This window comes from Aegilops tauschii, chromosome 7 (assembly GCF_002575655.3).
Source record: "Aegilops tauschii subsp. strangulata cultivar AL8/78 chromosome 7, Aet v6.0, whole genome shotgun sequence".
In the NCBI taxonomy this organism is placed as follows: Eukaryota; Viridiplantae; Streptophyta; class Magnoliopsida; order Poales; family Poaceae; genus Aegilops; species Aegilops tauschii.
This window is the reverse complement of record NC_053041.3, coordinates 615,155,582-615,227,670: the sequence shown is the minus strand read 5'-3', so window position 1 is coordinate 615,227,670 and position 72,089 is coordinate 615,155,582. Positions and strand designations below refer to the sequence as shown.

The following is a 72,089-nucleotide window of genomic DNA, read 5'->3' as shown; positions in this document are numbered from 1 at the left end:
GCCAGTCTCCGTTTATTCCGCAGCTCCTGTTTTGAGTTACAAATATGAGCAACCGCACCGGTATCAAATACCCAGGAGCTACTACGAGTGCTGGTAAGGTACACATCAATAACATGTATATCACATATACCTTTGGTGTTGCCGGCCTTCTTGTCCGCTAAGTACTTGGGGCAGTTCCGCTTCCAGTGACCACTTCCCTTGCAATAAAAGCACTCAGTCTCAGGCTTGGGTCCATTCTTTGGCTTCTTCCCGGCAACTGGCTTACCGGGCGCGGCAACTCCCTTGCCGTCCTTCTTGAAGTTCTTCTTACCCTTGCCTTTCTTGAACTTAGTGGTTTTATTCACCATCAACACTTGATGTTCCTTTTTGATCTCCACCTCCGCTGATTTCAGCATTGAATATACCTCAGGAATGGTCTTTTCCATCCCCTGCATATTGAAGTTCATCACAAAGCTCTTGTAGCTCGGTGGAAGCGACTGAAGGATTCTTTCAATGACCGCGTCATCCGGGAGATTAACTCCAAGCTGAGTCAAGCGGTTGTGTAACCCAGACATTTTGAGTATGTGCTCACTGACAGAACTATTTTCCTCCATCTTACAACTGAAGAACTTGTCGGAGACTTCATATCTCTCGACCCGGGCATGAGCTTGGAAAACCATTTTCAGCTCTTCGAACATCTCATATGCTCCGTGTTGCTCAAAACGCTTTTGGAGCCCCGGTTCTAAGCTGTAAAGCATGCCGCACTGAACGAGGGAGTAATCATCAGCACGCTGCTGCCAAGCGTTCATAATGTCTTGGTTCTCTGGGATGGGTGCGTCACCTAGCGGTGCTTCTAGGACTTAATCTTTCTTGGCAGCTATGAGGATGATCCTCAGGTTCCGGACCCAGTCCGTATAGTTGCTACCATCATCTTTCAGCTTGGTTTTCTCTAGGAACGCGTTGAAGTTGAGGGCAACATTAGCGTGGGCCATTTGATCTACAAGACATATTGTAAAGATTTTAGACTAAGTTCATGATAATTAAGTTCATCTAATCAAATTATTCAATGAACTCCCACTCAGATAGACATCCCTCTAGTCATCTAAGTGAAACATGATCCGAGTCAACTAGGCCGTGCGATCATCACGTGAGACGGACTAGTCAACATCGGTGAACATATTCATGTTGATCGTATCTTCTATACGACTCATGCTTGACCTTTCGGTCTTCCGTGTTCCGAGGCCATGTCTGTACATGCTCGGCTCGTCAAGTCAACCTAAGTGTATTGCGTGTGTAAATCTGGCTTACACCCGTTGTATTCGAACGTTAGAATCTATCACACCCGATCATCACGTTGTGCTTCGAAACAACGAACCTTCGCAACGGTGCACAGTTAGGGGGAACACTTTCTTGAAATTATTGCGAGGGATCATCTTATTTAAGCTACCGTCGTTCTAAGCAAATAAGATGTAAAACATGATAAACATCACATGCAATCAAATAGTGACATGATATGGCCAGTATCATATTGCTCCTTTGATCTCCATCTTCGGGGCGCCATGATCATCTTCATCACTGGCATGACACCATGATCTCCATCATCGTGTCTTCATGAAGTTGTCACGCCAACGATTACTTCTACTTCTATGGCTAACGTGTTTAGCAATAAAGTAAAGTAATTTACATGACGTTATTCAATGACACGCAGGTCATACAAAAAATAAAGACAACTCCTATGGCTCCTGCCGGTTGTCATACTCATCGACATGCAAGTCGTGATTCCTATTACAAGAACATGATCAATCTCATACATCACATATATTTCATTCATCACATCCTTTTGGCCATATCACATCACAAGGCATATGCTGCAAAAACAAGTTAGACGTCCTCTAATTGTTGTTGCATGTTTTTACGTGGCTTCTATAGGTTTCTAGCAAGAACGTTTCTTACCTACGTAAATCCACAACGTGATATGCCAACTTCTATTTACCCTTCATAAGGACCCTTTTCATCGAATCCGATTCGACTAAAGTGGGAGAGAGAGACACCCGCTAGCCACCTTATGAAACTAGTGCATGTCAGTCGGTGGAACCTGTCTCACGTAAGCGTACGTGTAAGGTCGGTCCGGGCCGCTTCATCCCACGATGCCGCCGAAACAAGATAAGACTAGTAGTGGCAAGAAAATTGACAACATCTACGCCCACAACAAGTTTGTGTTCTACTCGTGCATAGAAACTACGCATAGACCTAGCTCTGATACCACTGTTGGAGATCATAGCAGAAATTAAAAATTTTCTACGCATCACCAAGAACAATCTATGGAGTCTTCTAGCAACGAGAGGGAAAAGAGTGCATCTACATACCCTTGTAGATCGCGAGCGAGCGTTCAAGTGAACGGGGTTGATGGAGTCGTACTCGTCGTGATCCAAATCACCGATGATCCTAGCGCCGAACGGACGGCACCTCCGCGTTCAACACACGTACGGAGCGGGGACGTCTCCTCCTTCTTGATCCAGCAAGGGGGAGGAGAAGTTGATGGAGATCCAGCAGCACGACGGCGTGGTGGTGGAAGTAGCGGGATCCCGGCAGGGCTTTGCCAAGCGCAAGTGGGGAGGAAGAGGTGTCACGGGAGGGAGGGAGGCGCCATGGCTTTGGGTGCTGCTCCCATGCGCCTCCCCACTATATATAGGGGTGGAGGGGGCTGGTTTCTTGCCCTCCAAGTCCATTGGGGCATTGGCAAAGGTGGGGAAAAGAAATCCCATCATTTCCTTCCCCACCGATTGTTATCCCATTTTTTTAGGGATCTTGATCTTATCCCTTCGGGATATGATCTTATTTCTTCTAAGGTGGGATCTTGGTGCGCCTTGACCAGGGGTGTGGGGCCTTGCCCCCACTACCCACGTTCATGTGGGTCCCCCCATGCAGGTGGATCCCACTTCGGAACCTTCTAGAACCTTCCCGGTACAATACCGAAAAATCCCGAACATTTTCCGGTGGCCAAAATAGGACTTCCATATATAAATCTTTACCTCCGGACCATTCCGGAACTCCTCGTGACGTCCGGGATCTCATCCGGGACTCCGAACAACTTTCGGTTAACCGCATACTAATATCTCTACAACTCTAGCGTCACCGAACCTTAAGTGTGTAGACCCTACGGGTTCGGGAGACACGCAGACATGACCGAGACGACTCTCCGGTCAATAACCAACAGCGGGATCTGGATACCCATGTTGGCTCCCACATGTTCCACGATGATCTCATCGGATGAACCACGATGTCGAGGATTCAATCAATCCCGTATACAATTCCCTTTGTCAATCGGTACGTTACTTGCCCGAGATTCGATCGTCGGTATCCCAATACCTTGTTCAATCTCGTTACCGGCAAGTCACTTTACTCGTACCGTAATGCATGATCCCGTGACCAAACACTTGGTCACATTGAGCTCATTATGATGATGCATTACCGAGTGGGCCCAGAGATACCTCTCCGTCATACGGAGTGACAAATCCCAGTCTCGATTCGTGCCAACCCAACAGACACTTTCGGAGATACCCGTAGTGCATCTTTATAGCCACCCAGTTACGTTGTGACGTTTGGCACACCCAAAGCACTCCTATGGTATCCGGGAGTTGCACAATCTCATGGTCTAAGGAAATGATACTTGACATTTGGAAAAGCTCTAGCAAACGAACTACACGATCTTGTGCTATGCTTAGGATTGGGTCTTGTCCATCACATCATTCTCCTAATGATGTGATCCCGTTATCAATGACATCCAATGTCCATAGTCAGGAAACCATGACTATCTGTTGATCAACGAGCTAGTCAACTAGAGGCTCACTAGGGACATGTTGTGGTCTATGTATTCACACATGTATTACGATTTCCGGATAACACAATTATAGCATGAACAATAGACAATTATCATGAACAAGGAAATATAATAATAACCATTTTATTATTGCCTCTAGGGCATATTTCCAACAACATCTTCACCTGGCACACCTCAACCGGTATTCATTTATTAGGAGCAGGTCGTGAAGTGTTAACTACATTGGAAGCATGCACCCTGTCCATAATCACACCAGCTCTCTCCACCTAGCATTGTTCAATTTAGAAAGTGGGGTATTTTAGTTTCGTCACTTGTTTCAACTATTGGTTTAGAATTGAAATCCTTACATTTATCAATTTCTTACTGAAAAATCAATTAACTCCATTCTTCGTAGTTAACTCGAATCATGAAAAAAGTATAATTTGAATTTTAAAATGCAACATTAATAAAAAATCATTTCGTCTATTAATAGAAGATCAGGCAAAATTCTACATAAAGGTTAAAATATTTGTACATGGCTTATAGAGAACGAGGTTTCTTTTCACGGCATCGGTTTTGATCTCAGCTTCACAAGCATACATGTTAAACAAAAATTACAATTCCCATTTAAAAAAATTAGAGACATCAAAATCAACTCCACATATATTTCTAATTGAAAACTTACGATATGAAAATATCTGCGAGCCGCATTTAATTATCTAAAAATATGGGAGCAAGTTTGTCATGGTTACAGCTAAATTCGTGTGCTTAGTCGATGTTCTGTGTATTAATACTATATTAATATATGTAGTAGTAATATATTAATTGGTAAATTAGGACTAATCATCATACAAGTGTGTTTATCATTGTGCCAGTTATTAGCTCTGTAATATCTAGGGCTAATTAGCATATAAGTCTTACTCTACACATGTGGTCTGTATTAGGATCCCAACCAACGTAGGAAGTATATCTAACCTTCCGTCGTCGCTACAGCTTGATGCCATGGCCAGCTTTTTCCTCTCAGCGCCAGGTTGAAGATGAACAATATTGGGCGACATACTCCCTCCTTTCCGGTTTATAGGGCTCAATTCAAAAATCTCACCAACCAAGGTAGATGCTGAGTGGTGGAATACTTTTTGTAGTTTGCAAAAGCACCCAATTAATGCTCTTGTTTTCCTCAAAAAATTATGTTTATCAATGCATTAATTGCAATGCATGCATGCATAAAGTATATGCATTGGTCATTTTTTTCTTAATACTTGCATGCAATGATTTAATGCATCTTGAAATCTGAACTTGTGATGGAGAACAACCAAATTGAGCCTTATAAAATGGAAAAACTAAAATTTTGAGATAAGCCCTATAAACTGGAAAGGAGGGAGTATGTGACATCTTCACCTGGCACACCTCAACCTGTATTCATTTATTAGGAGCAGGTCGTGAAGTGTTAACTACATTGGAAGCATGCACCCTGTCCATAATCACACCAGCGCTCTCCACCTAGCATTGTTCAATTTAGAAAGTGGGGTATTTTAGTTTCGTCACTTGTTTCAACTATTGGTTTAGAATTGAAATCCTTACATTTATCAATTTCTTACTGAAAAATCAATTAACTCCATTCTTCGTAGTTAACTCGAATCATGAAAAAAGTATAATTTGAATTTTAAAATGCAACATTAATAAAAAAATCATTTCGTCTATTAATAGAAGATCAGGCAAAATTCTACATAAAGGTTAAAATATTAGTACATGGCTTATAGAGAACGAGGTTTCTTTTCACGGCATCGGTTTTGATCTCAGCTTCACAAGCATACATGTTAACCAAAAATTACAATTCCCATTTAAAAAAAATTAGAGACATCAAAATCAACTCCACATATATTTCTAATTGGAAACTTACGATATGAAAATATCTGCGAGCCGCATTTAATTATCTAATATGGGAGCAAGTTTGTCATGGTTACAGCTAAATTCGTGTGCTTAGTCGATGTTCTATGTATTAATACTATATTAATATATGTAGTAGTAATATATTAATTGGTAAATTAGGACTAATCATCATACAAGTGTGTTTATCATTGTGCCAGTTATTAGCTCTGTAATATCTAGGGCTAATTAGCATATAAGTCTTACTCTATACACTAAACCATCCAGTTTGTCATGAATCAGTCGCTATGAATAAAGCTTCTTGTATCAGCATTCCATTGATTCATCTGCCTATTGATGAGTAGCACATTAATACATAGGCTTGACCACCTAATCACAAGTGTCATAAAAGAAGTCTGCAATGCAAGGAGACGAACATGTTGGATATATGTCAGCGCGTGTATACCCAAGAAAGTAAAACGCAGGACCAGTAGCGATATGCTATAACATGTGTATCAACGTTTCTGCTGGGGCCATCTCCTCTTGTTCTTCTGCTCTCCACAGGGACGCAACTCACAGAAGAGCTACAGTGCAGTTATGACAGATATGAGAATTAAAGACCAACCTAACACCTGCAAGGGGGTTGCTACCAGACAGCTAGTATCCATACGAGAATTAAACGAGACCTAGCCCATGCGTGTCAGGTATAACGCTACGTATTTACTCTGGCATGTGATTTACCCGTCCTGTATTTTGCAGTGGCCTATATTAAGTAGCAATCGTGATGCATATGCGGACGTGCGAGATTTCGGCATCGCGTGTCACCATATCCCAAAAATCCGCGTCCTAATAACCTGCGGCTAGTTAGCGTCGGCGCAACAAGCACATTGGTAGGAGGTCGTTTGAGCGTACCTGATGGAATGCCAAAACTGATCTAGTTGATTCAATACCGGAAGGTGACGGGTTCATACCATAAAAAATAGAATAAGGATATACAAATAAGAACTAATCCGAGCGAAAAGGCAAAATAAATGGGTTTAAAAATCTGTTTGCTTGGGAACCTAGACCTAACATTAACCTTAGTGCTGACTTCTTTAAAGAAGAAGAGAAAGTGACTGAGGATGAGAACAGTAGACTAGAAGCCAAATTCTTAGAAGAAGAAATTAAGGCAACTGTATTTGGCTCTTACTGTGATGGAGCCCTAGGGCTAGATGGCCTGCCTTTTATGTTCTTTCAAGAATTCTGGGATGTGGTCAAGTATGATTTGATTAGGATGTTTGATGCTTGGTTTGATGCTGATTTGGATATTTTTAGACTTAACATTGCTATGATCACCTTTATTCCAAAGGAGAATGAGGCTAGATCCATGAATAAATTTAGGCCAATTAGTTTGCTTAATTGTTGCTTTAAGATCTTTACTAAGGTTCTCACGAATAGGTTGGCTCTAATCATTGGTAGATTGATCTCTGGTTTCCAGTCTACTTCTATTAGGGGAGGTACATATTAGAAAGTGTGGTTACAACTCATGAAATTGTTCATGCTGTACATTCTTCAGGCAGACAAGGACTAGTTTTTAAGATTGATTATGAAAAAGCTTATGACAAGGTGAACTTAGATTTTGTGCATGAAATGCCAGCTCTTAGGGGCTCTGGCCCAAGATGGATAGGATGGGTGAAAAGTCTTACTCAGAGAGGCTCTGTTGGAGTCAAGTTTAATGGCGAAGAAAGTGATTTCTTCTTAACAGGCAAAGGCTCGAGACAAGGAGATCCTTTCTCTCCCCTCCTTTTTTAATTTGGTAGTAGATGTTTTTTCTAGAATGCTGATCAAAGGGGCACAAGCTGGGGTTAGAGGTTTTTGCCCTGAGTTTGTGTGTGTGTGTGTGTGTGTGGGGGGGGGGGGGGATGTGTCTGCAATATGCAGATGGTACCCTCTTGTTCTTACAAAAAGATAGTAGAGTTGCTCTAAATCTGAAATGGATACTGACTTGTTTTGAACAAGTGTCACACATGAGGATTAACTATCATAAGAGTGCCCTAGTACCCATTAATGTGGAACCAACAGAGTTAAAAAAAATTAAAGGTATTTTTCAATGCGTAGTTGGGCAGTTTCCCATCAAATACTTGGGGATCCCTTTGCATTTTAACAAGCTTAGCAGGGAAGATCTTCAGTTTTTAATTGATAAAATTCTAGCTAGAATAGCGGGGTGGAGTGGCAGTTGTTATCTCTCCTGGGAAAAATTACTTTAATCAAATCATGTTTGGCTAGCATCCCTTTGTATCTTTTGTCTTTTATTAAGTTTCCCAAGTGGGCCCTTCAGCTCATTAACTCGCACATGGCTAACTGTTTGTGGAGTGATAGCGAGGGGAGTCATAAAATTCACCTTGCTAACTAGAAATCTATTTGCATGAGAAAGGAGTTTGGAATGGGTGTGCTAAATCTGCAGGATATGAATATATGTTTGATATGATCTTGGGTTAAGAGATATATCGCTGGGGAAGGGTCCCTCTGGAGGAGGGTTATTGATAGTAAGTACAACACCAAAAACCCCAATGTTCTCTGCTGCCATGATAACAATTCTTCCCAGTTCTGGAAGAGTTTTTATGGGCACTACAAGAAGTAAGAATGGGGTATAGGTGGGCAGTAGGTGATGGGAAGCAGGTTAGATTCTGGGAAGACATTTGGCACAAAAATGCTCCTCTGGCTACACAATTCTGGATATGTATTACCTGGTAAAGAGACAAACAAAACTATCTCAGAAGTGTGGGATGGTCAAGTTTTGAAATGCTCCTTTAGAAGAACCTTTTCGGATGAACTTATGGTCCAATGGTTCGACCTGATTAATATTATCAAACTCACTAGATTTAGCCAGGAAAATGACTCCTTGATCTGGCAATATGAATCTAAAGGGGTTTATTGTTCAAAATCCCTATATGCAATAATTAACTTTAGGGGCGTGCAACCTATTTACCTGTCAGCAGTTTGGAAGATTAAAGTGCCACCTAGGGTCCAGGGTTTTCTTTGGTTGTTCTCTCATAACAAAATTATGACTTGTGATAATTTAAGAAAAAGAGGAATGGCCAAACCCCTGGAATGCATTCATTGTACCGAGATTGAATCGGTGTACCATCTGTTCTTTGAATGTATTGTACGTAATTTTTTCAGGAATTCTAAAGGATAGGTATTTTGTAGGAAGTATTCCTTTAGGGCTTCTTTGATTCAGAGGATTCTCGAAGGTGTTTTGGAGGAATTTTTCCTACGTGGGTTGTTTGATTCGTAGGATTGCAAACCATAGGATTTTTTTCTTAGGATTCATTTGCACTTGATTTCATAGGAAAATTTTCATCCACTCCAACCTCTTTCAAAGAATCCTATGTTTTTCCTGTGCACAATCAAACATCCTTACAATCCTATCGTATTCAAGGTAACTTGCCATTTTAGGGCTCCTTTGGTTCAAAGGATTTTGCTGTGATTCATATGGTCAATCTGGTTACAAGTGCAACATGCTAGTCATATCTGGATGCAATTGCGAGTATGAGAGTGCAGATGAACATTCAGATGGCAAGAATGCTAAGTGTCATGGCTTGGATTGTAATTTTGATAACTAGTCTCACTTGCTAGCCATTAGTATGAGCCCCCAATGCAATTATATTACCATACAATCTTTACACATAATATTAACCTATCTCCTATACTTGTATCTTTGGCAGAGCTACATGCCTCCATGCGTACTCCCGGAATTTAATGTTATTTGTAAATTATGGTGCTTGTGGCTATAAAAGTATTTTGTGAGTAGAGCCGTTCTCTTGTCGCGTGGTAGATTTTATCTTGCCTAGATTCCCCGGAGTTGTACTTAGAGGTTTGTCTACCTCTCTTACCATTATGAACAATCATTGATGTGCATTTGCAATATGCAGTTTCACCTAGACTAAAAGGGTTGGGCACGCTTTACTGCATCATTGGTGTTGTAGGGTTTCTTTAAAAAATACTCACTCTGTTGCAAAATATAAGGTGTAATTTTTTTTAAAGTCAAACCTTTTAAGTTTGATCAAAATTGTAGAGAAATATATCAAAATACATAATATCAAATGGTGTGGTTAGATTCATCGTGAAATGAATTTTCATAACTTTTTGTGTAATATTGTGGATGCTGATATTTTTCACTCTGGACTTGGTCAAAGTTAAAGAAATTTGACTTTCCAAATAACTAATACCCTTATATTTTGGAACTAATGGAATATTTAGTTTGGCGGGTGGGAGAGATGATGGAGTGTGTTTTATTTTTATTTATAATCAGTGATTTGATGGGTCTTTCACGGTGTGGTTCTGTGTTATCCACGAACCAACATATATTTACGTGGAGAAACTTCTGGGTCGGTGACTGCATGTACTCCCTACGTTCCTAAATATAAGTCCTTTTAGAGATTTCAATATGGACTACATACAAAGCAAAATGAGTGAATCTACACTCTAAAATACGTCTATATACATCGAATGTAGGCCGCATTGAAATCTCTAAAATAGCTTATATTTAAAAACGAAGGGAGTACTATATTAGTGCTATAATATCACATGGTGGCGCTTCTTTTTCCTAGGAGATGAGAGGGTGTGCGGCATTGATATGGTTTTTATAGGTCGGTTGCCGCTGATTGATTTGAAAAATCATTGGCCCCGCAAAATCATAAACCAAATCCAAAATTAAATACTTCAATTAAATGAAAGAGCTTCAAAATTAGGGAACATGGGGGATTAAAAGAATTGAATTGGAGAGCTCCTTGAGAAATTGTTGACCTGATCAGGTGACCCAATTCTAAATTGAAGACCTTAATTAATTATGAGGCCTTAAAAATTAGAGAGCACGGTGTATAGTACTTCCTCCGTCCCAAAATTCTTGTCTTAGATTTGTCTAGATACGGATGTATCTAATATTAAAACGTGACTTGATACATCCGTATTTAGACAAATCCAAGACAAGAATTTTGGGACGGAGGGAGTATAAAAGAATTGAATAAGAGAGCTTTGAGAAATTGTTGATCATTCAAAATCGGGAGACCCAATTCCAGTTGGAGACAACAGTTAAATGTGAACTCTTTAAAACTAGGAGGCATAGTGTTATAGAGGATGTGGACCTAGTTTAATGTCTATTGTGAGCATTAAGCTGATATGACAGACCAACGTCCAGACGAACAGTCCATGGTTTGGCTTTCCCCCCTGCAAGCACATGCGTCCCTTTGGTGGTTTCTAGGTATCAAGGTTGAGCCGACATTGATGGCCCATCGGATTCCTGGTCGAGCATACTATTGGACAGCAGCATCCAATCTGTTGAGGAAATCCTGGTCGAGCATATTGGTTAGCAGCAAACAATCTGGTGAGGAAATCGGAAAGCTTTGTGGTGAGGAGAGCCCTCAGAGTTGGTGCCAAACCTCACCACCCACAGGAAATATTTCCTGCCTGATGGGCTCGGAAGACTGAAAGACGCACTGGTAAGCTAGTTTCCGAAGAAGTAAAACATATCTAGTTGAGAAACGCAGGTCTGCCGCTGCACGCACGGCATCAACGGCGCGATGACCGTCGCGATTCGCACCAAGCTGATGCTTCCTAGAGTATAGTCGTGCGGTCGATGCCATTTTGCGACGTATATGCGTATTTAGGAAGAGACCAGGCTGACAGTACTTACTGACACACTGGTCTGCGCAACACGGCCATGTGGTACGTGTGAAGCACAGCCATCGTCAGTGCCCATTACCAAGTCCAGCGGGAAATAAATTTCACTGCCACAAAGCGATTTCTTTTGCCGATAATGACACCCCAACTTGGAGAAGGCTAGCAGTTCGCAGCTAGTTCAGTTATTGGATGAAAAGCTCCACCCGTAACACTCCCATACAGCCTGGTGAGCTCAAACTACCATGGAAATACAAACGTAATTTGCAGAAAACAAATGGCTTTAGAACATAAGTCTGTCGAATCCCAATCGAAAGCAAATAGACCAGTGCAAATACAGCCTTCAGGATCAAATAGAGATACAAAGTGTCGGGTGGTAGGTGCGACATATGCCAACGGGTGGCTTATCATTGTGGGTGCCAGTAAGACATCGCCGGTGCCTGGAAACGGGATAAGGCGAAGACATGCACGCCGGCGAATCTTACCCAGGTTCGGGGCTCTCCGTGGAGATAACACCCCTAGTCCTGCTCTGCGGGGTCTCCGCATGATCACTAGATCAACACAAGTGGCTACAAGTGGCTCCTTGAGCTGTTTGGCTAGAGGAGGAAGAAGGGCAAGGCTAGCTCTCCTCTTCTCTCTATGTGGTGTCTAAAACTCTAAGAGATCAACCTTTTGCATGGGTGCCCTGGGAGGTTTATATAGGCCTACCCCCCAGGGATACAATGGTAATCCGGCTGGATGCGGGTCCAGGCCGTCAGTGTCCGTATCCGCCGGCCGCTGGGGCCCGCCGACTGGTGGGTCCCGCCGGCTGCCGGCCTCTTGGCCGACAGGCCGGCCCCACCGCCTGGGGGTCTTGCCGGCGGCTGGTTACTGTAGCCTCGCCTCTGATGACGAGGGCTTTGCCGAGGTAAGCATGGCTATAGTGCCGCCGTCTGGCGGGCTCTCACTGTAGCCTTACCTCGTCTTGTGTTCTTAATGATGCATATACTTTGAGGGAGTGAGGTAGCCGGCTACACCCCAGGCCGACTGGGGGAGGCTTGGCCGCCTTCGAGCATCTCTCTGGCTAAAGGGGCCCGCCGCCCGCGGGCCATACTGACAGCCTGTCGTGGGTGGCGTCATGGTCAACATGGCAACAGTGCCGCGCCGGACGGGGGATGGCCGACCCATACGGCGCACTGTGGCCATGCGTGCTCCGGGATTCGGGGGTGGCAGGCTTTACCGTAGCCACGCCCCGTCTCGTCACCGTTATGTGGGTGCAGTCCTTGAGGGTGCAATCTTGGCCGCTTGCCGGGAGCCGGCCCTCTTGTGGCCGGCATCGTGGAGTCGGTCTTTTTGTGGCCGGCTTCTTGGAGTCGGCCTTCTTGTGGCTCTCTTCGGGAGGGTTTTAGGGCCGGGCCGCCTTCCAGTAGTCGGCCTGTGAGATAGCCGGTTAGGGGAAGGCGGCCCTGTGCTTTGGGTGCTTGAAGGCTCAATCGGCCCGATAATTTTTGAAGAGCCAGGGGAGTCGGTTAGGCTACCCGTGGTCATTACTTCGACACAAAGGCACAAGACAGATCACTAGAACCGGAGATACAGAACCACCGTTGCAGGTAGCCGCGGCTCCCAGCGAGCTGCCGGGGCCGTCATGGCTGAGCGCGGGCGCGCCCGACGAATGTGCGCCAGTTCCTGCGTTCGCCGATGGCCAACCGCCACCGCTAGAGCTCAATGTCGTGCAGGACGCACCCGATGATTGCACATCTGGCGTGTTGCAGATCTGCCGCTGCCCAGGCGGCCCGGGCGCTAGGTGCACCCCCAACACCTGCGCTTCGGGGACCGGCGGATCTGGAGCGCTCCCCGTGCCGGCCAATCTGCAAAAATCGGTCCGCAAAAGAACCCATAAGGGGGGCGACGGGACCATGGAGGACGGGGGGATAGCATAGACCAGCGCGGGCAACCGGCAAGAACAAAATAGAGCCTCGGAGTTTTACTAACCTGTCGCCCAATGCCGGTTCTTGGTCTGTCGAGTGCGAGAGGTGGGTCGCAGGCACACGCAAACAAACCTGCGTCGTCCAGGACACTGTACCCAAAACGACAGCCGGGTCCCATGTGGTAAAAAATGTCACCGCGCCCTGCAAGGCTGTCCCTTTGCGTCAGATGCGTACCCGCACCGTGCGAGCCACAGAGCACAAGTGGCCATGGTATTGAAGTGTATATAGCAATGTATGCATCCGTTGTGACTTTTCCCCTCATTTCGTGCGCGCATCACCTTGGCGCAGCAGGCGGCTGGATTTCTGCGTCCAGATGCCGCTGCGTCCAGGACGGCCGCACTCATATCTAGTTCCTCTATCTAGTTTCCGAAGAAGTAAAAACATATCTAGTTGCTCAACTTTGGCGACCACCTACACCCGCGGCAGGCAATGCTGCTACGCGCGCCTTGCCTCCCCACCCTGCCCAAGCCTCCTCTCCACTTCTCCAGCATCGGCGAGCCTCCCATACCCACCACCCACAACCCCCTCCCCCCCCCCCCCCCCCTCCACTAGCAACACGGCGTCGTCCCCAGCGCCAGGTCGCTCCCGGCTCAGCTCAATGTCACCAAGGACGCCACAGCGCGCCGGTCACCCTCGTCCCCGCCTCGGGCTGCATCTCGCCATCTTCTCTTCCCAAGTCGACTGATGCAAGTTGCATTTTGCAAATAGCAAACGCGTATTACTATTTATAAAACGTGCATTTTAAAGAGAAAACCTGACTTCAGGTTCAGTCAGGAATTACAAACACAGATCTCAACCCAGGATTATTTGAAAAGCGTGCAAGCACAGCACTGAAAAATTACAAACGCTTTGAACATCATGTCCGCAATTTACCATTCGACTTTGCACAACACGATCACACCACACCGCTCCTTCCGGTTGACGGCACCGGAATCTTGCATCATGCCACAGCTCGAGACTGATGTTCAGATAGGCTTTCTAGGCACTTAGAGCAACTAGTGTAGAATCTGGGCATATGGCAGAAGAATAGAAAAACGAATCTGGGCCATCAGATCAAGCATGGATGGTACAGATTCTAGTGGAGGCAGCTCAGGTACATTTCATGAAAACCCCCTGATACTACTTAGATATAAAACTTCACTTTTGCAGTAACCACCTTAACTTTCTCATATCCAATCATTTTGTCCTTGACTATTTTTCAAACCTGACAGCGTTGATGTCTCCTCTTTGGCTGTAGAAAAATATAAGACCATTTTCATATATGCACAACGCTGATGCCCCTCTCCTCTTCATAATACAAAGTCCTAATTATTCAAGAGAGTTGAACATGTTGACCACAAAACCCCCTAAATTTGAGCACATGAGGAAATTAAGCCATCCCAGATCAAGCTAAACTTTGTACATTTACATGTAACTAGAAGCATCTGAGTGCATGAGAAAATAAAGGACTGAAGTTATCACTACTCAACAAGCATTCGAGTATTTGAGTACATAAGAACACAACGCAAGAGGCATACATATATCATTTTTAGTACATTTGCATGAAGACCAAGTATTAAGGACCTGATGGTACATGCCAAAAAAGATCTATCATTTTGCCTCCTATTTTAGTGATTCTTGATAATCGAGCTTTCATCTGTTGGAATATATGGCAACCTCCATGGACTCTATATACCCTTCATCGGTTCAATCCACCTAGTTAACCACAGAAAATAAATATGAGTATGTTAGAAACATGTACGAATTGCATACAACACATTTTGAGAAGAGAGGTGGTCATTATGTCCAGCTTCGTTTGCTGCTCCAACCCATGATACATAACCTAGATGTCAAACTTAGGATGAAATTCCTCAAACATATAGAAGGACCAGATAGTACTTTAAGCCATTTGCCACAACTGACCTAATAAAGAGCTCAATAGTTATTGTTCGGATACTCTAGTAGGCCATGGCATATGTAAAATACCTTGCAAAATTAGATACAAGCAAACTGGGCATGCAAAAATCTATCTGGATACCTTGAGAAAATATGAACATAGGCTCCAGATTCACAGGGGGTGAAAGCTTGCACATCCATGCATAGACTTCCAATCAATAGATTATAGTTTCAAGGAATAGGTTAAACATATAAACGGTAAGGACAAATAGAAGGACATCGAGAAATTTAAAGGGAGATTTATGATAGTCCTACATATGCAGATTATAAACAAATAATTAGATGGCATGCATTATGCTATACCTTGTAATAATACGAAAACTACAATAGCACAGGAAAATAATAATAAACAAGCACTACTGGAATCAGGGATTTTGCCGTCTGCCAGTTCTTTGCCGTCCGCTAGCAGACGACAAAGAAGGTCTTTGCCATCAGCTACCAAAAAGCAGACGGCAAACAACTGGCAGACGGCAAAGAAGGTCTTTGCCATCTGTCACTTCTTTGCCGTCTGCTGGCTGACGGCAAAGAGAGAGGTGGCCCCCACTAACGAGCCGATTAGAAAAAACTTAACGGCCCCCCTCTTTGCCGAGATAAAAAAAGCGGATGACAAAGGCTTGGCCGACGGCAAAGGCTAACTAACCTAACCTAACTAACGGCCGATCGAGCCGCCCCTCCCCGCCCGTTACTCCTCTCTGTTTCTCTCCCTCTCTCCTCCCCGACGCCACGCCACCAGATCCACCCACCGCCGCCCCCGCCACCGCCCCCGCCCCCGCTTGCCCCGTCGCCCCACCACCCCGCCGTCCCCACCACCCCGCCGTCCCCACCCCACCCGCCGACGCCCCGTCGCCCCACCATCCCGCCGCCCGGCGTCGCCCCCGCTGCCCGGCGCCGCCCCCGCCCCCGCTTGCCCCGTCGCCCCACCACCCCGCCGCCCCCACCCCACCCGCCGACGCCCCGTCGCTCCACCATCCCGGCGCCCCGGCGCGCCACCACATCGCCGGCCCACCCGCCCCACTGCCCCGACCGTCCCGTTGCTCCGGTGAGTTATTTTTTTCTTTTTTTTTTCTGTTTTTTCATTTTTTTGCTGTTTAATTGTTAGTGATAGATTTAGTGCTAGATATGTGTTATATAGTGTTAGTGTTAGAAGAAAAGAAGAAAAGAAGTAGAAGAAAAAAGAATATGTAGAAGAAAAGAAGTAGAAGAAGTAGAAGAAGAAGAAAATAAAAGAAGTAGAAAAAAGATGAAAAAAGAAGAAGAAGAAAAGAAGTAGAAGAAGAAGAAAGGAAGAAAAGAAAAGAAGTAGAAAAAAGATGAAAAAAGAAGAAGAAGAAAAGAAGTAGAAGAAGTAGAAGAAGAAGAAAAGAAGAAACGAAAAGAAGTAAAAGAAGTAGAAATAAGATGAAAGAAGAAGAAGAAGAAAGGAAAGAAGAAGAAGAAGAGAAAGAAAGAAGAAGGATAGAAGGAAACACCCCGACCCCCTGACCCCGACACCACACCCCGACACCCCGACCCCCTGACCCCCCTGACCCCGACACCCCGATCCCGACACCACACCCCGACACCCCGACCCCGACACCACACCCCGACACCCCGACCCCGACACCACACCCCGACACCCCGACCCCGACACGACACCCCGACACCCCGACCCCCTGACCCCGACACCGACACCACACCCCGACACCCCGACCCCGACACGACACCCCAACCCCCTGACCCCCTGACCCCGACACCCCGACCCCGACACCAGACCCCGACACGACACCCCGACCCCGAAACAGCACCCCAACCCCGACACGGCACCCCGACACCGACACGACACCCCGACCCCCGACACCTCCCGAAAAGGTGCTCTTTGGCCGTCCAGAGGCCGACGGGGTCATATATTTGTGAATTATGAGTTAGTTCATATATTTTTCGACTTTGTTATGAAAAACATCATATATAATTGTGTTGATCGGGTAGATTTAAATGTGCAGTTGTTTCATCGCTGCGAGGTTTGGTGTTCGACGACCTCGCCGTGCGTTTGACGAGCTCTGCCCCTTCGTTCGTGGGTGAGCACAAATGACATGTCGTCCTCCCCCATTAATTATTTGCTCTGTTCCGGTGTTCGTGCCGATGAAACTTGATAGCTAGCTATATATGTGTCTTGAATCATCAGTATGCGTAACCAATATGTGTCTCCCGTTCGAAAGCGTTATAGTTATAAATATGCATGCATTTGCATATTTATAACCTTGATTCTTTCGAATTGTCCAACGCTATCCATGGACAGCCCGAGTATGTGTAGATTGGGTTCGTTTTCCCATATGCTTTGCTCCGGATCCGACGCATAAATTTCGTCAGTGCCTCCCCTGTTGTTCTCCGGGTACACATCCTCTCTGTTTATTGCAGAGACGTGTATCAGGAGAACAGCGGGGAGGTGCTGCCGAAATTTTGCGTCGGATCCGGAGCATAGCATGGGAAAATGAACCCAATCTACACATACTCGGGTGGGATTAGGACCTATCATTACCTATTAGAGTGTAGGTTGCATGGACGTAATAAAATTGACAAAGTAGATCAACTGATGAATATATACATGGTGAATTATATATATATATATATATATATATATATATATATATATATATTTGTTGTGTGTCCAGTAGCTCTGAAAGTCAAGATGAGTGATCGTGCGTGGATGTATACCGGTCATACTGGTCAGAACAAATGGAGCGCTGAATGGTTCACAAAAACCAAGGGGTTTGTGCAAGCCGCATTTGCAAATGGCCAGAGGAAAACCTGGTGCCCCTGTTTCCGGTGCGGCAATTGGTAAAAGAGGACAGAGGATGAAATGGGCAAACACCTGCAGAAGAGTGGTTTTACGCCCGATTATATGGTGTGGACATATCATGGTGAGTCTGCCCAACGTGACAGAGCTGAGCTGGATCGTCGTCGCACCGACGAGCATGGTACCGGGATGGAAAACATGGTGCAAGACTATGATGATGCTCGGGATTCGGATGAGGAGATGGAAGAATCTGCAAAGGCCTTCAATGAAATGTTGGAGTCTTCAAAACGTCCGCTCCACGAGCACACTGAGCTTTGTCAGTTGGATGCCATCTCACAAGTAATGGCTCTGAAGGCTCAGTTCAACTTGGGCAGAGAATGCTACGACGCAATAATGACAGTATTTGGACGCTTTCTACCCAAAGGCCATGTAATGCCTGCAAACCTGTACCAGTTGGACAAAATCCTCCGTGCACTGAAGATGCCCTATGAGAAGATACATGCCTGTGAGAAAGGATGTGCCTTATTTAGGCTTGACTATGCGGACTTGAACTATTGTCCCATTTGCAAGTCTTCCAGGTATGTTGTGGTAGACAACGGTATGGGTGAGAAGACACAGACCAAAATCCCCGTTAGTGTTCTTCGGTATATGCCAATCGTACCAAGACTTCAACGTCTTTTCATGGTCGAAGAGACGGCCAAACAGATGACATGGCACAAAACAGGCAAAAGAACCGAACTAGATGCAGATGGGAATCTGATGATGGTACACACATCGGATGGTGTTGCGTGGAAAAAGTTTGATGAATTACATGCTGACAAAGCGGCAGATCCGAGGCATCCTTGAGTCGGCATCAGCACGGATGGGTTCAGTGTGTTTGGTATGACGGCAGCCCAATACAGTTGTTGGCCCGTATTTGTCTTTCCACTCAATCTCCCCCCGGACAGATTATGCAAAGAAAGAACATTTTCCTGACGTTGATAATTCCAGGGCCCAACTATCCGGGGAAAAATATGAATGTGTACATGCAGCCGCTTAAGGACGAATTGCAAGAAGCCTGGGATAATGGGTTCAAGACATACGATGCCTATAGCAAACGGAACTTCATAATGCGTGTCTGGTACATGTACTCGACGCATGACTTGCCGGCGTATGCGCTATTCGTTGGCTGGTGTGTGCATGGAAGGTTCCCGTGCCCCAGATGCAAGGGAGCTCTTGAGTTTCGTTGGCTTCAGGCCGGTCGCAAGTTTTCTTGCTTCGACATGCATAGACAGTTCCTGGATCCTCGCCATAAGTTCAGGAAAGACAAGAAGAACTTCATCAGAGGTAGAGTTGTCAAAACTCTGCACCACCTGCGTTGACAGGCCAACAGACCCTGGATCAGTTAAACGCTCTCGAGCCAGATCCAGAGCGTCCAGGGTACTTCAAGGGGTATAATTCTAAGCACGCCTGGACTCACAAGACATGCTTATGGGATCTGCCTTACTTCAAAGACCTCCTTTGCCCACACAACATCGACGTGATGCACACTGAGAAGAATATCACCGAGGCACTTTTTGGTACATTGTTCGGCATAGATGGGAAGTCAAAGGATAATACTAAGGCTAGAGTCGATCTGGAGGCGCTATGTGATAGGCCGTTACAAAACATGAAAGAACCGAAAGGAAAGCAGAACTGGACGAAGCCAAAGACATGGTTCAATCTTGGAAGGCCAGCTATGAGGGAAATTATCTTGTGGGTGAAAATGCAGTTGATGTTCCCCGATGGGTATGCAGCGAATCTAAAGAGGGGAGCGAGTCTTGATAAATTGTAGATATTTGGTCTCAAGAGTCATGATTGGCACATATGGATTGAGCGGGTAATGCCGGTGATGTTGCGTGGCTTCATCCCTGAGGATGAATGGCTAGTACTGGCAGAACTCAGCTATTTCTTCCGTGTTCTTTGTGCGAAAGAACTATCGCCTGGTGTGCTAGAAGAAATGGAAGAGTTGGCGCCGGAGTTGATCTGCAAGTTAGAGAAGATCTTTCCACCGGGCTTCTTTAATCCAATGCAGCATTTGATTTTGCATCTCCCGACCGAGGCAAGATTGGGGGGGGGGGGGCGTGCAAAATCGTTGGTGCTACCCAACTGAGAGGATGCAGAAGACGCTTCGACAAAAATATAAAAATAAACGTAGAATTGAAGCATCGATGGCTGAGGCATTCATCACTGAGGAGGCGGCAAACTTCGTGACAACACACTACAAAGCCAAAAATCGTCATTTGCATAATCCGAAGCCTCGGTACAATGCTGACGAACCTCAAAAGGGTGGATCCAACCTCAGCCTACTCAAAGGGAATCTCGCACCAGCCAGTGGTTCGAAACCAGTATCTTTGGATAACGAAGAATGGCAGACCATTACGTTGTATATCTTCAACAACCTGACAGAAGTGCGGCCGTACATTGAGTAAGTTCTCGGTACATTGTTTCGCAACTTCTGTTTCCTTTGAACTGCTCTTATTCCTGGATATTTCATACAGTCGATACGTCGCCATATTCCCGTATGGAGCGGTAATCCAAAAGGATTCCGTCGAAGAGTATGAGCTTCTCGCAAAGCAAGGAGGCGGCTATCCCGGTTTCATCTCTTGGTTCAAACAAACGGTAATTTCTATTAGACCATTTCATTACATTCGCTAATTTCTATTAGACCATGTCATTACATTCGTATTAAACTTGTAGGCTAATTCAGAGTCTATGGACACTGAATTGAGACAAGTCGCTAATGGTTTTGACTATAAGGTCCGTTCATTTGACAAATACGACATCAACGGGTATCGCTTTCGTACCTATGGCAAAGAGCTATCTATGGCCGACCGAAAGTCTACAAATTGTTGTGTATCTGCTATCGGCGAAGGAGGTACCGAGTATTATGGGAGAGTTGAAGCAATTTATGAACTTATATTCTATGGTGACAACCCACCGAATGTCGTACTCTTCAAATGTTATTGGTTTCAGCCGAAGGAGACTAGAAGGACTCATGAACATATAGGGCTAGTTGAAATCAAACAAAGCACCCATTTAGATGTTCCTGATGTCTATATTACGGCTCAACAGGCGACCCAAGTATTCTATCTACCGTGGGCCTGCCAAACTAATCCAAATATGAAAGGTTGGGATGTCGTTTATGAAGTGCAACCACGTGCTAGACTATCTCCCCCAAAGGAAGAGGATTATGAACCTCACATTAACCCAGACACATATGAAGGAGAATTTTTCCAAGAGACATGTCTTTCCAAAAAGCGTTTCAAGAACCGCTATACTTCACCCCAAAATATTGAAGTAGACAGCGACAGTGAATCCGACATCAACCTAGAGGAGGAACAAGAAGAGCCGGAACAAGAAGAGGTTACTACTGCGGATGACCTGTCAATGCTTGACCGATTACGTCAAGGTGGCCTTCCACATGTTGATGCCACTGAACCCTATGAACCCGTCATTGATTATAGTGATGATGTGTTGGAAATATGCCCTAGAGGCAATAATAAATAGGTTATTATTATATTTCCTTGTTCATGATAATCGTTTATTATCCATGCTAGAATTGTATTGATAGGAAACTCAGATACATGTGTGGATACATAGACAACACCATGTCCCTAGTAAGCCTCTAGTTGACTAGCTCGTTGATCAATAGATGGTTACGGTTTCCTGACCATGGACATTGGATGTCGTTGATAACGGGATCACATCATTAGGAGAATGATGTGATGGACAAGACCCAATCCTAAGCCTAGCACAAGATCGTGTAGTTCGTTTGCTCAGAGCTTTTCTAATGTCAAGTATCATTTCCTTAGACCATGAGATTGTGCAACTCCCGGATACCGTAGGAATGCTTTGGGTGTACCAAACGTCACAACGTAACTGGGTGGCTATAAAGGTGCACTACGGGTATCTCCGAAAGTGTCTGTTGGGTTGGCACGAATCGAGACTGGGATTTGTCACTCCGTGTAAACGGAGAGGTATCTCTGGGCCCACTCGGTAGGACATCATCATAATGTGCACAATGTGACCAAGGAGTTGATCACGGGATGATGTGAGTTACGGAACGAGTAAAGAGACTTGCCGGTAACGAGATTGAACAAGGTATCGGGATACCGACGATCGAATCTCGGGCAAGTAACATACCGATAGACAAAGGGAATTGTATACGGGATTGATTGAATCCCCGACATCATGGTTCATCCGATGAGATCATCGGGGAACATGTGGGAGCCAACATGGGTATCCAGATCCCGCTGTTGGTTATTGACCGGAGAACGTCTCGGTCATGTCTGCATGGTTCCCGAACCTGTAGGGTCTACACGCTTAAGGTTCGATGACGCTAGGGTTATAGGGAAAGTATGTACGTGGTTACCGAATGTTGTTCGGAGTCCCGGATGAGATCCCGGACGTCACGAGGAGTTCCGGAATGGTCCGGAGGTAAAGATTTATATATAGGAAGTATGGTTTTGGCCACCGGAAGTGTTCCGGGCATCACCGGTAGTGTACCGGGACCACCGGAGGGGTCCGGGGGTCCACCGGGAGGGGCCACAAGGCCCCGGAGGCATACATGGGCCAAGTGTGAGAAGGGACCAGCCCCTAGGAGGGCTGGGGCGCCTCCCCACCAAGGCCCATGCGCCTGGAGAGAAGAGGGGGCAAACACTAGGGCAGATGGGCCCTTAAGGCCCATGCCTGGTGCGCCTCCCTCTCCCCCACTTGGCCGCCACCCTAGATGGGTTTGGGGCTGCCGCACCCCTTGGGGTGGAAACCCTAGAGGGGGCGCAGCCCCCTCCCTCTCCCCTATATATAGTTGAGGCATTGGGGGCTGCAAAGACATGAGATTCCCTCTCCCTTGCGCAGCCCTACCTCCTCCTCCTCCTCTCCCGCGGTGCTTGGCGAAGCCCTGCGGGATTGCCACGCTCCTCCATCACCACCATGCCGTTGTGCTGCTGTTGGATGGAGTCTTCCCCAACCTCTCCCTCTCTCCTTGCTGGATCAAGGCATGGGAGACGTCACCGGGCTGCACGTGTGTTGAACGCGGAGGCACCGTACTTCGGTGCTTAGATCGGAACCAACCGCGATCTGAATCGCTACGAGTACGACTACTTCATCCGCGTTCTTGCAACGCTTCCGCATCGCGATCTACAATGGTATGTAGATGCACTCCCCTTCCCCTCGTTGCTAGGTTACTCCATAGATTGATCTTGGTGATGCGTAGAAAATTTTGAATTTCTGCTACGTTCCCCAACAGTGGCATCATGAGCTAGGTCTATGCGTAGTTTCTATGCACGAGTAGAACACAAAGTAGTTGTGGGCGTCGATGTTGCCAATTCTTCTTGCCGCTACTAGTCTTATCTTGTTTCGGCGGCATTGTGGGATGAAGCGGCCCGGACCGACCTTACACGTACGCTTACGTGAGACAGGTTCCACCGACTGACATGCACTAGTTGCATAAGGTGGCTAGCGGGTGTCTGTCTCTCCCACTTTAGTCGGAACGAATTCGATGAAAAGGGTCCTTATGAAGGGTAAATAGAAATTGGCATATCACATTGTGGTTTTACGTAGGTAAGAAACGTTCTTGCTAGAAACCTATACAAGCCACGTAAAAACTTGCAACAACAATTAGAGGACGTCTAACTTGTTTTTGCAGCATGTGCTATGTGATGTGATATGGCCAGAAGATGTGATGAATGATATATGTGATGTATGAGATTGATCATATTCTTGTAATAGGAATCACGACTTGCATGTCGATGAGTATGACAACCGGCAGGAGCCATAGGAGTTGTCTTTATTTTTTGTATGACCTGCGTGTCATTGAATAACGCCATGTAAATTACTTTACTTTATTGCTAAGCGCGTTAGCCATAGAAGTAGAAGTAATCGTTGGCGTGACAACTTCATGAAGACACAATGATGGAGATCATGATGATGGAGATCATGGTGTGATGCCGGTGACAAAGATGATCATGGTGCCCCGAAGATGGAGATCAAAGGAGCAAAATGATATTGGCCATATCATGTCACTATTTGATTGCATGTGATGTTTATCATGTTATGCATCTTATTTGCTTAGAACGACGGTAGTAAGTAAGATGATCCCTTATAATAATTTCAAGAGACGTGTTCCCCCTAACTGTGCACCGTTGCGAAGGTTCGTTGTTTCGAAGCACCACGTGATGATCGGGTGTGATAGATTCTAACGTTCGAATACAACGGGTGTTGTCGAGCCTAGCATGTACAGACATGGCCTCGGAACACATGCGAAACACTTAGGTTGACTTGACGAGCCTAGCATGTACAGACATGGCCTCGGAACACAAGAGACCGAAAGGTCGAACATGAGTCGTATAGTAGATGCGATCAACATGGAGATGTTCACCGATGATGACTAGTCCGTCTCACGTGATGATCGGACACGGCCTAGTTTGACTCGGATCATGTATCACTTAGATGACTAGAGGGATGTCTATCTGAGTGGGAGTTCAATAATCAGATGAACTTCATTATCATGAACATAGTCAAAAGGACTCTGCAAATTATGTCATAGCTTGCGCTTTAGTTCTACTGTTTAAGATATGTTCCTAGAGAAAATTTAGTTGAAAGTTGGTAGTAGCAATTATGCGGACTAGGTCCGTAAACTGAGGATTGTCCTCATTGCTGCACAGAAGGCTTATGTCCTTAATGCACCGCTCGGTGTGCTGAACCTCAGCGTCGTCTGTAGATGTTACGAAACATCTGACATACACGTTTTGATGACTACGTGATAGTTCAGTGCTTATTGCTAACGGTTTAGAATTGTGGCACCAAAGATGTTTTTGAAACGTCGCAGAACATATGAGATGTTCCGAAGACTGAAATTGGGATTTCAGACTAGTGCCCACGTCAAGAGGTATGAGACCTCTGACAAGTTTCTTAAGCCTGCAAACTAAGGGAGAAAAGCTCAATCGTTGAGCATGTGCTCAGATTGTCTGAGTACCACAATCGCTTGAATCGAGTGGGAGTTAATCTCCCAGATGAGATAGTGATAGTTCTCCATAGTCACTGCCACAAAGCTAGTAGAGCTTCGTGATGAACTATAACATATCAGGGATAGTTATGATGATCCTTAAGCAACTCGCGATGTTTGACACCGCGAAAGTAGAAATCAAGAAGGAGCATCAATTGTTGATGGTTAGTAAAACCACTAGTTTAAGAAGGGCAAGGGCAAAAGGGATACTTCATGAAACAGCAAGTCGTTTGCTGCTCTAGTGAAGAATCCCAAGGTTGAACCCAAACCCGAGACTAAGTGCTTCTGTAATGAGAGGAACGGTCACTGAAGCAGTACTACCCTAGATATTTGGTAGATGAGAAGGCAGGCAAGGTCGACAGAAGTATATTAGACATACATTATATGAATGTGTACTTTACTAGTACTCCTAGCAGCACCAGGGTATTAGATACCGGTTCGGTTGCTAAGTGTTAGTAATAAAAGCTGCAGAATAAATGGAGACTAGCTAAAGGTGAGATGACGATGTATGTTGGAAGTGTTTCCAAAGTTGATGTGATCAAGCATCGCATGCTCCCTCTACTATCGAGATTTGGTGTTTGCGTTGAGCATGATTGGATTATGTTTATCGGAATACGGTTATTCATTTAAGGAGAATAATGGTTACTCTGTTTATTTGAATAAAACCTTCAATGGTCTTGCACCTAAAATGAATCTCGATCGCAGTGATACACATGTTCGTGCCAAAAGATATAAAATAGTAATGATAGTACCACATACTTGTGGCACTGCCATTTGAGTCATATTGGTATAGAACGCATGAAGAAGCTCCATGTAGATGGATCTTTGGACTCACTCGTTTTGAAAAGATTGAGACATGCGAACCATGTCTATTGGTATATATGCATGAAGAAACTCCATGTAGATGGATCGTTTGGACTCACTTGATTTTGAATCACTTGAGACATGCAAATCATACCACATGGGCAAGATGACTGAAAGGCCTCGTTTTCAGTAAAATGGAACAAGAGAGCAACTTATTGGAAGTAATACATTTTGATGTATGCAGTCCAATGAGTGCTGAGGCATGCAGTGGATATCGTTATGTTCTTACTTCACAGATGATTTGAGTAGATGCTGAGTGTATTTGCTTGATGAAACACAAGTCTGAATTATTGAAAGGTTCAAGTAATTTCAGAGTGAAGTTGAAGATCGTCGTGACAAGAGGATAAAATGTCTGTGATATGATCATAGAGATGAGTATCTGAGTTACGAGTTTGGCACACAATTAAGACATTGTGGAAAGTGTTTCACAAGTAATACCGCCTGGAACACCATAGTGTGATGGTGTGTCCGAACATCATAACTGCACCCTATTGGATATGGTGCATACCATGATGTCTCTTATCGAATTACCACTATCGTTTATGGGTTAGGCATTAGAGACAACCGCATTCACTTTAAAAGGGGCACCACGCAATTCTGTTGAGACGACACCGTTTAGAGAAACCTAAGTTGTCGTTTCTTAAAAGTTTGGGGCTGCGATGCTTATGTGAAAAAGTTTCAGGCTAATAAGCTCGAACCCAAAGCGGATAAATGCATCTTCATAGAATACCCAAAACAGTTGGGTATACCTCCTATTTCAGATCTGGAAGCAAAAGTAATTGCTTCTAGAAACGAGTCCTTTCTCGAGGAAAAGTTTCTCTCGAAAGAATTGAGTGGGAGGATGGTGGAGACTTGATAAGGTTATTGAACCGTCACTTCAACTAGTGTGTAGCAAGGCACATGAAGTTGTTCCTGTGCCACCTACACCAATTGAAGTGGAAAGCTTATGATAGTGATCATGAAACTTCGGATCAAGTCACTACCAAACCTCGTAGGATGACGAGGATGCGTGCTACTTCAGAGTGGTACGTGATCCTGTCTGAGATATCATGTTGTTGGACAATACTGAACCTACGAGCTATGGAGAAGCGATGGTGGGCCCATATTCCGACAAATGGTTAGAAACCATGAAATCCGAGATAAATGGATCTTTAAGAAGAAGACAGACATGGACGGTAATGTTACCGTCTATGAAGCTCGACTTGTGGCAAAGAGTATTTTCACAAGTTCAAGGAGTTGACTACGATGAGATTTTCTCATCCGTAGCGATGCTTAAGTCCGTCGGAATCAAGTTAGCATTAGCTGCATTTATGAAATCTGGCAGATGGATGTCAAAACAAGTTTCCTTACCAGTTTTCGCAAGGAAAGGTTGTATGTGATACAATCAGAAAGGTTTTGTCGATCCTAAGGATGCTAAAAGGTATGCTAGCTCCAGCGATCCTTCCATGGATTAGAGCAAGCATCTCGGAGTCAGAATATATGCTTTGATGGAGTGATCAAAGTTTTTGGGTTTATACAAAGTTTGTTAGAAACTTGTATTTACAATAAAGTGAGTGGGAGCGCTACAACATTTCTGATAAGTATATGTGAATGACATATTGTTGATCCGAAATGATGTAAAATTTCTGGAAAGCATAAAGGGTTGTTTGAAAGGAGTTTTTCAAAGGAAGACCTGGATAAAGCTGCTTACATATTGGGCATCAAGATCTATAGAGATAGATCAAGACGCCTGATGATACTTTCAAAGAACACACACCTTGACACGATTTTGAAAGAGTTCAAAATAGATCAGCAAAGAAGGAGTTCTTGGCTGTGTTACAAGGTGTGAGTATTGAGTAAGACTCAAGACCTGACCACAGCAGAAGAGAGAGAAAGGACGAAGGTCGTCCCCTATGCTTTAGACGTAGGCTCTACAGTATGCTATGCTGTGTACCGCACATGAAGTGTGCCTTGCCATGAGTTGGTCAAGGGGTACAATAGTGATCCGGGAAAGGATCACATGACAGTGGTCGAACTTATCCTTAGTACCTAGTGGACTAAGGAATTTTCTCGATTATGGAGGTGAAAAGGAGTTCGTCGTAAAGGGTTACGTCGATGCGAACTTTGACACTAATCCGGATGACTCTGAGTAGTAAACCGGATTCGTATAGTAGAGCAATGATTTGAAATGGCTCCAAATAGCGCGTGGTAGCATCCACAAGATGACATAGATATTCGTAAACCACACACGGATCTGAAAGGTTCAGACCCGTCGACTAATAACCTCTCTCACAAGCATAACATGATTAAACCAGAACTCATTGAGTGTTAATCACATAGTGATGTGAACTAGATTGTTGACTCTAGTAAACTCTTTGGATGTTGGTCACATGGTGATGTGACCTATGAGTGTTAATCACATGGTGATGTGGACTAGATTATTGACTCTAGTGCAAGTGGGAGACTGTTGGAAATATGCCCTAGAGGCAATAATAAATAGGTTATTATTATATTTCCTTGTTCATGATAATCGTTTATTATCCATGCTAGAATTGTATTGATAGGAAACTCAGATACATGTGTGGATACATAGACAACACCATGTCCCTAGTAAGCCTCTAGTTGACTAGCTCGTTGATCAATAGATGGTTACGGTTTCCTGACCATGGACATTGGATGTCGTTGATAACGGGATCACATCATTAGGAGAATGATGTGATGGACAAGACCCAATCCTAAGCCTAGCACAAGATCGTGTAGTTCGTTTGCTCAGAGCTTTTCTAATGTCAAGTATCATTTCCTTAGACCATGAGATTGTGCAACTCCCGGATACCGTAGGAATGCTTTGGGTGTACCAAACGTCACAACGTAACTGGGTGGCTATAAAGGTGCACTACGGGTATCTCCGAAAGTGTCTGTTGGGTTGGCACGAATCGAGACTGGGATTTGTCACTCCGTGTAAACGGAGAGGTATCTCTGGGCCCACTCGGTAGGACATCATCATAATGTGCACAATGTGACCAAGGAGTTGATCACGGGATGATGTGAGTTACGGAACGAGTAAAGAGACTTGCCGGTAACGAGATTGAACAAGGTATCGGGATACCGACGATCGAATCTCGGGCAAGTAACATACCGATAGACAAAGGGAATTGTATACGGGATTGATTGAATCCCCGACATCATGGTTCATCCGATGAGATCATCGGGGAACATGTGGGAGCCAACATGGGTATCCAGATCCCGCTGTTGGTTATTGACCGGAGAACGTCTCGGTCATGTCTGCATGGTTCCCGAACCCGTAGGGTCTACACGCTTAAGGTTCGATGACGCTAGGGTTATAGGGAAAGTATGTACGTGGTTACCGAATGTTGTTCGGAGTCCCGGATGAGATCCCGGACGTCACGAGGAGTTCCGGAATGGTCCGGAGGTAAAGATTTATATATAGGAAGTATGGTTTTGGCCACCGGAAGTGTTCCGGGCATCACCGGTAGTGTACCGGGACCACCGGAGGGGTCCGGGGGTCCACCGGGAGGGGCCACAAGGCCCCGGAGGCATACATGGGCCAAGTGTGAGAAGGGACCAGCCCCTAGGAGGGCTGGGGCGCCTCCCCACCAAGGCCCATGCGCCTGGAGAGAAGAGGGGGCAAACACTAGGGCAGATGGGCCCTTAAGGCCCATGCCTGGTGCGCCTCCCTCTCCCCCACTTGGCCGCCACCCTAGATGGGTTTGGGGCTGCCGCACCCCTTGGGGTGGAAACCCTAGAGGGGGCGCAGCCCCCTCCCTCTCCCCTATATATAGTTGAGGCATTGGGGGCTGCAAAGACATGAGATTCCCTCTCCCTTGCGCAGCCCTACCTCCTCCTCCTCCTCTCCCGCGGTGCTTGGCGAAGCCCTGCGGGATTGCCACGCTCCTCCATCACCACCATGCCGTTGTGCTGCTGTTGGATGGAGTCTTCCCCAACCTCTCCCTCTCTCCTTGCTGGATCAAGGCATGGGAGACGTCACCGGGCTGCACGTGTGTTGAACGCGGAGGCACCGTACTTCGGTGCTTAGATCGGAACCAACCGCGATCTGAATCGCTACGAGTACGACTACTTCATCCGCGTTCTTGCAACGCTTCCGCATCGCGATCTACAATGGTATGTAGATGCACTCCCCTTCCCCTCGTTGCTAGGTTACTCCATAGATTGATCTTGGTGATGCGTAGAAAATTTTGAATTTCTGCTACGTTCCCCAACATGATGATGATTATGCATTTATTGATGATAGTGATCGAGATTATTAGTAGTGTCAGGTATATAATTTTTTTATGTTGTACTTGATGATGATACACTTAAGTGATATACATATTATTATTCATGTCGGTATTTTTTTTATGTTGTACTAATTTCGTTTACTCTTTGTCATGGCAGGTGTTGAAAGATGGTGGGCGCTGGTAAGTTTCTTCTAGTGTTTTGCTTAACAAATGCATAAAGACCTAGACTTAGTCTTATTTCCTCCAATATGCTTACCACAATGACCTAGAGTTAGCTTCTTTTCCTCCAAAATGACTTAATAAGCTTACTGACCTCCAAAACCATCTATTTTACCTAAGTTAGCTCTAAAACGATCTATACTTAGCTTTGTTTCCTCCAAAATGACCTAAGTTAGCTCTAGTATGCTTAGTTAACTAGGTTTGCTCAATAATGACATGTACTTAGCTTACTTATGTCAAAAATGGCATAATTAGCTCATAAACAATCCATTTTACCTAAGTTAGCTCTAAAATAACCCATTATACCTTAGTTAGCTCATAAATGATCCATTTCCCCAAGTTAGCTCTAAAATGACCCATTTTACCTAGACTAACTCCAAAATGATCCATTTTACCTATGTTAGATCTAAAATGACCCATTTTACCTATGTTAGCTCCAAAATGACCCATCTTACCTAGGTTAGCTCCAAAATGATGCATTTTACCCAAGTTAGCTCTAAAATGATCCATTTTACATAGATTAGCTCATAAACGATCCATTTCACCTAGGTTAGCTCACAAACGATCCATTTTACCTAGTTTAGCTCCAAAATGACCCATCACACCTAGGTTAGCTCTAAAATGATGCATTTTTACCAAAGTTAGCTCATAAACGATCTATTTCACCTAGGTTAGCTCATAAACGATCCATTTCACCAAACTTAGGTAAAAAACGATCCATTTCACCTAGGTTAGTTCCGAAATGACCCATCTTACCTAGGTTAGCTCTAAAATGATGCATTATACCTAAGTTAGCTCATAAACGATCTATTTCACCTAGGTTAGCTCATAAATGATCCATTTCAACTAAGTTAGCTCATAAATGATCCATTTTTACCTAAGTTAGCTTATAAATGGCATATACTTCTTCTTCTAGTCACTTTTTTCTAACTTTCTTATTTGCCTTTTTTGCAGATTTCATTCACTTCACGGAAGCTAGCTTGCTATGATGGAGTGCTTGTTTTTTCTTTCATTCTCCTCTAGTATTCTTCTAGCTTGCTATGATGGAACTTGCTATCTTGATGAAACTTTGCATTGTAATATGTATGGATGGAACAATGTGTATGTGCAACTTGCTATGTATGAATGGATGGAACTATATATGTATGCACGATGAAACTTATGTGCTGGATATGTCATATGTTTGCTGTTAAATAGCCCTGTGAAATATATATATTTATGTCATATATTTGCTGTGAAAATTGCTGGATTTAAAAAAACAGAAAAAAGAGGCACCTTTGCCGTCAGCCGCTGATGGCAAAGGCGCCTTTGCCGTCCGCCGCGGACGGCAAAGAAGCCACGCGGCGGCCACCTGTGCTCCCTGGGAGCTGACCCATTTGGTCAGTTTGCCTACAGCGGCGGACGGCAAAGGCTTTGCCTCAGTGGCAGACGGCAAAGACTTGTCCCGCAGTGACGTCCAGCTAACGTCATTCGGCGGACGGCAAAGGCCGGATGCTCTTTGCCATCAGCGGCGGACGGCAAAGGCTGCCGTTAGCCGCCTAACGGACTAACAGCCCATTTATTGCCGTCGGCTTTCTTTATCGTCCGCCGCTGATGGCAAAGGCCCCTTTGCCGTCCGCTTCAGAAAGCAGACGGCAAAGAAGCTCTTTACCGTAGCCTACTTTGCCGGAGCCTTTTGCCATCCGCGGCAGACGGCAAAGGCTTTGCCGTCTGCCGTTGTAGTGAGGCTAATGTCATCGAAGAAGGATTGATACTAAATCACATACATACATCTTTAGCGATACCAAAGGCCAGTCAAACTGAAAGGCATACATATCTTGGGTAATCTCCTTTAGCTCCCTATATATATAGCATAGTGTCCTGCTAGTGGGTTAGCTACTGTACTGCTCAGGCATATCTATGTGAATATATCATTTTCTCAAAAACCGTTCCAAGCTTCCAAGCTACTGCTAGTGACGATCAAATTATATCATCTACACTGTATGTGCATATGTTCAAATTTAAAAATGTAGACATTCATATCACTTCCAAACATTCAAAATTTCTAAATCTTTCTAAATCTTCTCTCGATTGGAGGAACTCAGGTATTATTTACATGATATGGACAGTTGTAGTAAAATCTGAACCAAAATACTTTCTAGATAAAAGGCTACAAAATTAACTCTGAAATTGACAGCAGACTCATAGATGAGCATACCTTCAGATTGGAGTTTTCTTCTCCGACGTCGGCGGGGTGGGTGGCGACATGTGGAGAATGGCGGGTTGAGGTAGAAAAAAGAATGGGGCGAGGTCGACCTCTGGTCGCCAGAGAAGAGTACCATCCAGTTCTTGTTCTCTTAGGACAGAGCGAGGTCCGCCGGGGCAGCCAGACCGCCGGCGATGAGACGAACAGAAGCTGGAACGGCACCTCCGCTAGGCATACTCGCCCAGCTAGGCACCGGATCTGGATCGCCGCCACCGTCGGCAAGCCGGAGGAAGATGGACCAGAGGATTGGTCCAGGAGGCGGCTTGTACGCAAGCTAGGGTTGGGGAATTTGGGCGTGAGCTGCTGGCCTGGTGCTATCGGTACGAGAGGTAAATAAGTAGAAGTGAGGGAGTTTTGTGCAAAGAAGCCAGCAAGTGTGTGCTCACATCCACCCCCCACAATCTGGACCATCCATCCTGGAACTGACGGCTCATATAGATTTTTTCTATTTTTCTACCGGTGGCTGTTTTTCTATTGTAGTAGCTCCCGCTTATCCACGATGTCCAAACCACACATTTCCTTCACATGGGTCATCGGCGCAGGGACGTCGAGCTAGAAGATGAGCTCTGAGCTTCCAAACTCCTTCCTCGCCGCTCGGATGGCCTCTCTCACCGCGCAATGGACCGATGCTGCGAGAACCAGGGCAGGTTCCCCAGAGGCTGGCAGAGGCAGACTAGTTAAATCACTTTAACCAATGATAATTTCAACCGGCAAAATAGTAAAACTATATTCATGTTGCTTCAGTTCAGGGGAAAGCACAATCCTACTACATACCTTTTGACGAAAGAACACGGTTCTTATGGTACCCACTGTTGAGCACCTCAGCGTTGAACTGCTTCGGGATGGTGTCCACGCTCGGGATCTTGTAGACCCATGTGCTGTCGCTCACAACCAGTCCATCGGCATTTGTTTCGTGTTCTTCGTTTATGAAGAAACCAATTCCTTGTATGAAGGAGCCTTCAATCTGTAAGGTGGACGGTAGAGAGATCAGATATGAATATGTGATGCCATCATGTACTATAATGAAGTAAAACCCTGATCAGGGCTGCAATCTAATGTACTCGCTGTTTCGAAGTAAGGCATTATCAAATAATATCCATGTTCACTACAAAATGATAAAAGAAGAGCATAGCGCTGTGGAAAATATCTCAAACCTGGCCCAAGTCCACTGCAGGGTTCAAACTCTTTCCACAGTCATACACAAGGTCGCTCCGTAGTAAAGTAATAGCTCCTGTAAGAAGATCAATCTCTACCTGATTTTTTAGTAAAAAGTGAAAAGGAAGTTAGAAAAGTATCACAATATCCCATCCAGTAACTATTGAACTATACTAGTGTGATTGACATTTAGCAGAATATTTCTGTACCTCACTTATAGCAGCTCCATAGTTCAGATAGGTGCTGGATTCTAGGCCAGGTACCCAGTATGCACTTGAGGACAAATTAACATTATCCTTAATGGCCTATTTGGGAAAGTGTTAGCAAGTATAAAGATAACAATTTCCACACACAAACATTTTACACTTATGTAGCATAAAAACCCTGAGGAAAATAAAGAAAATAACCTGAGCAATCAAAGCATCCCATGAAACAGCACCGCCGGATTGCTGCTTGAGCTTCTCCATGACTGGCTTTAATCTGTCAACCAGCATGTTGCAGGCCTCAAGGGTTGCTGCACAGCTAGATTCAGACGAAGTGCTGCCGGCGGTGAGCCCACATTGGATCAAGTTCAGCGTATCAGCCTGAAGAACACGCACTCTATCAAGAAGGGATTCACATCCATCAGGCCACAGCTGTCCCAAAGCGAAAGTTGTCATTTGCTGTACTTTGGTCCACAGCCCTTGCCCAATCTCAATGCCTTCAACCTCAACCACAATGGAACCATCGTTGAGCACAGAAACTCTTCCAGGAGCTGGCCTTGGTGCCACCTTGAAGACGAGGGGCACACAAGATTGGTGCAGCTGTTGAACTGCCTGATGGATCCGGCTCGATGCAGGTAGCTCGATGTCATGAGTAACCTATCAAAGATAGAATGCAATGTGTACGCAGAAGCTTCGCCTGTGCTTTCTGGATAGAACAGCACAAGACTGTCATAGGTGTGGAAATTCTTCTTCCTGACACTATTAGCATCGAGTGACAACACCGAAGCGATATGCTCAATGATAGCTTCAGCGATAAAAGATCCTTGAGCGCCTCCAGGAGCACGCATTACTGACTTGGATGTGTTGTTTGTTTTGCAGAGCTTGATGTCGAACGAGAGAGCACCCAGTTGTATTTCTCCAGACCTGAAATGATGGTGTCTGGCATTATGGGGCTAGCATCTGGAGAAATTCCAGCGTCGATTAGTATGTCCAGATGCAAGGTTGTGATTCTCCCATCAGACCTGAAACCAACAGAGTAATATGCTTTTATGGGGTGACGACCCCCGATCATGATCATGTCAGTACTGCGGTTGAGATACATCCGCAGAATGCACAGAGTGCAGCTGCCGTGGCTACCTACAAAAACATAAATTGTCGGATCACTGAGCACAACACAGCTGAAATGGTTAATGTCTTTTGCTTTCTTCGAAGTTGAATGAATGGTAAAATGGCCAAACTTATGTTAAAACCTATCACTAGAACCCTAATCCACCATAAAAAAAGGAATGTTAGTTGTAAAAATAGATTTTTTTTGCGAATATGTTGTAAAAATAGATGACGCGTCGTGAACTCATCTGATGTGAAACGTAACTTATACACTCATGTTCGTTGAAGGTATATACTAGAAGTAAAAAATGCAATTATTCATATAAAGATACTACCTCCATCCGGAATTAGTTGATGCTCAAATGGATGTTCCGGACGGAGGGAGTACTTGTTAGATTTTTTTCAGTTGTGTCACATGGGCTATGAATTTGTTTTGCCGCTTTGTCGGACTATTGTTTAAACTTGTTAGATTCCTACTTACATTGCATGACCTGAATGCCTTCCCTCCAAAGCCTCCTCCAACCCTTCTTGTAATGACACGTACGCTGCTGAACGGAATGCCGAGGCACTTGGCTATCACACTCTGTGCAACCTCAGGGTATTGTGATGAAATGTATATGACCATGGTGTTATCTTCATCTGGAATTGCTAGAGTCGTTTGTGTTTCCATGTAGAAGTAGTATTGAGAGGCAAGTTTCACCTGTGATCATTGAAGGTATACATATAACTTTGACAAAGTTGCATCACAACAATACGAACTTTCATACAACTACTATGTTACCGTGCAGATTAAATTTTAACTATAAAAAAGAAGAAGAATCAGATTAACTACAAGCACCATACCAGAAATGATAGTGACTGTAAAGTTATATATGTAATGAAAAGTGGCATCCACTAGTAATGCGTACGGTTCAGTTGAAAATAGATACTATCAAAAAATGAAATTTAGAAGTTTGTATTGCTATGTATAAAAAGTTCCATTAAATTTTCAGTAATGCATGTTAAGTATAAGAAGTTCCATTAAAGTTTTGAGTAATGCAAGTGAGATGTTAGAATGGAAAAGCTCTCATAGTATTTTGAATTAACATACTTCTGTTGAGAGGATCTTGTGGTCAGCTTCTGCCATGCCGTTGCAAAAGTCACCAACTTGTTTTGGATACATCTCAGGAGGAACTTCGAAATAGCTGTTGTTTTGTACTGCTTGTTCTACAGTTAAGATTGGTGGCTTCAAATCCTTTGTGTCATATTCAACAACAACCTGTTTTCCTGCCAAGTTGGCGTATCTCTGAGTTTCTGCAATCTGAAGTAAAGTCTCACATTTTAGGACATCAGTACTGAAGAAATACAGAATATGTATTTTCATTCTTAAAGGAAAAGGTAGCTAATGCTCACTTGTAGTTAGGGGCAAATGTGCACATAAATAATTAGTTTAATTTAACAAGATCACCTTCGGTGTTTAATTAGGGGTAACTGTGACAGCAATACAATATATTTTTGGCATATCCACTTGCATTGAGTTTCAATAAGCAATCTTGTTACGAAACAAACAGAGATATAGGTGCTCCTACTACAGAAAATTTCTGTAGGCGTTTAATTAACTCAATCTAATAGGTTGTTCCTTAGGGCATTTTACAAGCAAATTTCTGGATATAAATAATATATATATATATATATAATTTTTGGAAAAACAAAATTTTGAAACTAGGGTTTCATTATTTTAATTTTTACGGATTTTCCCCTCATCAAAATTTGCTTATTCCATAACATTCACAAACGTTTTTCTCAAGGAGAAATAATGAAGAAAAACCCATTTATGAATTTCCTTTATTATACAAGAATTTATTGTTGAGTGAACATTAAAATATGAAAAGATAAGTACCACGACGCCAAGAGCTTGTCCAGCGTACTCAGCAACTGGAGCACCAAAAAGTGGTTCGTCCCCAAACATCAAGCTTGATCCAATATTTTGCCCTCCACATGGAATATCCTTTGCAGAAACAACCGTGAGGATCTTCTCTGATGTCAAAGAAGGCTTGAACTTGATATTCTTGACATATGCAAGAGGTTGCGTGCTGTAAATAAACTCTCCGTAAAGGCAATTTTTTGGAGCAGGAATATCATCTACATATACCGCCTCCCCTGCAGTACAGAAAATAAATGATATAAATCTGTAGCCTCATACCAGAAGGATAATCTGGAGAGGAAGAGAACTTCTAGATCCCATTAAGAGTTCTGATGATGTGAGATAACCCATAGATTAAAATAGCCCGCAAAATAGCCGCGATAGCTGCGCTATAGCAGCCCGGGAGCCTCGCCGCTACGCTATGGCTGCTGCCGCGAAATCCTCCACATATCCCTATAAATGGCTCAACAATCAACAAATCCCTCCAGAATCATCTCCCCCATCAGAAAAATTTCCGCTATTTGCCGCGATTACCTGCTACGGCGGCCGCTATAGCTGCTGGGAGAGGCCGCCGCGAAATCGTTTCTCCCGCGATTTTAATCTATGAGATAACCACATACCAGAAGCCTGAAGCTCAACTGCATACTTTTTAATCGGCTCACCAACTGGTTTATATTCCTCACTGGAAACTGTTTCTCGACGTGAAGACAGTGGAAGGTTACACATATCATCTGTATCTAAAGAACCAGCAGAACTTATGTTCAGAGTTTTTCCAGGCCATTTGATTCCTTTTCCAAATGGAGACAGGTAACTGAAGAGAAAACCAACAGCCACACTGACTCTGTATTCAGGATGTGATGTTCCTTCCATTGGTACAATTGTTTCTCTAAGTTGCTGAACTGCTTCAAGCACAACAGATGGAGTGAGCACTTTTCCGTTCAGGTGTTGTTCGACTTTTGTTGCTCTAATAGCATGGTCTGTCCCATAGGCACCAAAGGCTATGTGTAGGTTACTCAAACACAAGATCACCAGATGGTTCATTCAGGGAGACATGACCCAGCATAGCAGAGTTAATATATGAAACAACATTGCCAAGAGGGCGCGGGGCTGCTCCAATTTCAATACCACTGTCTTTCTTCCAAATAGCTGAAAGCTCTGGAATGTCACCGATGTCAATATACTTGTTATATAGATCCTGATCCTTTGTATCCCTTTACACCAGAACTTGTGTTCCCGACAACCACTTTAACTGTGCAGTCGCTAAAAATGCCAGAGTTCAGCAAGTCATAATACTGCCCGATGCTTTTAGGATGATACCAACCCACCCCGGAGACCGTGACATCCGAAACATCAGTTAGATGAATGAGCGAAGCTTTTATCTCGGATTTCAGGAAGTCCGGGAAAGTGCAGACTCCACCACCAAGAGTGTAAGCTGGCAACTTGCAAACGTCGGCATCCTTATCACCTTTCTTCCAGAATATATTGAGGCCCAAATCCTCCAGGTCAACATCTGAAGCAAAACTTTTGCACGCATCGACGAGAATATATTGAGGCCCAAATCCTCCAGGTCAACATCTGAAGCAAAACTTTTGCATGCATCGACGATCGGTCGGTAACCAGTACATCTACACATGTTGCCTGAGAAAGCCCTTTCTGCTTCAGATACCGTCAACTTTGAGAACCCCTTTCGTGGTTCAGGCTTCTTGGATTTGTCAGCATTGGCAAGAGTAGTGAAAATAGACATGCACATGCCAGGAGTGCAGAAGCCACACTGGGAAGCATGTGTTGGGAAACGCAGTAATTTCAAAAAACTTCCTACGCACACGCAAGATCATGGAGATGCATAGCAACGAGAGGGGAGAGTAGTCCACGTACCCTCGTAGACCGTAAGCGTAAGCGTTATGACAACACGGTTGATGTAGTCGTACGTCTTCACGATCCGACCGATCGTAGTACCGAAAGTACGGCACCTCCGCGATCTGCACACGTTCGGCTCGGTGACGTCCCACGAACTCTCGATCCAGCTGAGTGTCGAGGGAGAGTTTTGTCAACATGACGGCGTGATGACGGTGATGATGAAGCTACCGGCGCAGGGCTTCGCCTAAGCACTGCAACAATATGACAGAGGTGAATTATGATGGAGGGAGGCACCACACACGGCTAAGAGATCAAGGATCAACTTGTGTGTCTATGGGGTGCCCCCTCCCCCGTATATAAAGGAGTGGAGGAGGGGGAGGGCCGGCCATCTACTATGGCGCGCCCTGGGGAGTCCTTCTCCTACCGGGAGTAGGATTCCCCCCTTTCCAAGTAGTAGGAGTAGGAGAGAAGGAAGGGGAGGAGAGAGGGAAGGAAGGGGGGGGGGGGCGGCCCCCACCCAATTCAGATTCGGCTAGGGGGCGCGCCCTTCACCTTTTCCCTTCCTCTCCTCTATTCCACTAAGGCCCAATAAGGCCCATATATTCCACGGGGGATTCCGGTAACCTCCTGGTACTCCGGTAAATGCCCGAACTCATCCGGAACCATTCCGATGTTCAAACATAACCATCCATATATCGATCTTTATGACTCGACCATTTCGGGACTCCTCGTCATGTCCGTGATCAAATCCTGGACTCCAAACAACCTTCGGTACATCAAAACACATAAACCCATAATACCGATCGTCACCGAACGTTAAGCCACTAGTAGAAAACGGGGCAAAGGTCACATGGCAGTTTTCAAATTAGCCCCGGTTCAGTCACGTACCGGGACTAATGTGAGCATTGGTCCCGGTTCGTGAGCCCAGGGGGCCGGCCGGGGCCTCGTGGGCATTGGTCCCGGTTCGTATGGACCCTTTGGTCCCGGTTGGTGGTACAAACCGGGACCAATGGGCCACGCTCCTGGCCCACCACCCTTTAGTCCCGGTTCATACCACAAACCGGGACTAAAGGGCTGGTCTTAGTCCCGGTTCATACCACAAACCGGGACTAAAGGGCTGGTCCTAGTTGCGGCCAGTGTTTAGTCCCACCTCGCCAAACGAAGGGCGCTCACACCAGTTTATAAGCCCGTCCCTCTCTGCCTTTTAAAGTGAAAATAGATGCCCTTATACAGGAAATTTGACCTAAATTCACAGTAAATTTCATAGAAATTTATTATGAATCTAGGTTGAATTTTCTCTATAAGCGCATCTATTTTTATTTTTTATATTTATAAAATAAATAAACCTTAATAAAATAAATAAAACTAAATAAACCTTAATAAAATAAAATAAAATAAACTATAGTAACTACAATAAATAAACCTTAATTAATTAAGTAAAAATAGCAGCAAGTAAAATAAATAAAAATAGCAGCAGGGAAAATAACAAATGAAGTCAGACCGGATTGAAAAATGATGATGTGGCTTTGAATGGTGCATTTTGAACACACAAAAAGTCAGGAGTTCAAATAAGGTTTAAAAAATGAAATCCCTTTGTAACAGACGAGTTTCCGGATGAAATCCTGATACTTTGAAAGAGATTGTCCGTTTTGTACACGAAGTGCATCCAGTTTTTGCCGTAACCCTCTCAACTTTCTTGCACATGCTATGTGGATGAAATGATGATATCATGCCAACTTTCAACCTTTACAGAGTTCATTTGAAATGCTTTTCAATTTTAGGGTCTTATAGCTCAAAATAATTAGTAAATGCATGAAAAATAACAAATGAAGTCAGAAAGGATTGAAAAATGATGATGTGGCTTTGAATGGTGCATTTTGAAGACACAAAAAGTCAGGAGTTCAAATAAGGTTTAAAAAATGAAATCCCTTTGTAACAGACGAGTTTCCGGATGAAATCCTGATACTTTAAAAGAGATTGTCCGTTTTGTACACGAAGTGCATCCAACTTTTGCCGTAACCCTCTCAACTTTCTTGCACATGCTATGTGGATGAAATGATGATATCATGCCAACTTTCAACCTTTTCAGAGTTCATTTGAAATGCTTTTCAATTTTAGGGTCTTATAGCTCAAAATAATTAGTAAATGCATGAAAAATAAGAAATGAAGTCAGACCGGAGTGAAAATGATGATGTGGCTTTGAATGGTGCATTTTGAACACACAAAAAGTCAGGAGTTCAAATAAGGTTTAAAAAATGAAATCCCTTTGTAACACACGAGTTACCGGATGAAATCCTGATACTTTGAAAGAGATTGTCCGTTTTGTACACGAAGTGCATCCAGTTTTTGCCGTAACCCTCTCAACTTTCTTGCACATGCTATGTGGATGAAATGATGATATCATGCCAACTTTCAACCTTTTCAGAGTTCATTTGAAATGCTTTTCAATTTTAGGGTCTTATAGCTCAAAATAATTAGTAAATGCATGAGAAATAACAAATGAAGTCACAAAGGATTGAAAAATGATGATGTGGCTTTGAATGGTGCATTTTGAACACACAAAAAGTCAGGAGTTCAAATAAGGTTTAAAAAATAAAATCCCTTCGTAACAGACGAGTTTCCGGATGAAATCCTGATACTTTGAAAGAGATTGTCCGTTTTGTACACGAAGTGCATCCAGTTTTTGCCGTAACCCTCTCAACTTTCTTGCACATGCTATGTGGATGAAATGATGATATCATGCCAACTTTCAACCTTTTCAGAGTTCATTTGAAATGCTTTTCAATTTTAGGGTCTTATAGCTCAAAATAATTAGTAAATGCATGAGAAATAACAAATGAAGTCAGAAAGGATTGAAAAATGATGATGTGGCTTTGAATGGTGCATTTTGAACACACAAAAAGTCAGGAGTTCAAATAAGGTTTAAAAAATGAAATCCCTTTGTAACAGACGAGTTTCCGGATGAAATCCTGATACTTTGAAAGAGATTGTCCGTTTTGTACACGAAGTGCATCCAGTTTTTTTGTTTTTCTTTTCTGTTTAGATAAGGTTTTTTAGTTTAAGTTTTTTCAGTTTAGAATTAATTAGTTTAGGTTATTTAGTTTAATTAGTTTAGGTTTAATTAGTTTAAATAGTTTAGTTTTAATTAGTTTAGGTTTAGGTTAAGTAGAAGGGGGAAGAAGAAGAAGAAGAAGAAGAAGAAGAGGAGGAGGAGGAGGAGGAGGAGAAAGAAGAAGAAGAAGAAGAAGAAGAAGAAGAAGAAGAAGAAGAAGAAGAAGAAGAAGAAGAAGAAGAAGAAGAAGAAGAAGAAGAAGAAGAAGAGGAGGAGGAGGAGGAGGAGGAGGAGGAGGAGGAGGAGAAAGAAGAAGAAGAAGAAGAAGAAGAAGAGGAGGAGGAGGAGGAGGAGGAGGAGAAAGAAGAAGAAGAAGAAGAAGAAGAGGAGGAGGAGGAGGAGGAGGAGGAGGAGGAGGAGAAAGAAGAAGAAGAAGAAGACGGGGGATGAGAAGAAGTAGAAGAATGAGAAGAAGTAGAAGTAGTAGAAGAATGAGAAGACCCCTGACCCCCCAACCCCGACACCACACCCCGACACCCGACCCCGACTCCACCCCGACACCCGACCCCGACTCCACCCCGACACCCGACCCCCTAACCCCCTGACCCCGACACGACACCCCGACCCCCCGACCCCCTAACCCCCTGACCCCGACACGACACCCCGACCCCCCGACCCCGAAACAGCACCTCGACCCCGACACGGCACCCCGACACCGACACGGCACCCCGACATCGACACGACACCCCGACCCCCGACACGACACCCCCGACACCCCGACACCGAGACCCCGACCCCGACACCCCGACCCCGAGCCTGACCCGACACCCCGACCCCGACACCGACACGGCACCCCGACCCCGACCCGGCAGCCCGACCCGACACCCCGACCCCGACCCCCGACACGACACCCCCGACACCCCGACACCCCGACACCGAGACCCCGACCCCGACCCCGACCCCGACCCCGACCCCGACCCCGACACCCCAACCCCGAGCCTGACCCGACACCCCGACCCCGACACCGACACGGCACCCCGACCCCGACCCGGCACCCCGACCCGACACCCCGACCCCGAGACCCCGACCCCGACACGGCACCCCGAGACCGACACGACACCCCGACCCCCGACACCTCCTGAAAAGGTGTTCTTTGGCCTTCCAGAAGCCGACGGGGTCATATATTTGTGAATTATTAGTTAGGTCATATATCTTTCGATTTTGTTATGAAAAACATCATATATAATTGTGTTGATCGGGTAGTTTTAAATGTGCAGTTGTTTCATCGCTGCGAGGTTTGGTGTTCGACGACCTCGCCATGCGTTTGACGAGCTCTGCCCCTTCGTTCGTGGGTGAGCACAAATGACATGTCCTCCTCCCCCATTAATTATTTGATCTATTCCGATGAAACTTGATAGCTAGATATATATGTGTCTTGAATCATCAGTATGCGTAACCAATATGTGTCTCCCGTTCGAAAGCGTCATAGTTATAAATATGCATGCATTTGCATATTTATAACCTTGATTCTTTCGAATTGTCCAACGCTATCCATGGACAGCCCGAGTATGTTTAGATTGGGTTCGTTTTCCCATATGCTTTGCTTCGGATCCGACGCATAAATTTCGTCAGTGCCTCCCCTGTTGTTCTTCGGGTACACATCCTCTCTGTTTATTGCAGAGACGTGTATCAGGAGAACGGCAGGGAGGTGCTGCCGAAATTTTGCGTAGGATCCGGGGCATAGCATGGGAAAATGAACCCAATCTAAACATACTCGGGTGGGATTAGGACCTATCATTACCTATTAGAGTGTAGGTTGCATGGACGTAATAAAATTGACAAAGTAGATCAACTGATGAATACATACATGGTGAATTATATATATATATATATTTGTTGTGTGTCTAGTAGCTCTGAAAGTCAAGATGAGTGATCGTGCGTGGATGTACACCGGTCACACTGGTCAGAACAAATGGAGCACTGAATGGTTCACAAAAACCAAGGGGTTTGTGCGAGCCGCATTTGCAAATGGCCAGAGGAAAACCTGGTGCCCCTGTTTACGGTGCGGCAATTGGGAAAAGAGGACAGAGGCTGAAATGGGCAAACACCTGCAGAAGAGTGGTTTTACGCCCGATTATACGGTGTGGACATTTCATGGTGAGTCTGCCCAACGTGACCGAGCTGAGGTGGATCGTCGTCGCACCGACGAGCATGGTACCGGGATGGAAAACATGGTGCAAGACTTTGATGATGCTCGGGATTCGGACGAGGAGATGGAGGAATCTGCAAAGGCCTTCAATGAAATGTTGGAGTCTTCAAAACATCCGCTCCATGAGCACACTGAGCTTTGTCAGTTGGATGCCATCTCACAAGTAATGGCTCTGAAGGCTCAGTTCAACTTGGGCAGAGAATGCTACGATGCAATGATGACAGTATTTGGACGCTTTCTACCCAAAGGCCATGTAATGCCTGCAAACCTGTACCAGTCGGACAAAATCCTCCGTGCACTGAAGATGCCCTATGATAAGATACATGCCTGTGAGAAAGGATGTGTCTTGTTTAGGCTTGACTATGCGGACTTGAACTATTGTCCCATTTGCAAGTCTTCCAGGTATGTTGTGGTAGACAACGGTATGGGTGAGAAGACACAGACCAAAATCCCCGTTAGTGTTCTTCGGTATATGCCAATCGTACCAAGACTTCAACGTCTTTTCATGGCCGAAGAGACGGCCAGACAGATGACATGGCACAAAACGGGCAAAAGAACCGAACTAGATGCAGATGGGAATCTGATGATTGTACACACATCGGATGGTGTTGCGTGGAAAAAGTTTGATGAATTACATGGTGACAAAGCGGCAGATCCGAGGCATCCTCGAGTCGGCATCAGCACGGATGGGTTCAGTGTGTATGGTATGACGGCAGCCCAATACAGTTGTTGGCCCGTATTTGTCTTTCCACTCAATCTCCCCCCCGGACAGATTATGCAAAGAAAGAACATTTTCCTGACGTTGATAATTCCAGGGCCCAACTATCCGGGGAAAAATATGAATGTGTACATGCAACCGCTTAAGGACGAATTGCAAGAAGCCTGGGATAATGGGTTCAAGACATACGATGCCTATAGCAAACAGAACTTCATAATGCGTGTCTGGTACATGTACTCGACGCATGACTTGCCGGCGTATGCGCTATTCGTTGGCTGGTGTGTGCATGGAAGGTTCCCGTGCCCCACATGCAAGGGAGCTCTTGAGTTTCGTTGGCTTCAAGCCGGTCGCATGTTTTCTTGCTTCGACATGCATAGACAGTTCCTGAATCCTCGCCATAAGTTCAGGAAAGACAAGAAGAACTTCATCAGAGGTAGAGTTGTCAAAAACTCTGCACCACATGCATTGACAGGCCAACAGACCCTGGATCAGTTAAACGCTCTCGAGCCAGATCCAAAGCGTCCAGGGTACTTCAAGGGGTATAATTCTAAGCACGCCTGGACTCACAAAACATGCTTATGGGATCTGCCTTACTTCAAAGACCTCCTTTGCCCACACAACATCGACGTGATGCACACTGAGAAGAATATCGCCGAGGCACTTTTTGGTACATTGTTCGGCATAGATGGGAAGTCAAAGGATAATACTAAGGCTAGAGTCGATCTGGAGGCGCTATGTGATAGGCCGTTACAAAACATGAAAGAACCGAAAGGAAAGCAGAACTGGATAACAAACAATGGCGGACCATTTCGTTGTATATCTTCAACAACCTGATAGAAGTGCGGCCGTACATCGAGTAAGTTCTCGGTACATAGTTTCGCAACTTCTGTTTCCTTTGAACTGCTCTTATTCCTGGATATTTCATACAGTCGATACGTCGCCTTATTCTCGTATGGAGCGGTGATCCAAAAGGATTCTGTCGAAGAGTATGAGCTTCTCGCAAAGCAAGGAGGCGGCTATCCCGGTTTCATCTCTTGGTTCAAACAAACGGTAATTTCTATGAGACTTGTAGGCTAATTTGTAGGCGGCTATCCCGGTTTCATTCGCTAATTTGTGCGTAATGCAACAATCCTTTCATATTAAACTTGTAGGCTAATTCAGAGTCTATGGACGCCGAATTGAGACAAGTCGCTAATGGTTTTGACTATAAGATCCGTTCATTTGACAAATACGACATCAACGGGTATCGCTTTCGTACCTATGGCAAAGAGCTATCTATGGCCGACCGAAAGTCTACAAATTGTTGTGTATCTGCTATCGGCGAAGGAGGTACCGAGTATTATGGGAGAGTTGAAGCAATTTATGAACTTATATTCTATGGTGAAAACCCACCGAATGTCGTAGTCTTCAAATGTTATTGGTTTCAGCCGAAGGAGACTAGAAGGACTCATGAACATATAGGGCTAGTTGAAATCAACCAAAGCACCCATTTAGATGTTCATGATGTCTATATTACGGCTCAACAGGCGACCCAAGTATTCTATCTACCATGGGCCTGCCAAACTAATCCAAATCTGAAAGGTTGGGATGTCGTTTATGAAGTGCCGCCACGTGCTAGACTATCTCCCCCAAAGGAAAGAGGATTATGAACCTCACATTAACCCAGACACATATGAAGGAGAATTCTTCCAAGACACACGTCTTTCCAAAAAGCGTTTCAAGAACCGCTATACTTCACCCCAAAACATTGAAGTAGACAGCGACAGTGAATCCGACATCACCCCAGAGGAGGAACAAGAAGAGCCGGAACAAGAAGAGGTTACTGCTGCGGATGACCTGTCATTGCTTGACCGATTACGTCAAGGTGGCCTTGCACATGTTGATGCCACTGAACCCAATGAGCCCGTCATTGATTATAGTGATGATGATGATTATGCATTTGTTGATGATACTGATCGAGATTATTAGTAGTGTCAGGTATTAAATTTTTTAATGTTGTACTTGATGATGATACACTTAAGTGATACACATATTATTATTCATGTCGGTATTTTTTTATGTTGTACTAATTTCGTTTACTGTTTGTCATGGCAGGTGTTGAAAGATGGTGGGCGCTGGTCGGGAGCGCGCCAAGGCCCCTTCTTCATCGGCGCGTGGTCTGAGGTCTTCGATTCCAGACGTACCTCTCCGCCGAGCGTTGCTGGACAGTATGTCCACACCGCCGGGCCCTTCTTCGTCGACCGCGGTGCCCAGCAGGGGACGAGGTAGGAAGAGAGGAGGTGGGGCACGTGGTCACGGGAGAGGAGGTAGGGTGACTGCTACGGCGCCTTCCTCGCCGCCACCCCCAGCTGTTTCACCCGAGCACGTGACTGCTAGGGTGGACTCGTCCGAGGAGGAGGCTACACGGACTCCGGTCCACGAGCCTCCGGTCCACGGGTCTTGGGCCCACGAGCCTCGGGTCGACCGGCCTTCGGCCCACGAGAGTTCGGCCCACGAGACCCCGGAGGAGCACACGTCCGGATGGGGTACCTGGCCGGATCAGCCCGAGGAGCCGAGTGGCCATGCTGATGATGGCGGGGAGCCGACTGATCTTGAGGAGGAGGGTGGCACCGTCTACCAGCGTGGTGCTACACGGCTCCTGTCCGTGCCGGCGACCCGCGAGCAGAGGTGGTTGATCTTCCCTGATGGGGAGAGGTACGTAAGTGCATTTAATATTTTTGTACCTTCTGCATTCACGTTTCTTCAAATAACTAATGCGTTGGCCTTGTCATCCTGCAGGGGTTGGGACCACCATCATAGTGTCCGCCGGCCCAACTCCGTCCTTGGAGTTCTTTGCCGGCAAAACTTCCCGGGGTTTGTCACGTTGCCTGGTGAGGGTCGGCTTCCAGAGCTTGGGTTGAGCTAGGAGCACTACGTGGCTGCCCCGGCCCCGCCGGATGTCATTATCGACGGTGTCGTGTGCGACACGAGGGCAGACATGGTGATCAGGACGTTCTGGGTAATTTCTCCTTTACACATTTCAAATCTTCAACTAGCTAGTTATTAATTGTACTAATCAATATTGTCTCATTTGATTGCAGACATTCTACAGGTGTGAGGAGGGATACGAGGAGGACAGCGCAAATGTTATCCAGAACGTCTGCAAGCGCCTACTCCAGAACTTACGGCACGAGGCTCGGGTGCAGGCTGTTCGAGACTACTACGCCTTGCGTGGTATCAAGAAGACCAAGCCGGCGTGCCGCGATAAGTTCCTGAGTAAGGAGCAGTACATGAAGGTAATTCTTAAGGCCTTCTACTTAAGTTCCTTCATTTAGTAATTCTTAGCAGTAGCGCTCAAGTTTCTATTTGCTAACTTAGGCGCCTCCGAGATGGTGTGCGGATCGGATGGATTATTGGGAGGTGTTGGTCGATGAGTGGTGCTCACAAGAATGGCTAGCCCTCCACAACCAGGCCAAGGACAAACGTGCCCAAATGGAAGGTGTGCCACACCATCAAGGCAGCTCCAACTTATATCAGTTCGGGCGCAACTGGGTATGTGGTTTGCTTCATGATTCATGCAATTCATTCATCATGCTAGCTTGAGCCCTTTAATTACTAATTTTCATTGTTTCTCTCTTTCAGGCACGCTACAATAAGGCGGATAAGGTGCCAGAGGTGTACGACCTGTATGCCATGGCCCACACTGGCTCTTTCAAGAAAGTCAAGGCTTTCTCTCAGTCTGACCTCGATGATGCAAACAACTTCACCAACATCTCCTCCCACAACAAGCTCGTGAGATATAGAGATGAGGGGAAGGCGAGGAAAGGGGAGGACTTTAACCCGAGCCAGGGTCCCATTGATCCAGAGCTGGTGATGATATCTGGTGGCGGGAGGTCCCATGGCTCCATAGCCATTGGAGATGGACTTATCCGTTGTCCTAGCACTCTCCCGGAGATCAAGGCGCGCCAGTCGAGCTCCGCTCCTGAGATAAGGCCTCGTGAACGGCCAGTGCAACTCGCCATCAAGGTTAGTGATACGTACTCAGTTATCTTTCTCCATTACATTGTGTGCGCTTCCATCAATGATTACAAATGGTCATGTGAGTGGTGTTGCAGGCTGCTATACAGACTGAGAGAGATAGAACGGAGAAACTTCTGGCGGAGGCGGCGGAGAGGCAGCGGGAGATGGAGGAGAGGACGAGAAAGATGATGGAGGAGGAGAGGGCACGGAATGACATGCAGGCAAGGGCCATGTACGAGCTCCTTGTGGTAAGTTTCTTCTGCAGATTACTTGCTAGTCTTAACATTTGAGTGTCATTAGTAACTAGTATGACTCTGTTCTGAAAACCAAATGTGCAGTCTGTGTGCGAGAAGTCCGGTCAGCCCGCTCCGCCGATGCCAGTGATTGCTCCTGGGAGCACGGTGAGTTTAGTTTGAATGGACATTACTTGGTAGTCTTAACATTTGAGTGTCGTAATGCTAACGAGACATTGTAAATGATCTTTGGTGCAGCTTAACTCCAGAAACGCATCGCACGATCCTTCTCCAGGTAGCGGCACTAGCCACCCCGCTCCTACACCTCCCTGATCACGGTAAGTTTATCTAGTGTTTTGCTTAACAAATGCATAAAGACCTAGACTTAGCTTTATTTCCTCCAATATGCTTACCATAATGACCTATAGTTAGCTTATTTTCCTCCAAAATGACCCATTTTACCTAGGTTAGCTTATAAATGATGCAGTTCATCCAAGTTAGCTCAAAAATGACCCATTTTACCTAGATTAGCTCCTAAATGAACCATTTTACCTACGTTAGCTTTAAAATGGCCCATTTCACCTAGGTTAACTCCAAAATGACCCATCTTACCTAGGTTATCTCATAAACGATCCATTTCAACTAATTTAGCTCATAAACGATCCATTTGACCTAAGTGAGATAAAAACGATCCATTTCACCTAAATTAGCTCTTAAATGATCCATTTCACCTAAGTTAGCTCAAAAAGATCCATTTCAACTAAATTAGCTCTAAAATGACCCATTTTATGTAGATTAGCTCCTAAATGATCCATTTTACCTACGTTAGCTTGATGACCCATTTCACCTAGGTTAGCTCCAAAATGACCCATTTCACCTAGGTTAGCTCCAAAATGACCCATCTTACCTAGGTTAGCTTATAAATGATCCAGTTTATCCAAGTTAGCTCTAAAATGACCCAATTTACCTGAGTAGCTCCTAGGTTAGCTTATAAATGATCCAGTTTATACTTCTTGTTCTAGTCTTCTTCTTGTTCTAGTCACCTATTTCTAACTTTCTTATTTACCATTTTGCAGATTTCATTCACTTCATGGAAGCTAGCTTGCTATGATGGAGTGCTTGCTTTTCCTTTGATGAAACTTTGCATTGTATCTAGCTTGCTATGATGGAACTTGCTATCTTGATGAAACTTTGCATTGTAATATATATATGGATGGAACAATGTGTATGGATGGAACTTGCTTATGTATGAACAATGTGTATGGATGAAACTGATGTGATATGTGATATGAAACTTATGTGCTGGATATGTGATATGGAAATATATCTATATATGTCATTATATTTTCTGTGCAAATTGTGGGATTTAATAAAAAACAGAAAAAACAGCCAATATGCAGGCTCTTTGCCGTCTGCCACCGACGGCAAAGAGCTCTTTGCCGTCTGCCGCGGACGGCAAAGAAGCCACGTGGCAGCCAACTGTGCTTCCTGGGAGCTGACCCATTTGGTCAGTTTGCCTACAGTGGCAGACGGCAAAGACTTTGCCATCTGTGGCAGACGGCAAAGAACCTGCACTTTGCCATCTGTGGCAGACGGCAAAGAACCTGCACTTTGCCATCTGTGGCAGACGGCAAAGACCAGAGAAATTTTGCCGTCAGCGACGGACGGCAAAGGTCTGCCGTTAGCCACTTAACGGACTGACAGCGCAATTATTGCCGTCCACCCTCTTTGCCGTCCGCCGCAGACGGCAAAGAACCTTTGCCGTCCGCCGCCAGGAAGCAGACAGCAAAGCAGCTGTTTACCATAGCCTTCTTTGCCGGAGCCTTTTGCCGTCCGCGGCTGACAGCAAAGGTCTTTGCCGTCCGCCTTTCGAGCCTTTGCCGTCCGCCGTGGCAGACGACAAAGTAACTGTTTCCTGTAGTGTATAGCTCAAAATAATTAGTAAATGCATGAGAAATAACAAATGAAGTCAGAAAGGATTGAAAAATGATGATGTGGCTTTGAATGGTGCATTTTGAACACACAAAAAGTCAGGATTTCAAATAAGGTTTAAAAAATGAAATCCCTTTGTAACAGACGAGTTTCCGGATGAAATCCTGATACTTTCAAAGAGATTGTCCGTTTTGTACACGAAGTGCATCCAGTTTTTGCCGTAACCCTCTCAACTTTCTTGCACATGCTATGTGGATGAAATGATGATATCATGCCAACTTTCAACCTTTTCAGAGTTCATTTGAAATGCTTTTCAATTTTAGGGTCTTATAGCTCAAAATAATTAGTAAATGCATGAAAAATAACAAATGAAGTCAGACCGGATTGAAAAATGATGATGTGGCTTTGAATGGTGCATTTTGAACACACAAAAAGTCAGGAGTTCAAATAAGGTTTAAAAAATGAAATCCCTTTGTAACAGACGAGTTTCCGGATGAAATCCAGATACTTTGAAAGAGATTGTCCGTTTTGTACACGAAGTGCAACCAGTTTTTGCCGTAACCCTCTCAACTTTCTTGCACATGCTATGTGGATGAAATGATGATATCATGCCAACTTTCAACCTTTTCAGAGTTCATTTGAAATGCTTTTCAATTTTAGGGTCTTATAGCTCAAAATATTTAGTAAATGCTTGAAAAATAACAAATGAAGTCAGACCGGATTGAAAAATGATGAGGTGGCTTTGAATGGTGCATTTTGAACACACAAAAAGTCAGGAGTTCAAATAAGGTTTAAAAAATGAAATCCCTTTGTAACAGACGAGTTTCCGGATGAAATCCTGATACTTTGAAAGAAATTGTCCGTTTTGTACACGAAGTGCATCCAGTTTTTGCCGTAACCCTCTCAACTTTCTTGCACATGCTATGTGGATGAAATGATGATATCATGCCAACTTTCAACCTTTTCAGAGTTCATTTGAAATGCTTTTCAATTTTAGGGTCTTATAGCTCAAAATAATTAGTAAATGCATGAAAAATAACAAATGAAGTCAGACCGGATTGAAAAATGATGATGTGGCTTTGAATGGTGCATTTTGAACACACAAAAAGTCAGGAGTTCAAATAAGGTTTAAAAAATGAAATCCCTTTGTAACAGACGAGTTTCCGGATGAAATCCTGATACTTTGAAAGAAATTGTCCGTTTTGTACACGAAGTGCATCCAGTTTTTGCCGTAACCCTCTCAAATTTCTTGCACATGCTATGTGGATGAAATGATGATATCATGCCAACTTTCAACCTTTTCAGAGTTCATTTGAAATGCTTTTCAATTTTAGGGTCTTATAGCTCAAAATAATTAGTAAAAGCATGAAAAATAACAAATGAAGTCAGACCGTATTGAAAAATGATGATGTGGCTTTGAATAATGCATTTTGAACACACAAAAAGTCAGGAGTTCAAATAAGGTTTAAAAAATGAAATCCCTTTGTAACAGACGAGTTTCCGGATGAAATCCTGATACTTTGAAAGAGATTGTCCGTTTTGTACACGAAGTGCATCCAGTTTTTGCCGTAACCCTCTCAACTTTCTTGCACATGCTATGTGGATGAAATGATGATATCATGCCAACTTTCAACCTTTTCAGAGTTCATTTGAAATGCTTTTCAATTTTAGGGTCTTATAGCTCAAAATAATTAGTAAATGCATGAAAAATAACAAATGAAGTCAGACCGGATTGAAAAATGATGATGTGGCATTGAATGGTGCATTTTGAACACACAAAAAGTCAGGAGTTCAAATAAGGTTTAAAAAATGAAATCCCTTTGTAACAGACGAGTTTCCGGATGAAATCCTGATACTTTTAAAAAAATTGTCCGTTTTGTACACGAAGTGCATCCAGTTTTTGCCGTAACCCTCTCAACTTTCTTGCACATGCTATGTGGATGAAATGATGATATCATGCCAACTTTCAACCTTTTCAGAGTTCATTTGAAATGCTTTTCAATTTTAGGGTCTTATAGCTCAAAATAATTAGTAAATGCATGAAAATAACAAATGAAGTCAGACCGGATTGAAAAATGATGATGTGGCTTTGAATGGTGCATTTTGAACATACAAAAAGTCAGGAGTTCAAATAAGGTTTAAAAAATGAAATCCCTTTGTAACAGACGAGTTTCCGGATGAAATCCTGATACTTTGAAAGAGATTGTCCGTTTTGTACACGAAGTGCATCCAGTTTTTGCCGTAACCCTCTCAACTTTCTTGCACATGCTATGTGGATGAAATGATGATATCATGCCAACTTTCAACCTTTTCAGAGTTCATTTGAAATGCTTTTCAATTTTAGGGTCTTATAGCTCAAAATAATTAGTAAATGCATGAAAAATAACAAATGAAGTCAGACCGGATTGAAAAATGATGATGTGGCTTTGAATGGTGCATTTTGAACACACAAAAAGTCAGGAGTTCAAATAAGGTTTAAAAAATGAAATCCCTTTGTAACAGACGAGTTTCCGGATGAAATCCTGATACTTTGAAAGAAATTGTCTGTTTAGTACACGAAGTGCATCCAGTTTTTGCCGTAACCCTCTCAAATTTCTTGCACATGCTATGTGGATGAAATGATGATATCATGCCAACGTTCAACCTTTTCAGAGTTCATTTGAAATGCTTTTCAATTTTAGGGTCTTATAGCTCAAAATAATTAGTAAATGCATGAAAAATAACAAATGAAGTCAGACCGGATTGAAAAATGATGATGTGGCTTTGAATGGTGCATTTTGAACACACAAAAAGTCAGGAGTTCAAATAAGGTTTAAAAAATGAAATCCCTTTGTAACAGACGAGTTTCCGGATGAAATCCAGATACTTTGAAAGAGATTGTCCGTTTTGTACACGAAGTGCAACCAGTTTTTGCCGTAACCCTCTCAACTTTCTTGCACATGCTATGTGGATGAAATGATGATATCATGCCAACTTTCAACCTTTTCAGAGTTCATTTGAAATGCTTTTCAATTTTAGGGTCTTATAGCTCAAAATAATTAGTAAATGCATGAAAAATAACAAATGAAGTCAGACCGGATTGAAAAATGATGATGTGGCTTTGAATGGTGCATTTTGAACACACAAAAAGTCAGGAGTTCAAATAAGGTTTAAAAAATGAAATCCCTTTGTAACACACGAGTTTCCGGATGAAATCCTGATACTTTGTAAGAGATTGTCCGTTTTGTACACGAAGTGCATCCAGTTTTTGCCGTAACCCTCTCAACTTTCTTGCACATGCTATGTGGATGAAATGATAATATCATGCCAACTTGCAACCTTTTCAGATTTCATTTGAAATGATTTTCAATTTTAGGGTCTTATAGCTCAAAATAATTAGTAAATGCATGAGAAATAACAAATGAAGTCAGAAAGGATTGAAAAATGATGATGTGGCTTTGAATGGTGCATTTTGAACACACAAAAAGTCAGGAGTTCAAATAAGGTTTAAAAAATGAAATCCCTTTGTAACAGACGAGTTTTCGGATGAAATCCTGATACTTTGAAAGAGATTGTCCGTTTTGTACACGAAGTGCATCCAGTTTTTGCCGAACCCTCTCAACTTTCTTGCACATGCTATGTGGATGAAATGATGATATCATGCCAACTTTCAACCTTTTCAGAGTTCATTTGAAATGCTTTTCAATTTTAGGGTCTTATAGCTCAAAATAATTAGTAAATGCATGAAAAATAACAAATGAAGTCAGACCGGATTGAAAAATGATGATGTGGCTTTGAATGGTGCATTTTGAACACACAAAAAGTCAGGAGTTCAAATAAGGTTTAAAAAATGAAATCCCTTTGTAACAGACGAGTTTCCGGATGAAATCCTGATACTTTGAAAGAGATTGTCCGTTTTGTACACGAAGTGCATCCAGTTTTTGCCGTAACCCTCTCAACTTTCTTGGACATGCTATGTGGATGAAATGATGATATCATGCCAACTTTCAACCTTTTCAGAGTTCATTTGAAATGCTTTTCAATTTTAGGGTCTTATAGCTCAAAATAATTAGTAAATGCATGAAAAATAACAAATGAAGTCAGACCGGATTGAAAAATGATGATGTGGCTTTGAATGGTGCATTTTGAAGACACAAAAAGTCAGGAGTTCAAATAAGGTTTAAAAAATGAAATCCCTTTGTAACAGACGAGTTTCCGGATGAAATCCTGATACTTTGAAAGAAATTGTCTGTTTAGTACACGAAGTGCATCCAGTTTTTGCCGTAACCCTCTCAAATTTCTTGCACATGCTATGTGGATGAAATGATGATATCATGCCAACGTTCAACCTTTTCAGAGTTCATTTGAAATGCTTTTCAATTTTAGGGTCTTATAGCTCAAAATAATTAGTAAATGCATGAAAAATAACAAATGAAGTCAGACCGGATTGAAAAATGATGATGTGGCTTTGAATGGTGCATTTTGAACACACAAAAAGTCAGGAGTTCAAATAAGGTTTAAAAAATGAAATCCCTTTGTAACAGACGAGTTTCCGGATGAAATCCAGATACTTTGAAAGAGATTGTCCGTTTTGTGCACGAAGTGCAACCAGTTTTTGCCGTAACCCTCTCAACTTTCTTGCACATGCTATGTGGATGAAATGATGATATCATGCCAACTTTCAACCTTTTCAGAGTTCATTTGAAATGCTTTTCAATTTTAGGGTCTTATAGCTCAAAATATTTAGTAAATGCTTGAAAAATAACAAATGAAGTCAGACCGGATTGAAAAATGATGAGGTGGCTTTGAATGGTGCATTTTGAACACACAAAAAGTCAGGAGTTCAAATAAGGTTTAAAAAATGAAATCCCTTTGTAACAGACGAGTTTCCGGATGAAATCCTGATACTTTGAAAGAAATTGTCCGTTTTGTACACGAAGTGCATCCAGTTTTTGCCGTAACCCTCTCAACTTTCTTGCACATGCTATGTGGATGAAATGATGATATCATGCCAACTTTCAACCTTTTCAGAGTTCATTTGAAATGCTTTTCAATTTTAGGGTCTTATAGCTCAAAATATTTAGTAAATGCATGAAAAATAACAAATGAAGTCAGACCGGATTGAAAAATGATGATGTGGCTTTGAATGGTGCATTTTGAACACACAAAAAGTCAGGAGTTCAAATAAGGTTTAAAAATGAAATCCCTTTGTAACAGACGAGTTTCCGGATGAAATCCTGATACTTTGAAAGACATTGTCCGTTTTGTACACGAAGTGCATCCAATTTTTGCCGTAACCCTCTCAAATTTCTTGCACATGCTATGTGGATGAAATGATGATATCATGCCAACTTTCAACCTTTTCAGAGTTCATTTTAAATGCTTTTCAATTTTAGGGTCTTATAGCTCAAAATAATTAGTAAAAGCATGAAAAATAACAAATGAAGTCAGACCGTATTGAAAAATGATGATGTGGCTTTGAATAATGCATTTTGAACACACAAAAAGTCAGGAGTTCAAATAAGGTTTAAAAAATGAAATCCCTTTGTAACAGACGAGTTTCCGGATGAAATCCTGATACTTTGAAAGAGATTGTCCGTTTTGTACACGAAGTGCATCCTGTTTTTGCCGTAACCCTCTCAACTTTCTTGCACATGCTATGTGGATGAAATGATGATATCATGCCAACTTTCAACCTTTTCAGAGTTCATTTGAAATGCTTTTCAATTTTAGGGTCTTATAGCTCAAAATAATTAGTAAATGCATGAAAAATAACAAATGAAGTCAGACCGGATTGAAAAATGATGATGTGGCATTGAATGGTGCATTTTGAACACACGAAAAGTCAGGAGTTCAAATAAGGTTTTAAAAAATGAAATCCCTTTGTAACAGACGAGTTTCCGGATGAAATCCTGATACTTTTAAAAAAATTGTCCGTTTTGTACACGAAGTGCATCCAGTTTTTGCCGTAACCCTCTCAACTTTCTTGCACATGCTATGTGGATGAAATGATGATATCATGCCAACTTTCAACCTTTTCAGAGTTCATTTGAAATGCTTTTCAATTTTAGGGTCTTATAGCTCAAAATAATTAGTAAATGCATGAAAATAACAAATGAAGTCAGACGGATTAAAAAATGATGATGTGGCTTTGAATGGTGCATTTTGAACACACAAAAAGTCAGGAGTTCAAATAAGGTTTTAAAATGAAATCCCTTTGTAACAGACGAGTTTCCGGATGACATCCTGATACTTTGAAAGAGATTGTCCGTTTTGTACACGAAGTGCATCCAGTTTTTGCCGTAACCCTCTCAACTTTCTTGCACATGCTATGTGGATGAAATGATGATATCATGCCAACTTTCAACCTTTTCAGAGTTCATTTGAAATGCTTTTCAATTTTAGGGTCTTATAGCTCAAAATAATTAGTAAATGCATGAGAAATAACAAATGAAGTCAGACAGGATTGAAAAATGATGATGTGGCTTTGAATGGTGCATTTTGAACACACAAAAAGTCAGGAGTTCAAATAAGGTTTAAAAAATGAAATCCCTTTGTAACAAACGAGTTTCCGGATGAAATCCTGATACTTTGAAAGAGATTGTCCGTTTTGTACACGAAGTGCATCCAGTTTTTGCCGTAACCCTCTCAACTTTCTTGCACATGCTATGTGGATGAAATGATGATATCATGCCAACTTTCAACCTTTTCAGAGTTCATTTGAAATGCTTTTCAATTTTAGGGTCTTATAGCTCAAAATAATTAGTAAATGCATGAGAAATAACAAATGAAGTCAGAAAGGATTGAAAAATGATGATGTGGCTTTGAATGGTGCATTTTGAACACACAAAAAGTCAGGAGTTCAAATAAGGTTTAAAAAATGAAATCCCTTTGTAACAGACGAGTTTCCGGATGAAATCCTGATACTTTGAAAGAGATTGTCCGTTTTGTACACGAAGTGCATCCAGTTTTTGCCGAACCCTCTCAACTTTCTTGCACATGCTATGTGGATGAAATGATGATATCATGCCAACTTTCAACCTTTTCAGAGTTCATTTGAAATGCTTTTCAATTTTAGGGTCTTATAGCTCAAAATAATTAGTAAATGCATGAAAAATAACAAATGAAGTCAGACCGGATTGAAAAATGATGATGTGGCTTTGAATGGTGCATTTTGAACACACAAAAAGTCAGGATTTCAAATAAGGTTTAAAAAATGAAATCCCTTTGTAACAGACGAGTTTCCGGATGAAATCCTGATACTTTGAAAGAGATTGTCCGTTTTGTACATGAAGTGCATCCAGTTTTTGCCGTAACCCTCTCAACTTTCTTGGACATGCTATGTGGATGAAATGATGATATCATGCCAACTTTCAACCTTTTCAGAGTTCATTTGAAATGCTTTTCAATTTTAGGGTCTTATAGCTCAAAATAATTAGTAAATGCATGAAAAATAACAAATGAAGTCAGACCGGATTGAAAAATGATGATGTGGCTTTGAATGGTGCATTTTGAACACACAAAAAGTCAGGAGTTCAAATAAGGTTTAAAAAATGAAATCCCTTTGTAACAGACGAGTTTCCGGATGAAATCCTGATACTTTGAAAGAAATTGTCTGTTTAGTACACGACGTGCATCCAGTTTTTGCCGTAACCCTCTCAAATTTCTTGCACATGCTATGTGGATGAAATGATGATATCATGCCAACGTTCAACCTTTTCAGAGTTCATTTGAAATGCTTTTCAATTTTAGGGTCTTATAGCTCAAAATAATTAGTAAATGCATGAAAAATAACAAATGAAGTCAGACCGGATTGAAAAATGTTGATGTGGCTTTGAATGGTGCGATTTGAACACACAAAAAGTCAGGAGTTCAAATAAGGTTTAAAAAATGAAATCCCTTTGTAACAGACGAGTTTCCGGATGAAATCCTGATACTTTGAAAGAAATTGTCCGTTTTGTACACGAAGTGCATCCAGTTTTTGCCGTAACCCTCTCAACTTTCTTGCACATGCTATGTGGATGAAATGATGATATCATGCCAACTTTCAACCTTTTCAGAGTTCATTTGAAATGCTTTTCAATTTTAGGGTCTTATAGCTCAAAATAATTAGTAAATGCATGAAATTAACAAATGAAGTCAGACCGGATTGAAAAATGATGATGTGGCTTTGAATGGTGCATTTTGAACACACAAAAAGTCAGGAGTTCAAATAAGGTTAAAAAAATGAAATCCCTTTGTAACAGACGAGTTTCCGGATGAAATCCTGATACTTTGAAAGAGATTGTCCGTTTTGTACACGAAGTGCATCCAGTTTTTGCCGTAACCCTCTCAACTTTCTTGCACATGCTATGTGGATGAAATGATGATATCATGCCAACTTTCAACCTTTTCAGAGTTCATTTGAAATGCTTTTCAATTTTAGGGTCTTATAGCTCAAAATAATTTGTAAATGCATGAAAAATAACAAATGAAGTCAGACCGGATTGAAAAATGATGATGTGGCTTTGAATGGTGCATTTTGAACACACAAAAAGTCAGGAGTTCAAATAAGGTTTAAAAAATGAAATCCCTTTGTAACAGACGAGTTTCCGGATGAAATCCAGATACTTTGAAAGAGATTGTCCGTTTTGTACACGAAGTGCATCCAGTTTTTGCCGTAACCCTCTCAACTTTCTTGCACATGCTATGTGGATGAAATGATGATATCATGCCAACTTTCAACCTTTTCAGAGTTCATTTGAAATGCTTTTCAATTTTAGGGTCTTATAGCTCAAAATATTTAGTAAATGCTTGAAAAATAACAAATGAAGTCAGACCGGATTGAAAAATGATGAGGTGGCTTTGAATGGTGCATTTTGAACACACTAAAAGTCAGGAGTTCAAATAAGGTTTAAAAAATGAAATCCCTTTGTAACAGACGAGTTTCCGGATGAAATCCTGATACTTTGAAAGAAATTGTCCGTTTTGTACACGAAGTGCATCCAGTTTTTGCCGTAACCCTCTCAACTTTCTTGCACATGCTATGTGGATGAAATGATGATATCATGCCAACTTTCAACCTTTTCAGAGTTCATTTGAAATGCTTTTCAATTTTAGGGTCTTATAGCTCAAAATAATTAGTAAATGCATGAAAAATAACAAATGAAGTCAGACCGGATTGAAAAATGATGATGTGGCTTTGAATGGTGCATTTTGAACACACAAAAAGTCAGGAGTTCAAATAAGGTTTAAAAAATGAAATCCCTTTGTAACAGACGTTTTTCCGGATGAAATCCTGATACTTTGAAAGAGATTGTCCGTTTTGTACACGAAGTGCATCCAGTTTTTGCCGTAACCCTCTCAACTTTCTTGCACAAGCTATGTGGATGAAATGATGATATCATGCCAACTTTCAACCTTTTCAGAGTTCATTTGAAATGCTTTTCAATTTTAGGGTCTTATAGCTCAAAATAATTAGTAAATGCATGAAAAATAACAAATGAAGTCAGACCGGATTGAAAAATGATGATGTGGCTTTGAATGGTGCATTTTGAACACACAAAAAGTCAGGAGTTCAAATAAGGTTAAAAAAATGAAATCCCTTTGTAACTGACGAGTTTCCGGATGAAATCCTAATACTTTGAAAGAGATTGTCCGTTTTGTACACGAAGTGCATCCAGTTTTTGCCGTAACCCTCTCAACTTTCTTGCACATGCTATGTGGATGAAATGATGATATCATGCCAACTTTCAACCTTTTCAGAGTTCATTTGAAATGCTTTTCAATTTTAGGGTCTTATAGCTCAAAATAATTAGTAAATGCATGAAAATAACAAATGAAGTCAGAGCGGATTGAAAAATGATGATGTGGCTTTGAATGGTGCATTTTGAACACACAAAAAGTCAGGAGTTCAAATAAGGTTTAAAAAATTAAATCCCTTTGTAACAGACGAGTTTCCAGATGAAATCCTGATACTTTGAAAGAGATTGTCCGTTTTGTACACGAAGTGCATCCAGTTTTTGCCGTAACCCTCTCAACTTTCTTGCACATGCTATGTGGATGAAATGATGATTTCATGCCAACTTTCAACCTTTTCAGAGTTCATTTGAAATGCTTTTCAATTTTAGGGTCTTATAGCTCAAAATAATTAGTAAATGCATGAAAAATAACAAATGAAGTCAGACCGGATTGAAAAATGATGATGTGGCTTTGAATGGTGCATTTTGAACACACAAAAAGTCAGGAGTTCAAATAAGGTTTAAAAAATGAAATCCCTTTGTAACAGACGAGTTTCCGGATGAAATCCTGATACTTTGTAAGAGATTGTCCGTTTTGTACACGAAGTGCATCCAGTTTTTGCCGTAACCCTCTCAACTTTCTTGCACATGCTATGTGGATGAAATGATGATATCATGCCAACTTTCAACCTTTTCAGAGTTCATTTGAAATGCTTTTCAATTTTAGGGTCTTATAGCTCAAAATAATTAGTAAATGCATGAGAAATAACAAATGAAGTCAGAAAGGATTGAAAAATGATGATGTGGCTTTGAATGGTGCATTTTGAACACACAAAAAGTCAGGAGTTCAAATAAGGTTTAAAAAATGAAATCCCTTTGTAACAGACGAGTTTCCGGATGAAATCCTGATACTTTGAAAGAGATTGTCCGTTTTGTACACGAAGTGCATCCAGTTTTTTCCGTAACCCTCTCAACTTTCTTGCACATGCTATGTGGATGAAATGATGATATCATGCCAACTTTCAACCTTTTCAGAGTTCATTTGAAATGCTTTCCAATTTTAGGGTCTTATAGCTCAAAACAATTAGTAAATGCATGAAAAATAACAAATGAAGTCAGACCAGATTGAAAAATGATGATGTGGCTTTGGATGGTGCATTTTGAACACACAAAAAGTCAGGAGTTCAAATAAGGTTTAAAAAATGAAATCCCTTTGTAACAGACGAGTTTCCGGATGAAATCCTGATACTTTGAAAGAGATTGTCCGTTTTGTACACGAAGTGCATCCAGTTTTTGCCGTAACCCTCTCAACTTTCTTGCACATGCTATGTGGATGAAATGATGATATCATGCCAACTTTCAACCTTTTCAGAGTTCATTTGAAATGCTTTTCAATTTTAGTGTCTTATAGCTCAAAATAATTAGTAAATGCATGAGAAATAACAAATGAAGTCAGAAAGGATTGAAAAATGATGATGTGGCTTTGAATGGTGCATTTTGAACACACAAAAAGTCAGGAGTTCAAATAAGGTTTAAAAAATGAAATCCCTTTGTAACAGACGAGTTTCCGGATGAAATCCTGATACTTTGAAAGAGATTGTCCATTTTGTACACGAAGTGCATCCAGTTTTTGCCGTAACCCTCTCAACTTTCTTGCACATGCTATGTGGATGAAATGATGATATCATGCCAACTTTCAACCTTTTCAGAGTTCATTTGAAATGCTTTTCAATTTTAGGGTCTTATAGCTCAAAATAATTAGTAAATGCATGAAAAATAACAAATGAAGTCAGACCGGATTGAAAAATGATGATGTGGCTTTGAATGGTGCATTTTGAACACACAAAAAGTCAGGAGTTCAAATAAGGTTTAAAAAATGAAATCCCTTTGTAACAGACGAGTTTCCGGATGAAATCCTGATACTTTGAAAGAGATTGTCCGTTTTGTACACGAAGTGCATCCAGTTTTTGCCGTAACCCTCTCAACTTTCTTGCACATGCTATGTGGCTGAAATGATGATATCATGCCAACTTTCAACCTTTTCAGAGTTCATTTGAAATGCTTTTCAATTTTAGGGTCTTATAGCTCAAAATAATTACTAAATGCATGAAAAATAACAAATGAAGTCAGACCGGATTGAAAAATGATGATGTGGCTTTGAATGGTGCATTTTGAACACACAAAAAGTCAGGATTTCAAATAAGGTTTAAAAAATGAAATCCCTTTGTAACAGACGAGTTTCCGGATGAAATCCTGATACTTTGAAAGAAATTGTCCGTTTTGTACACGAAGTGCATCCAGTTTTTGCCGTAACCCTCTCAAATTTCTTGCACATGCTATGTGGATGAAATGATGATATCATGCCAACGTTCAACCTTTTCAGAGTTCATTTGAAATGCTTTTCAATTTTAGGGTCTTATAGCTCAAAATAATTAGTAAATGCATGAAAAATAACAAATGAAGTTAGACCGGATTGAAAAATGATGATGTGGCTTTGAATGGTGCATTTTGAACACACAAAAAGTCAGGAGTTCAAATAAGGTTTAAAAAATGAAATCCCTTTGTAACAGACGAGTTTCCGGATGAAATCCTGATACTTTGAAAGAGATTGTCCGTTTTGTACACGAAGTGCATCCAGTTTTTGCCGTAACCCTCTCAACTTTCTTGCACATGCTATGTGGATGAAATGATGATATCATGCCAAATTTCAACCTTTTCAGAGTTCATTTGAAATGCTTTTCAATTTTAGGGTCTTATAGCTCAAAATAATTAGAAAATGCATGAGAAATAACAAATGAAGTCAGACCGGATTGAAAAATGATGATGTGGCTTTGAAATGTGCATTTTGAACACACAAAAAGTCAGGAGTTCAAATAAGGTTTAAAAAATGAAATCCCTTTGTAACAGACGAGTTTCCGGATGAAATCCTGATACTTTGAAAGAGATTGTCCGTTTTGTACACGAAGTGCATCCAGTTTTTGCCGTAACCCTCTCAACTTTCTTGCACATGCTATGTGGATGAAATGATGATATCATGCCAACTTTCAACCTTTTCAGAGTTCATTTGAAATGCTTTTCAATTTTAGGGTCTTATAGCTCAAAATAATTAGTAAATGCATGAAAAATAACAAATGAAGTCAGACCGGATTGAAAAATGATGATGTGGCTTTGAATGGTGCATTTTGAACACACAAAAAGTCAGGAGTTCAAATAAGGTTTAAAAAAATGAAATCCCTTTGTAACAGACGAGTTTCCGGATGAAATCCTGATACTTTGAAAGCGATTGTCCGTTTTGTACACGAAGTGCATCCAGTTTTTGCCGTAACCCTCTCAACTTTCTTGCACATGCTATGTGGCTGAAATGATGATATCATGCCTACTTTCAACCTTTTCAGAGTTCATTTGAAATGCTTTTCAATTTTAGGGTCTTATAGCTCAAAATAATTAGTAAATGCATGAGAAATAACAAATGAAGTCAGAAAGGATTGAAAAATGATGATGTGGCTTTGAATGGTGCATTTTGAACACACAAAAAGTCAGGAGTTCAAATAAGGTTTAAAAAATGAAATCCCTTTGTAACAGACGAGTTTCCGGATGAAATCCTGATACTTTGAAAGAGATTGTCCGTTTTGTACACGAAGTGCATCCAGTTTTTGCCGTAACCCTCTCAACTTTCTTGCACATGCTATGTGGATGAAATGATGATATCATGCCAACTTTCAACCTTTTCAGAGTTCATTTGAAATGCTTTTCAGTTTTAGGGTCTTATAGCTCAAAATAATTAGTAAATGCATGAAAAATAACAAATAAAGTCAGACCGGATTGAAAAATGATGATGTGGCTTTGAATGGTGCATTTTGAACACACAAAAAGTCAGGAGTTCAAATAAGGTTTAAAAAATGAAATCCCTTTGTAACAGACGAGTTTCCGGATGAAATCCTGATACTTTGAAAGAGATTGTCCGTTTTGTACACGAAGTGCATCCAGTTTTTGCCGTAACCCTCTCAACTTTCTTGCACATGCTATGTGGATGAAATGATGATATCATGCCAACTTTCAACCTTTTCAGAGTTCATTTGAAATGCTTTTCAATTTTAGGGTCTTATAGCTCAAAATAATTAGTAAATGCATGAAAAATAACAAATGAAGTCAGACCGGATTGAAAAATGATGATGTGGCATTGAATGGTGCATTTTGAACACACAAAAAGTCAGGATTTCAAATAAGGTTTAAAAAATGAAATCCCTTTGTAACAGACGAGTTTCCGGATGAAATCCTGATACTTTGAAAGAAATTGTCCGTTTTGTACACGAAGTGCATCCAGTTTTTGCCGTAACCCTCTCAAATTTCTTGCACATGCTATGTGGATGAAATGATGATATCATGCCAACGTTCAACCTTTTCAGAGTTCATTTGAAATGCTTTTCAATTTTAGGGTCTTATAGCTCAAAATAATTAGTAAATGCATGAAAAATAACAAATGAAGTCAGACCGGATTGAAAAATGATGATGTGGCTTTGAATGGTGCATTTTGAACACACAAAAAGTCAGGAGTTCAAATAAGGTTTAAAAAATGAAATCCCTTTGTAACAGACGAGTTTCCGGATGAAATCCTGATACTTTGAAAGAGATTGTCCGTTTTGTACACGAAGTGCATCCAGTTTTTGCCGTAACCCTCTCAACTTTCTTGCACATGCTATGTGGATGAAATGATGATATCATGCCAAATTTCAACCTTTTCAGAGTTCATTTGAAATGCTTTTCAATTTTAGGGTCTTATAGCTCAAAATAATTAGAAAATGCATGAGAAATAACAAATGAAGTCAGACCGGATTTAAAAATGATGATGTGGCTTTGAAATGTGCATTTTGAACACACAAAAAGTCAGGAGTTCAAATAAGGTTTAAAAAATGAAATCCCTTTGTAACAGACGAGTTTCCGGATGAAATCCTGATACTTTGAAAGAGATTGTCCGTTTTGTACACGAAGTGCATCCAGTTTTTGCCGTAACCCTCTCAACTTTCTTGCACATGCTATGTGGATGAAATGATGATATCATGCCAACTTTCAACCTTTTCAGAGTTCATTTGAAATGCTTTTCAATTTTAGGGTCTTATAGCTCAAAATAATTAGTAAATGCATGAAAAATAACAAATGAAGTCAGACCGGATTGAAAAATGATGATGTGGCTTTGAATGGTGCATTTTGAACACACAAAAAGTCAGGAGTTCAAATAAGGTTTAAAAAAATGAAATCCCTTTGTAACAGACGAGTTTCCGGATGAAATCCTGATACTTTGAAAGCGATTGTCCGTTTTGTACACGAAGTGCATCCAGTTTTTGCCGTAACCCTCTCAACTTTCTTGCACATGCTATGTGGCTGAAATGATGATATCATGCCAACTTTCAACCTTTTCAGAGTTCATTTGAAATGCTTTTCAATTTTAGGGTCTTATAGCTCAAAATAATTAGTAAATGCATGAGAAATAACAAATGAAGTCAGAAAGGATTGAAAAATGATGATGTGGCTTTGAATGGTGCATTTTGAACACACAAAAAGTCAGGAGTTCAAATAAGGTTTAAAAAATGAAATCCCTTTGTAACAGACGAGTTTCCGGATGAAATCCTGATACTTTGAAAGAGATTGTCCGTTTTGTACACGAAGTGCATCCAGTTTTTGCCGTAACCCTCTCAACTTTCTTGCACATGCTATGTGGATGAAATGATGATATCATGCCAACTTTCAACCTTTTCAGAGTTCATTTGAAATGCTTTTCAGTTTTAGGGTCTTATAGCTCAAAATAATTAGTAAATGCATGAAAAATAACAAATAAAGTCAGACCGGATTGAAAAATGATGATGTGGCTTTGAATGGTGCATTTTGAACACACAAAAAGTCAGGAGTTCAAATAAGGTTTAAAAAATGAAATCCCTTTGTAACAGACGAGTTTCCGGATGAAATCCTGATACTTTGAAAGAGATTGTCCGTTTTGTACACGAAGTGCATCCAGTTTTTGCCGTAACCCTCTCAACTTTCTTGCACATGCTATGTGGATGAAATGATGATATCATGCCAAATTTCAATCTTTTCAGAGTTCATTTGAAATGCTTTTCAATTTTAGGGTCTTATAGCTCAAAATAATTAGAAAATGCATGAGAAATAACAAATGAAGTCAGACCGGATTGAAAAATGATGATGTGGCTTTGAAATGTGCATTTTGAACACACAAAAAGTCAGGAGTTCAAATAAGGTTTAAAAAATGAAATCCCTTTGTAACAGACGAGTTTCCGGATGAAATCCTGATACTTTGAAAGAGATTGTCCGTTTTGTACACGAAGTGCATCCAGTTTTTGCCGTAACCCTCTCAACTTTCTTGCACATGCTATGTGGATGAAATGATGATATCATGCCAACTTTCAACCTTTTCAGAGTTCATTTGAAATGCTTTTCAATTTTAGGGTCTTATAGCTCAAAATAATTAGTAAATGCATGAAAAATAACAAATGAAGTCAGACCGGATTGAAAAATGATGATGTGGCTTTGAATGGTGCATTTTGAACACACAAAAAGTCAGGAGTTCAAATAAGGTTTAAAAAAATGAAATCCCTTTGTAACAGACGAGTTTCCGGATGAAATCCTGATACTTTGAAAGCGATTGTCCGTTTTGTACACGAAGTGCATCCAGTTTTTGCCGTAACCCTCTCAACTTTCTTGCACATGCTATGTGGCTAAAATGATGATATCATGCCAACTTTCAACCTTTTCAGAGTTCATTTGAAATGCTTTTCAATTTTAGGGTCTTATAGCTCAAAATAATTAGTAAATGCATGAGAAATAACAAATGAAGTCAGAAAGGATTGAAAAATGATGATGTGGCTTTGAATGGTGCATTTTGAACACACAAAAAGTCAGGAGTTCAAATAAGGTTTAAAAAATGAAATCCCTTTGTAACAGACGAGTTTCCGGATGAAATCCTGATACTTTGAAAGAGATTGTCCGTTTTGTACACGAAGTGCATCCAGTTTTTGCCGTAACCCTCTCAACTTTCTTGCACATGCTATGTGGATGAAATGATGATATCATGCCAACTTTCAACCTTTTCAGAGTTCATTTGAAATGCTTTTCAGTTTTAGGGTCTTATAGCTCAAAATAATTAGTAAATGCATGAAAAATAACAAATGAAGTCAGACCGGATTGAAAAATGATGATGTGGCTTTGAATGGTGCATTTTGAACACACAAAAAGTCAGGAGTTCAAATAAGGTTTAAAAAATGAAATCCCTTTGTAACAGACGAGTTTCCGGATGAAATCCTGATACTTTGAAAGAGATTGTCCGTTTTGTACACGAAGTGCATCCAGTTTTTGCCGTAACCCTCTCAACTTTCTTGCACATGCTATGTGGATGAAATGATGATATCATGCCAACTTTCAACCTTTTCAGAGTTCATTTGAAATGCTTTTCAATTTTAGGGTCTTATAGCTCAAAATAATTAGTAAATGCATGAAAAATAACAAATGAAGTCAGACCGGATTGAAAAATGATGATGTGGCATTGAATGGTGCATTTTGAACACACAAAAAGTCAGGAGTTCAAATAAGGTTTAAAAAATGAAATCCCTTTGTAACAGACGAGTTTCCGGATGAAATCCTGATACTTTGAAAGAGATTGTCCGTTTTGTACACGAAGTGCATCCAGTTTTTGCCGTAACCCTCTCAACTTTCTTGCACATGCTATGTGGATGAAATGATGATATCATGCCAACTTTCAACCTTTTCAGAGTTCATTTGAAATGCTTTTCAGTTTTAGGGTCTTATAGCTCAAAATAATTAGTAAATTCATGAGAAATAACAAATGAAGTCAGAAAGGATTGAAAAATGATGATGTGGCTTTGAATGGTGCATTTTGAACACACAAAAAGTCAGGAGTTGAAATAAGGTTTAAAAAATGAAATCCCTTTGTAACAGACGAGTTTCCGGATGAAATCCTGATACTTTGAAAGAGATTGTCCGTTTTGTACACGAAGTGCATCCAGTTTTTGCCGTAACCCTCTCAACTTTCTTGCACATGCTATGTGGATGAAATGATGATATCATGCCAACTTTCAACCTTTTCAGAGTTCATTTGAAATGCTTTTCAATTTTAGGGTCTTATAGCTCAAAATAATTAGTAAATGCATGAAAAATAACAAATGAAGTCAGATCGGATTGAAAAATGATGATGTGGCTTTGAATGGTGCATTTTGAACACACAAAAAGTCAGGAGTTCAAATAAGGTTTAAAAAATGAAATCCCTTTGTAACAGACGAGTTTCCGGATGAAATCCTGATACTTTGAAAGAGATTGTCCGTTTTGTACACGAAGTGCATCCAGTTTTTGCCGTAACCCTCTCAACTTTCTTGCACATGCTATGTGGATGAAATGATGATATCATGCCAAATTTCAACCTTTTCAGAGTTCATTTGAAATGCTTTTCAATTTTAGGGTCTTATAGCTCAAAATAATTAGAAAATGCATGAGAAATAACAAATGAAGTCAGACCGGATTGAAAAATGATGATGTGGCTTTGAATTGTGCATTTTGAACACACAAAAAGTCAGGAGTTCAAATAAGGTTTAAAAAATGAAATCCCTTTGTAACAGACGAGTTTCCGGATGAAATCCTGATACTTTGAAAGAGATTGTCCGTTTTGTACACGAAGTGCATCCAGTTTTTGCCGTAACCCTCTCAACTTTCTTGCACATGCTATGTGGATGAAATGATGATATCATGCCAACTTTCAACCTTTTCAGAGTTCATTTGAAATGCTTTTCAATTTTAGGGTCTTATAGCTCAAAATAATTAGTAAATGCATGAAAAATAACAAATGAAGTCAGACCGGATTGAAAAATGATGATGTGGCTTTGAATGGTGCATTTTGAACACACAAAAAGTCAGGAGTTCAAATAAGGTTTAAAAAAATGAAATCCCTTTGTAACAGACGAGTTTCCGGATGAAATCCTGATACTTTGAAAGCGATTGTCCGTTTTGTACACGAAGTGCATCCAGTTTTTGCCGTAACCCTCTCAACTTTCTTGCACATGCTATGTGGCTGAAATGATGATATCATGCCAACTTTCAACCTTTTCAGAGTTCATTTGAAATGCTTTTCAATTTTAGGGTCTTATAGCTCAAAATAATTAGTAAATGCATGAGAAATAACAAATGAAGTCAGAAAGGATTGAAAAATGATGATGTGGCTTTGAATGGTGCATTTTGAACACACAAAAAGTCAGGAGTTCAAATAAGGTTTAAAAAATGAAATCCCTTTGTAACAGACGAGTTTCCGGATGAAATCCTGATACTTTGAAAGAGATTGTCCGTTTTGTACACGAAGTGCATCCAGTTTTTGCCGTAACCCTCTCAACTTTCTTGCACATGCTATGTGGATGAAATGATGATATCATGCCAACTTTCAACCTTTTCAGAGTTCATTTGAAATGCTTTTCAGTTTTAGGGTCTTATAGCTCAAAATAATTAGTAAATGCATGAAAAATAACAAATGAAGTCAGACCGGATTGAAAAATGATGATGTGGCTTTGAATGGTGCATTTTGAACACACAAAAAGTCAGGAGTTCAAATAAGGTTTAAAAAAATGAAATCCCTTTGTAACAGACGAGTTTCCGGATGAAATCCTGATACTTTGAAAGCGATTGTCCGTTTTGTACACGAAGTGCATCCAGTTTTTGCCGTAACCCTCTCAACTTTCTTGCACATGCTATGTGGCTGAAATGATGATATCATGCCAACTTTCAACCTTTTCAGAGTTCATTTGAAATGCTTTTCAATTTTAGGGTCTTATAGCTCAAAATAATTAGTAAATGCATGAGAAATAACAAATGAAGTCAGAAAGGATTGAAAAATGATGATGTGGCTTTGAATGGTGCATTTTGAACACACAAAAAGTCAGGAGTTCAAATAAGGTTTAAAAAATGAAATCCCTTTGTAACAGACGAGTTTCCGGATGAAATCCTGATACTTTGAAAGAGATTGTCCGTTTTGTACACGAAGTGCATCCAGTTTTTGCCGTAACCCTCTCAACTTTCTTGCACATGCTATGTGGATGAAATGATGATATCATGCCAACTTTCAACCTTTTCAGAGTTCATTTGAAATGCTTTTCAGTTTTAGGGTCTTATAGCTCAAAATAATTAGTAAATGCATGAAAAATAACAAATAAAGTCAGACCGGATTGAAAAATGATGATGTGGCTTTGAATGGTGCATTTTGAACACACAAAAAGTCAGGAGTTCAAATAAGGTTTAAAAAATGAAATCCCTTTGTAACAGACGAGTTTCCGGATGAAATCCTGATACTTTGAAAGAGATTGTCCGTTTTGTACACGAAGTGCATCCAGTTTTTGCCGTAACCCTCTCAACTTTCTTGCACATGCTATGTGGATGAAATGATGATATCATGCCAACTTTCAACCTTTTCAGAGTTCATTTGAAATGCTTTTCAATTTTAGGGTCTTATAGCTCAAAATAATTAGTAAATGCATGAAAAATAACAAATGAAGTCAGACCGGATTGAAAAATGATGATGTGGCATTGAATGGTGCATTTTGAACACACAAAAAGTCAGGAGTTCAAATAAGGTTTAAAAAATGAAATCCCTTTGTAACAGACGAGTTTCCGGATGAAATCCTGATACGAAAGAGATTGTCCGTTTTGTACACGAAGTGCATCCAGTTTTTGCCGTAACCCTCTCAACTTTCTTGCACATGCCATGTGGATGAAATGATGATATCATGCCAACTTTCAACCTTTTCAGAGTTCATTTGAAATGCTTTTCAATTTTAGGGTCTTATAGCTCAAAATAATTAGTAAATGCATGAAAAATAACAAATGAAGTCAGACCGGATTGAAAAATGATGATGTGGCTTTGAATGGTGCATTTTGAACACACAAAAAGTCAGGAGTTCAAATAAGGTTTAAAAAATGAAATCCCTTTGTAACAGACGAGTTTCCGGATGAAATCCTGATACTTTGAAAGAGATTGTCCGTTTTGTACACGAAGTGCATCCAGTTTTTGCCGTAACCCTCTCAACTTTCTTGCACATGCTATGTGGATGAAATGATGATATCATGCCAACTTTCAACCTTTTCAGAGTTCATTTGAAATGCTTTTCAATTTTAGGGTCTTATAGCTCAAAATAATTAGTAAATGCATGAGAAATAACAAATGAAGTCAGACAGGATTGAAAAATGATGATGTGGCTTTGAATGGTGCATTTTGAACACACAAAAAGTCAGGAGTTCAAATAAGGTTTAAAAAATGAAATCCCTTTGTAACAGACGAGTTTCCGGATGAAATCCTGATACTTTGACAGAGATTGTCCGTTTTGTACACGAAGTGCATCCAGTTTTTGCCGTAACCCTCTCAACTTTCTTGCACA

The 72,089-nt window shown here is 42.1% G+C and overlaps 1 long non-coding RNA gene and 1 pseudogene across 1 annotated transcript; both read right to left on the bottom strand.

The window, feature by feature from the left end:
• Window positions 1-14,654: 14,654 nt before the first annotated feature.
• LOC120969698 (uncharacterized) lies at window positions 14,655-32,876 on the bottom strand. Its single transcript, XR_005764047.3, has 2 exons — window positions 32,541-32,876; window positions 14,655-14,985 (listed from the first exon to the last, which is right to left on the bottom strand). It is a non-coding gene; the product is annotated as an uncharacterized lncRNA (long non-coding RNA).
• Window positions 32,877-33,059: 183 nt separating this feature from the next.
• On the bottom strand, window positions 33,060-40,854 carry LOC109757158 (putative aldehyde oxidase-like protein; annotated as a pseudogene).
• Between the last annotated feature and the right edge of the window lie 31,235 nt (window positions 40,855-72,089).